The sequence below is a fragment of the Haliotis rubra genome, unplaced genomic scaffold, assembly GCF_003918875.1.
Source record: "Haliotis rubra isolate DU_JTF1 unplaced genomic scaffold, ASM391887v1 Scf549, whole genome shotgun sequence".
Classification (NCBI taxonomy): domain Eukaryota; kingdom Metazoa; phylum Mollusca; class Gastropoda; order Lepetellida; family Haliotidae; genus Haliotis; species Haliotis rubra.
The window spans coordinates 107,617-179,705 of NW_025767245.1; the positions used below are offsets into that span (position 1 = coordinate 107,617).

Genomic DNA, 72,089 nt, shown 5'->3' on the forward strand with positions numbered 1-72,089 from the left:
TCGATGAAACATCAGGAGATGCAGAAGAAAGTACACCATCAAAGCACAGACTATTTACAAAGTGAATGTTTTAAACTTAATTTTGCCCCTTCCCCTTTACAAAAGACTGACATGGCGCCGACTGGTCGAATTGAATAAAACAAACTGCCATGGATATTCCACGTTTACACATTTTGGAAAGTTCACAGGTTAGCGGGCATCATACCGGACATACTGTAAGATGGTGACATCAGGGAAAAGTCTTGGGATAAATATAGCATCAAGTATGCAACTGACGTACCACAGGGTATATATACCTAACGTGGCATTCATTAAATCATTCGTTTTGAAATCGACGTTAAGATAAGACCTTGGCAAAGACTGACATGATTTCGCCTGTTTCAATTCTAGGTATGTACACCTGTTTATCGTGTGTCATTTGATAACACGAAATGCTGTAGAGAAATTATGTCTTGGTATCGCGGTATCAGTATATGTTCACTTACTAATGTAAGTTTTGAACCAACAATTTTTTTAAATAATTTCTTTTATACAACCTTGATTTGAAACAGTAACTTAAATTTTAAATAAGAATTTCGTTTATCAAATTATTCATTGCAATATTGGATTGTTACATTGGTGAACATGGTTAATCGTACTTAATCTGAAAAAAAGTAATAAAAGTAAGTTTTCTGTTTCTTTCAGCGCTGACAATACTTTTGTGTTATGGTTACGCCAACCCAATTCCTGACAACAGTTACCTCCCTTGGTCCAGGCCGTGTCGCGCACTCCCGTCCCACAATGATGTCACAGGACAGGATTCCCATTCATCGTCTCTTTCCATGAACGAATTGACAACATCTATTTACATTTTGACCTCGGAGGCCTTAGACGTGGCGCAGACACTGAGAGATGAAATTGTAAGCTATTCTGTTTTTACAGTTATGACAGTGTGTTAGCTGTTATTTTTGTGATTATGTTTAGTTTGCAATGGACCTACTTAATGAGTTACTAATCATGATGAGTATCATTGTTGCATTTTTAAGACGCCAAGCTAAAGTACAATGTCGGAGTTCAGATGATGATGATGATGATGATGATGATGATGATGATAGTCGTCCTCATCATCAACACCATCATCCCATTACTATTATTACTATTATTGTTATCATTGTTATTTGTGTAATGAATGAGTGAGTTTAGTTTTACGCCGCACTCAGCAATATTCAGGCTATATGGCGGCAGTCTGTAAATATTCGAGTCTGGACCAGACAATCCAGTGATCAACAGCGTGAGCATTGATCTGCGCAACTGGGAAACGATGACATGTATCAACCAAGTAAGCGAGCCTGACCACCCGATCCCGTTAGTCGCCTCTTACGACAAGCATGGGTTACTGAAGGTGATTCTAACCCGGACCTTCACGGGTCTATTTGTGTAGTAGTAGTAGTAGTAGTAGTAGTAGTAGTAGTAGTAGTAGTAGTAGTAGTAGTAGTAGTAAGAAAACACTGCTTGACGTCAACGTCCTTGTACAGTTTCAGCACCGGCTCAACTCCAATTTACGGATGGCAAATTACTTTGAAACGTTGCACCACAACAACTTCCCCATTCGACAGGACGTTATCGAGTGGACACATACTGAACATGTAAGTCCGCTCTTTTATGGTGATGGTTTCTGATACAAGTTAAAATATCTTTTAAATTTGAAAGTGCTAAGATGATGAGTTATGTTGTTGTAAATTTTCTCCGTCTTTTGCAATAGATTCAAACATATTTTACCTCTTTCGTAGTGATATGCTTTTAAATATAAGTCATATGCACGTTCACAGCGGAAGGATACATATCGATTCTATAGACAAAAGCGTGTTTTTAATTACAACCTTAATTTTGTCAAATAATAATTTCCTCTGTAGCCAGTAGTGTATGGGTTGGTTTTCACCTGTACAATATAACCGTTATGTGTTTCAGACAGGAGACGTTTTGAGAGAACACTACCGCCATGTGTCCTTCCTTCTTGCCTTCCTTGAACTCACCAAGGAGAGCAGCACAAGTTCCTCCTACAGTAATGACGGCGTTCTTCAACATGTCAATAATCTGGAGGAGAAGTTATACGAGTTACTTTGTCACATGATGACAACCTTAAATAACCTAAATGTGAGGGTTGGCAGTCACGTGACTAGAAGCGAGATTCCCGAGCAGTTGCGCGAGATTACCAGTGTAGCCGTCATCAACAGTCGGGACTTCATCATCGCAAAGGATGCGGTTCACTTTTTATCAGGACTGAAAGAAAGTCATTCTTTGATGCGATCTGGTTACCAATAGTTCAGTTTTTTATCAATTATGTCACTCCTCCATGTCTTTGTCACGTGACAATTCAGAGTCTCGTTCACATTAATGCGACATGTACTAGAGACGAGATTCCTAATTCAACCATTCCGGATCCTTTAATCAGTTTAGGAGTTCCCGTCCGTCCGTCATAGGGTAACTGCTAAACATATTTCCAAGTCATATCATATTTTATTTATTATATTTATATACCATTTTTATAAATATTAAATATCAGCATCTAGTCACTCCCCATGTGCATAGACCCGTGAAGATCCGGGTTAGAATTGATCTTCAGTAGCCCATGTTGGTCGTAAGAGGGGACTAATGGCATCGGGTGGTCAGGCTCGCTGGCTTGGTTGACATATCTCATCGTATCCCAAAGGCGCATATCAATGCTCATGATGTTAATCACTGGATTGCCTGGTCCAGACTTGATTATTTACACACCGCCACCATAAAGTTGGAATATTACTGAGTGCGGCGTAAAACTACACTCACTCCCTCACTCAATCACGTGCACTGATAAAGTTTAATTATCAGTTTGTGGAACCATATATGTGTCTAGTCATATGAAGCGTTTGTCAACACGAACATTTGTGTATCATATAGGTATAAATTAATATATTATTATTTATTCGCGATTGTGATAACGTAATTTATTGTTGAGTATGTATATTGCTCACAAATGTATTTTGATATGCTGTTTGGCCATTTCGTGTACATCTATGTCATTAACTTATTTTTATGAATAATGATTTTTATCAAAATTATTTAACTCGGGTTTATTTATTGTTAGGTAGGTAACAACTGTGACCTAAGAAAATACGTAAAATGCGTTGTTTATAACTGTGACATGAAATGTAACTTTCCTACGTTGTATTTTGATAAGCCGTTGCTCTATATATATGAAAAATATTAACAAAACATACTAAGAAAACGTTCACACAATAGGATTATAAATAGTTTATTTATATTTTATAATAATGCCTGTTTTGTGAATTCCAATAGTTAATGCCATCTTGAATAAGTCAATATCCTACGGACTGTGTTTTCAAAAATTGTTTTCCACAAATAATTGCAAGCGTAAAAAGGTATACCTTCTTATTCTGGCCATAGGCTGTGTATCATTAAGACATTGATGTGGCTAGCGAGACGAGAATCTCGCTATAGACGAGAATCACGTGAGATGTTCACATTATACGGGTCCACCGTTACTGAAACACTCCACATTAGCCAGCGTTTGTTCACATAATACGGCAGGTCGATTTTTTTTGTTTTGGTTGTCATCTGTTGCTCAATAGGTAGTATTTATGTTACAATGACGGGCAATATGAACATGAAATTGGGAATTGACCAAAACGACGTAAACGTTTACGAAACGTTATCAGGCTGAAACAAGTCACCGAAAAACTGCAAAACACATTTAGATGGTGGAACACCCGCATCAGCTACATCCCCATACAACAACCATGCTCCATGTTTTTGCGAACAGTAAACACGTGTGTTTATATACATTATATGTGTTAATATGTCATACTTATATTTTTCGTGGTTTTACATGCAAATATAATGCCATATTGTATCCTTATGCCACTAACATTCTGTGACTAGCATTGTTAATGTATTCATGTCCACTTCAATGTATATTTGTAGATTATTATTTATTTATGAACGATTGATAATGGATATTTATCGTTGCAGTGTTTTGTTGTTTCACTGCTTCTTTATTTGAACAGATTTCAAAACCATTCCAACTGTCTGTATTCACTGTCTTTTACAAAGCCATTCATTTACATATATGTTTTGCAGTTATGAAAAATGTATTATTTACACACGTTACAATAAATATTTGTTACAGAAATGATATTTTACTGCATTCATTTTTATATATGTCTTTCTAACGTTGTTTCTAAGCGAGACACGCCCCTGTGACATACTATCCATCGCATAATATATTTGATATTGGTTTTATTGACAACTCAATAACTAACTTACTTCAGTGAGTGAGTGAGTGAGTTTAGTTTTACGCCGCTTTTAGCAATATTCCAGCAATATCACGGCGGGGTACACCATACATGGGCTTCACACATTGTGCCCACGAGGGGAATCGAACCCGGGTCTTCGGCGTGACGAGCGAATGCTTTAACCTTCAGGCTACCCCACCGCCCCAACTTACTTCAGCTTCAATGGTAACAATGTCTGAAGCCCATTTCTGGTGTCCCCCGCCGTGATGTTGCTGGAATATTGCTAAAAGCGGCGTAAAACCAAACTCAGTCAGTCAGTCAATGGTAACAAAATGTGGGTTTTGTGTGGCTGTATCACTTCAACGGGCCCTGTATGTCGTAAGAGGCGATTTTATGGAATGTAATTTTGGTGGTCCGGCTCCCTAATTGATGACGAATGTCATCGTTTCCAAGTTGCGTACATCGATGCTCATGATGTTGATCACTGGATTGTCTGGTCCAGACTCGATTATTTACAGACCGCATGCTTTGAACCTATTTTATTCATGAAAGAAAGAATCGAAACATTTTTTCCAACTAACAAAAATCCTTAATTACAGACAGAAGTGGTTGGGTAGCCTAGTGGTTAAAGCGTTCGCTCGTCACTCCGAAGACCCGGGTTCGATTGCCCTCATGTGTACAATGTGTGGAGTCCATTTCTGGTGTCCCCCGCCGTGATATTGCTGGAATATTGCTAAAGCGACATAGACCCATACTCACTCACTCACTAGTTACAGACATCCGTCATGTCATTGTTTGTTAAATGGATCATAATCATCAATGTTAAAAAAGCAAAACCTGTCGAAACGATACATTCACATTATACTTGTTAAACTGATTACCCTTAAAATCCAAGAAAATCAGATTTGCTTAAGTGAAATAAGAGACAACTGCACGTTCTCACGAGAATAATTTACAGCGGTTTTAAAAACAATTTTATATCAGAAACTCATTTTCATGGTTTTAAATTAATTCGGAAATTTGAGTGGTTTAGTTTAAACCGTAAAAATTATACTGACGTTAGCCATCACATGACAACTGTGAAGAATGTGGCTGAAAAATGTGTGTTATGTATAGAATATGGGGAAAACCCACTAGAGCAGGAAATGTCACGAGGGCGACTGATGTTCCACGTGGAATGACACGCTAATTGATGTAGTATGGGAATCTCTTGTGATGGTATATATATATATACAAGACGTATCATTACTCCACCAACAACTCATATCTAAAATGTATATTTACACTTGCAGAACATACGTTTACAGATGATTAACACTGAACGTTCTTAAAATGTTATCACATAAATTTGATACCGTTAAATAAGGGCATCATGTTTTGTATGTGTTTCACGTAGCAACCAAATTCTGAACATGGCTGGAATATTGTTATGTTTACAGTGAAAATGCAACAGAGAGGGTTCGGGTGATCCTGGCACAGTCAGGCTGGTAAGGTTCATCATCAGCTCAGGACCCTTGGACCCTCTACACGCAGTCCAGACAGCGAATGGGACATCTCGCAGGAAACGCTGCCTAGTCGAACACAACAAGAACTTTCCGGAGAATATGGTGACTCCCCACCAGTGCAGCCTTCTGCATTACCCAGAGCGTCAGAAGGGCTGTGCTCCCGGTGGAGAACCCGGGCACTCTCCTGATCTGCGCCAAGAGATCAAGAGATCGGTGCCAAACCAAGGGCACCGAGAACAATGGGGAGTCTGACGACAGTGTGCTTGGGATGCAAGCGAGACATTGCAAAGGCGAGGTCCGCATATTCAGCATGCTTTCCCAGAATCTTGCCAATCATGTTGCTGTCAAAAGGGACAGAAAATTCAATGAAATACACTCACGTGCAAAAGAAACATCCCCAAAATAAAAATCATTATTATTTTCGTCTAAGGAGCCATATACGTGAATTATCGTTGGGAATACATCCCCCAAACACACATAAACGTTTTACGTGAAGGAAAACCACGTGCCGCATGTCCTAAGCGGTAAAAATCACTTTGAGCGCCAAAACTTCCCACACGTGCAGAAAAGTACCCATATGCAATCTGTATTTAAAACACGAGCTGAACTGTTCTCTGTCATCACTTACACCCGTTTGGCCAACAAAACATGCCTCGATCAACATCAGAGCAAAGAGAACGAGCAGTTAGTATGCTGGAGGTGGGAGCCACGCACTCTCAAGTTGCAAGAATCATGGGCTGTGCAAAACGAACAATTGGAAGATTGGTCACACGTTTAAGACAAACTGGCAGGACAGCAGACAGGTCAAGGAGCGGCAGACCAAGCGTCACACACACACACACACACACACACACACACACACACACACACACACACACACACACACACACACACACACACACACACACACACACACACACACACACACACACACACACACACACACACGCAACACCACCATTTACGGGTGCTGCATCTAAGGAACGGATTCCTAACTGTGACGTCATTAGCGGCGCGAAGTCTTGGGCATCGAGTCAGCAGTTGGACATGGTCCATATAGTCTTTGTGCACATGGTATACGTGCCTACCGATCTTCAAGGCCACGGTGTTTACGCTTGAACATCAACGTAGTAGATTGGCATGGGCCAGGAATGTTCGTCAGTGGCAACGAAATTGGTGTCGAGTTCTTTTCACAGATGAAAGCAGGTTCCAAATGAACAGGCCTGATGGTCGGGTACGTGTCTACAGGCGACGTTGTGAACGGACTATGCGGTGTTGCGTACAGGAAATGGAGCCCTATGGAGGTGAGAGTGTGATGGTTTGGGGGTCATTTGCGGCAACCAGAAGGCAGAACTGGTTATCATTGAACGAAATTTAAATGCAGTTCTATATTGGCCTCGTTTTGCGGCCTGTGGTACTGCCTTTTCTTCAAAGAAATCCACGAACCTTGTTCCAACAGGACACTGCTCCTCCTCACACAGCTGTTGCCACAAGGAACTTCTTAACTGTCAACAATATTATCGTCTTGCCTTGGCTAGCAAAATCTCCAGACATGTCTCCTATAGAGCACCTGTTGGACCGTCTCGGACGTCGCATCCGAAAGCGTTTACCGTCTCCGTTGACCAGGAATGCGTTGTTTCAGGCCCTGCAGGAAGAATGGCGACAGGTACCAGATCAGTGATTAGATGTCTTGTCCATTCTGTGCGACGTCGTGTCGAGGCATGCATTAACACCGGAGGTGGTCACCCACGTTACTAGAGACTTTCCTGCCCTTTGGAGCATTTTATGCTGCGATGTTGTCTGTTGGCATGCGCTCAAAAACAAGACAATCAACCGTCGTTTGTAAACGTAGCCTACAAACATGTTCAATTAAGCCTGATCTCTGTGTTAACCTACCAAATAGTAAAAATATAATTTGTTTATTGATATGAAACCTTAATCATACTTATTGTGTTTGTCATTGTTGTTTGAGAGACGATAAAATGCATGAGGACGTTTCTTTCGCACATGAGTGTAAATTCACAGGTTTGTTGGCTGGAATTCTTCTGAGGCTGTATATGGGCCTATTCTAAAGAAATTTAAAAGCATCATTTTCCATGACGCCCTGGACATGTTCAGGGTCGTACCATGGATGGACCATGGAGTCAAAGCCACAGGCATGACAATGCGATAGTAGAAGCAGCGAGTTAAGGTGTTGGATAGTCTCTCTAACTTTATTACACAGTCGGCATTTCAATATCGCCATCATTATTATTGGGATTAAGGGCATAGTTACTTACCCAAAAAGTAATTATGAGCAAAATGATATCATATCACCGCCTTCTTTTAGTATTTACTCTCATACCTCCATAAAACATTCACTTTCCAAACAACATTCCACCTATATAGAATCCCTACATTCGGACACGTGGTGGGATTTCCTTAAGTCAGAATGCATTTAAACACGTACTTGTACACGAGCTTGCTCAAATCGGGAAACACAACAGTATCAGGCGGGAAGATGTATATAAATGGGAACCATGCAGATTAAGACTTTTAAGAAGTTTTGATCTGAAATAATTTAGTATTCTTAGATACATATATACAAGCAGGTACATCTAGGTATAACATGCATCATATAAAAACGAATCTAGGTATAACATGCTTCATATCCTGATATAGCATGCATCCTATTAAATAGAATCTATATATAACATGCATGTCAAAGAGAATCTAGATGTAATATGCATAATATTAAAGAACATCTAGATATCACATGCATCATATCAAAGGGAATCTGACCTTTGAAGATCCGGGTTAGATTTGATCTTCAGTAGCCCAAGCTGGTAAAAGGCGACAAACGGGATCGGGTGGTCAGGCTCGCTGACTTGGTTGACACATGTCATCGGTTCCCTATTGCGTAGAACGATGCTCGTACTGTTGATCACTGGGTTGTCTGGTCTAGACTCGATTATTTACAGACCACCGCCATATAGCTTGAATAATTGCTGAGCGCGGCTTAAACCTAAACTCACGCACGCACTCAATGAGAATCTAGATCTAGCATGCATCATATCATATGGAGCCTCACAACAGGCGACTGTATTTACCTCAGTACCCTTTGCCAGGTTTTGGTCAAATCCCATTTTCCAGTATATGCATGTACTGTCTTTAGGACTCAATGTGTAAGGCTAACAACTTCGTTATTAAACGATAAATATCACTGAAAATACATTGTTGATCGCGTTGTTTTTTAATAACACACGGGAATAGGAAATATGTACTAATCATTTTCCCTAATGTTAATTCTAAAGATACACGCGGAGTTACAGCAACATAAAACATATGTACCTACCTTCATACTTGCAGTAAATAAAAAACGTAGGAAATGTATCGAATCCATTACACAATCGAACTGGTTAATGACAAAAGGGCATCTCTTGTCGTCAGCGAATGACGTCAGATGCACGTTTTGGCTTTTGTTCTGTCAAGCGATTGCTTCATATAGTGGAAATTTAAAGGAACAGCAGACTGGAGTTAGGGATGGGGATGGGATTAGCTACAACGGTCGAATTATATCCGGAGTTTGCATATTACCACGTTAACAGTAACAAACAATACCGTTGATTTTATTCGGCTGTTTGCACGTGCACGTGTGATTGAAGTAAACCCGGAACTAATCGATGAAACATCCGGAGATGCAGAAGAAAGTACACCATCAAAGCACAGACTATTTGCAAAGTGAATGTTTTAAACTTAATTTTGCCCCTTCCCGCTTTTACAAAAGACTGACATGGCGCCGATTGGTCGAGTTAAATAAAACAAACTGCCATGGATATTCCACGTTTACACATTTTGGAAAGTTCACAGGTTAGCGGGCATCATACCGGACATGCTGTACGATGGTGACATCAGGGAAAAGTCTTGGGATAAATATAGCATCAAGTATGCAACTGACGTACCACAGGGTATATATACCTAACGTGGCATTCATTAAATCATTCGTTTTGAAATCGACGTTAAGATAAGACCTTTGCAAGACTGACATGATTTCGCCTGTTTCATTTCTAGGTATGTACACCTGTTTATTGTGTGTCATTTGATAACACGAAATGCTGTAGAGAAATTATGTCTTGGTATCGCGGTATCAGTATATGTTCACTTACAAATGTAAGTTTTGAAACAACTATTTTTTCAAATACTTTCTTTTATACAACCTTGATATGAAACAGTAACTTAAATTTTAAATAAGAATTTCGTTTACCAAATTATTCATTGCAATATTGGATTGTTACATTGATGAACATGGTTAATCGTACTTAATCTGAAAAAAAGAATAAAAGTAAGTTTTCTGTTTCTTTCAGTCCTGACAATACTTTTGTGTTATGGTTACGCCAACCCAATTCCTGACAACAGTTACCTCCCTTGGTCCAGGCCGTGTCGCGCACTCCCGTCCCACAATGATGTCACAGGACAGAATTCCCATTCATCGTCTCTTTCCATGAACGAGTTGACAACATCTATTTACATTTTGACCTCGGAGGCCTTAGACGTGGCGCAGACACTGAGAGATGAAATTGTAAGCTATTCTGTTTTTACAGTTATGACAGTGTGTTAGCTGTTATTTTTGTGATTATGTTTAGTTTGCAATGGACCTACTTATAGGTTACTAACCATGATGAGTATCATTTTTTTTATTGTTGCATTTTTAAGACGCCAAGCTAAAGTACAATGTCGGAGTTCAGATGATGGTGATGATGATGATGATGATGATGATGATGATGATGATCGTCGTCATCATCAACACGATCATCCCATTACTATTATTACTATTATTGTTATCATTGTTATTTGTGTAGTGAATGAGTGAGTTTAGTTTTACGCCGCACTCAGCAATATTCAGGTTATATGGCGGCGGTCTGTAAATATTCGAATCTGGACCAGACAATCCAGTGATCAACAGCGTGAGCACTGATCTGCGCAATTGGGAAACGATGACATGTGTCAACCAAGTAAGCGAGCCTGACCACCCGATCCCGTTAGTCGCCTCTTACGACAAGCATGGGTTACTGAAAGTTCATTCTAACCCGGAACTTCAAGGGTCTTTTTGTGTAGTAGTAGTAGTAGTAGTAGTAGTAGTAGTAGTAGTAGTAGTAGTAAGAAAACACTGCTTGACGTCAACGTCCTTGTACAGTTTCAGCACCGGCTCAACTCCAATTTACGAATGGCATATTACTTTGAAACGTTTCACCACAACAACTTCCCCATTCGACAGGACGTTATCGAGTGGACACACACTGAACATGTAAGTCCGCTCTTTTATGGTGATGGTTTCTGATACAAGTTAAAATATATTTTAAATTTGAAAGTGCTAAGATGATGAGTTATGTTGTTGTAAATTTTCTCCGTCTTTTGCAATAGATTCAAACATATTTTACCTCTTTCGTAGTGATATGCTTTTAAATATAAGTCATATGCACGTTCACAGCGGAAGGATACATATCGATTCTATAGACAAAAGAGTGTTTTTAATTACAACCTTAATTTTGTCAAATAATAATTTCCTCTGTAGCCAGTAGTGTATGGGTTGGTTTTCACCTGTACAATATAACCATTATGTGTTCCAGACAGGAGACGTTTTGAGAGAACACTACCGCCATGTGTCCTTCCTTCTTGCCTTCCTTGAACTCACCAAGGAGAGCAGCACAAGTTCCTCCTACAGTAGTGACGGAGTTCTTCAACATGTCAATAATCTGGAGGAGAAGTTATACGAGTTACTTTGTCACATGATGACAACCTTAAATAACCTCAATGTGAGGGTTGGCAGTCACGTGACTAGAAGCGAGATTCCCGAGCAGTTGCGCGAGATTACCAGTGTAGCCGTCATCAACAGTCGGGACTTCATCATCGCAAAGGATGCGGTTCACTTTTTATCAGGACTGAAAGAAAGTCATTCTTTGATGCGATCTGGTTACCAATAGTTCAGTTTTTTATCAATTATGTCACGTGACAATTCAGAGTCTCGAGCGCATTAATGCGACATGTACTAGAGACGAGATTCCTAATTCAACCATTCCTCCTCCGGATCCTTTAATCAGTTTAGGAGTTCCCGTCCGTCCGTCATAGGGGAACTGCTAAACATATTTCCAAGTCATATCATATTATATTTATTATATTTATATACCATTTTTTATAATACCATTTTTTTTAAATTTTTAATAATCAATATATTATTATTTATTCGCGATTGTGATAACGTAATTTATTGTTGAATATGTATGTTCGTCACAAATGTATTTTGATATGCTGTTTGGCCATTTCGTGTACATCTATGTCATTAACTTATTTTTATGAATAATGATTTTTATCAAAAATATTTAACTCGGGTTTATTTATCGTTAGGTAGGTCACAACTGTGACCTAAGAACATACGTAAAATGTGCAGTTTATTTACAAACAAAGCGTTGTTTATAACTGTGACGTGAAATGTAACTTTCCTACGTTGTATTTTGATAAGCCGTTCCTCTATATATATGAAAAAATATTAACAAAACATACTAAGAAAACGTTCACACAATAGGATTATAAATAGTTTATTTATATTTTATAATAATGCCTGTTTTGTGAATTCCAATAGTTAATGCCATCTGGAATAAGTCAATATCCTACGGGCTGTGTTTTCAAAAATTGTTTTCCACAAATAATTACAAGCGTAAAAAGGTATACCTTCTTATTCTGGCCATAGGCTGTGTATCATTAAGACATATTGATGTGGCTAGCGAGACGAGAATCACGTGACGTCCACCATTACTGAAACCAGGGAGACTATGAGTATTCCTGCTGAAAAACTCCACATTAGCCAGCGTTTGTTCACATAAGACGGCAGGTCGATTATTCTGTTTTTGTTGTCATCTGTTGCTCAATAGGTAGTATTTATGTTACAATGACGGGCAATATGAACTTGAAATTTGGAATTGACCTAAACGACGTAAACGGTTACGAAACGTTATCACCGAAAAACTGCAAAACACATTTAGATGGTGGAACACCCGCATCAAAACATCCCCATACAACAACCATGCTCCATTTTTTGGCGAACAGTAAACACGTGTGTTTATATACATTAAATGTGTTAATATGTCATACTTATATTTTTCGTGGTTTTACATGAAAATATAATGCCATATTGTAACCTTATGCCACTAACATTCTGTGACTAGCATTGTTAATGTATTAATGTCCACTTCAATGTATATTTGTAGATTATTATTTATTTATGAACGATTGATAATGGATATTTATCGCTGCAGTGTTTTGTTGTTTCACTGCTTCTTTATTTGAACAGATTTCAAAACATTCCAACTGTCTGTATACACTGTCTTTTACAAAGCCATGCATTTACATATATGTTTTTGCAGTTATGAAAAATGTATTATTTACACACGTTGCAATAAATATTTGTTTACAGAAATGATATTTTACTGCATTCATTTTTATATATGTCTTTCTAACGTTGTTTCTAAGCGAGACACGCCCCTGTGACATACTATCCATCGCATAATATAATTTTGATATTGGTTTTATTGACAACTCAATAACTGACTTACTTCAGTGAGTGAGTGAGTTTAGTTTTACGCCGCTTTTAGCATTATTCCAGCAATATCGCGGCGGGGTACACCATAAATGAGCTTCACACATTGTGCCCACGTGGGGAATCGAACCCGGGTCTTCGGTGTGACGAGCGAATGCTTTAACCATCAGGCTACCCCACCGCCCCAACTTACTTCAGCTTCAAAATGTGTGTGTTTTTGTGGCTGTATCACTTCAACGGGCCCTGTATGTCGTAAGAGGCGATTTTATGGAATGTAATTTTGGTGGTCCGGCTCCCTAATTGATGACGAATGTCATCGTTTCCAAGTTGCGTACACCAGGATGTTGATCACTGGATTGTCTGGTCCAGACTCGATTATTTACAGACCGCATGCCTTGAACCTATTTTATTACATTTTTTCCAACTAACAAAAATCCTTAATTACAGACAGAAGTGGTTGGGTAGCCTAGTGGTTAAAGCGTTTGCTTGTCACTCTGAAGACCCGGGTTCGATTGCCCTCATGTGTACAATGTGTGGAGTCCATTTCTGGTGTCCCCCGCCGTGATATTGCTGGAATATTGCTAAAGCGACATAGACCCATACTCACTCACTCACTAGTTACAGACATCCGTCATGTCATTGTTTGTTAAATGGAATCATAATCATCAATGTTAAAAAAGCAAAACCTGTCGAAACGATACATTCACATTATACTTGTTAAACTGATTACCCTTAAAAATCCAAGAAAATCAGATTTGCTTAAGTGAAATAAGAGACAACTGCACGTTCTCACGAGAATAATTTCTAGCGGTTTTAAAAACAATTTTATATCAGAAACTCATTTTCATGTTTTTAAATTAACTCGGAAATTTGAGTGGCTTAGTTTAAACCGTAAAAAATATACTGACGTTAGCCATCACATGACAACTGTTTAGAATGTGGCTGAAAAATGTGTGTTATGTATAGAATATGGGGAAAACCCACTAGAGCAGGAAATGTCACGAGGGCGACTGATGTTCCACGTGGAATGACACGCTAATTGATGTAGTGGGGCGGTGGGCTAGCCTAATGGTTAAAGCGTTGGCTCGTCACGCCGAAGACCCGGGTTCGAATGCCCACATGGGCACAATGTGTGAAGCCCATTTCTGGTGTCCCCCGCCACGATGTTGCTGGAATATTGCTAAAAGCGGCGTAAAACCAAACTCAGTCAGTAATTGATGTAGTATGGGAATCTCTTGTGATGGTATATATAAACAAGACGTATCATTACTCCACCCACAACTCATATCTAAAATGTATTTTTACACTTGCAGAACATACGTTTACAGATGATTAACACTGAACGTTCTGAATGTTATCACATAAATTTGATACCGTTAAATAAGAGCATCATTTTTTTGTATGAATTTCAAGTAGCCACCAAATTCTGAACGTGGGTCGGTCGGGCAAACAAAAAAGCTTAATAAAGACAAAATTATCTGAATGATATTCTTGATTTTCATTTATTGTAATTCTTATTACGATTTCTCGCGTTCTTTGGACTTGTTGTAGTGACTGATCATAAGATAAACATTTTATAAGACGAGGCGGTACGTTTTAGGTTCGAGTCGGTGGTGTTGGAATGGAAAAAAAGTTTTTTGGGGGAGGTCGGCAATAAAATTAGAAGGGTCGGTCGGGCGATGAGAAAAACAGAAAATAAAAATGCATGAATTAAATGAATGTCTTGACAGATCGTGGTATAATCTTTGATATTGTTGACTGAGGCGTAAAACAATATTTACCCATCCAAAGAATCCAGTTAGAACAACAAACGTGTTCCACCAATTATGTACCCCTGAAGATCTGGGTTAGAAATGGTCTTCGGTAACCCATGCTTGTCGTAAGAGGCGACTAACGGGATCGGGTGGTCAGACTCGCTGACGTGGTTGACACATGCCATCGTATCCTAGTTGTGAAGATCGATGCTCATGCTGTTAATCACTGGATTGTCTGGTCCAGACTCGATTATTTACAGACCGCCGCCATAAAGCTTGAATATTGCTGAGTGCGGCGTAAAACTAAACTCACTCATTCACTACACAAATAACAATGATAAAAATAATAGTAATGGGATGATGGTGTTGATGATGAGGACGACGATCATCTTTATCATCATCATCATCACCATCCTTTGAACTCCGACATTGTACTTTAGCTTGGCGTCTTAAAAATGCAACAATAAAAAAAATGATACTCATCATGGTTAATAACTTATAAGTAGGTCTATTGCAAACTAAACATAATCACAAAAATAACAGGCCGCAGCCATATAGCTGAAATATTGCTGAGTGCGGCGAAAAACTAAACTCACTCACTCCTTGAGGCGTAAAACAATCGCCCATCGCCCATCAAAAGAATCCAGTTAGAATTACAAATGTGTTCTACCAATTAAACGTGTTCCACCAATAATGTCATGTTGTGAGAATGAATAAATGCATACCAATGCCTTTGTCGAGTGCTTGTTTCCTTTTAAGGCATATAAATAAGAAAAATATTATATTTCATGTTTCATTTTTATTTATAGAAATACATACTCTCGACGCAATTCACAAAAACATCATTCATTACTAGTACACAGTAGGAAAAGGCCAGCTTTCCACATTTATACAAAAATACAAGTCGTGCTGCCATAAAAAACATTTGATGCTACGCTTCATGGAATACTGTTACCCTTTGGAATGATTGATTGGTTTGTGTTTTACGCCGCACTCAGCAATATTCCAGCTATATGGTGGTGGTCTGTAAATAATCGAGTCTGGACCAGACAACCCAGTGATCAAAAGCATGAGCATCGATGTACGCAATTTGGATACGATGACATGTGTCAACCAAGTCAGCGAGCCTGACTACCCGATCCCGTTAGTCGCCTCTTACGACAAGCATGGGTTACTGACCAATTCTAACCCGGATCTTCTCGGGTCCCCTTTGGAATGATACTAGATAGAAAACATATGTGGCATGGAGACATTGTTCCCGGAGAATGAACACATGTGGTCAGATCTACGTGGTAAATGACAAGTAAATGATGAATTTAATAAATATCAGTAAAAATAGCAACTGTACACGGGACCATTGCTCGAATATCATAGGATCTTTCAAAGACTCAGGCACAATCGGATGCTCACACATACATATATCTACATACATATATTTTAAATAACTAACTTCCTTCCTTTTTCTCCGTAATAAATTACTTTCTCACGTATAAATATATAAATAATATATGTTTGAAGTAAATTTACAACCACGATGTATAAATATTGCTACCTGATCATCGACTGCCAAGATGGTTTTTGTTTTAAATGACAAACATTGGCAATAGGAAACAACCTGGTTTAACCAGAAACAACATGATGACAGTCCCTTTACAAGGGTGATAACAAGGATGGAAACATCTATATGAAATCGTCTGATGAATGATTGATCAATGATCTGATTATTTTTAAAAATAAATAAATTCATCAATATATGTTTGTCCTGAAATGTGGTTGTTTTGATAGAGGGAATGAAAGAACATCTTTTCATATATACAATATTGGGATATTTATAACATCGAGTCATGGCGGTATATTCATGATATAAGTAAATAGAAAATGCTCACATGCGTTAAATATACAGGATGAGTTGGCAAAAATGCCAACATGATGATTCAGATTCGTGGACGGCAGTGGGAACTTTTGAAGATCACAACATCTTAAATATCTCGTCTTAACACAGACTTATAACACACAATATGCAAATTCATATACATACAAAATGGATTGGAATGATATCAAATAAATTAAGTTCATAAAATACATAAATAAATTAAAACGATAAATGCATAAAAATAACTTAGTAACGACAGGGAATAAATTAAGGGCTTGGGCAGAGTTACAGATTGTTTTCCTCCATATAAGCATCCACTCCTTCGGATACAGCGACAAAGATTCGTTGTGCGTCCCTGATGATGAGGTAATTCCTCATGTCGATGTGAGCGATTTCATGGAGATTTCTGTACTCGCTCAGCATGATGTCACGTGACACGACTGTCGTTACTTCCTGTTTCAATCCTTTCAAGATGATGTGCATCTTACACAACATTTCCACGTATTTGTTTTCGAGTTGTTCAATTTTGTCCGTATAGTCGTACGTATCCAAACCAGCTTGTTCCAGGAAAACTCCAATCTTGGACAGACGTTCTACTTCTTTCAAGAGCATCTCTTCAACCTGAAATCAATCAAATCAATATTTGTTTTTGTTATTTATTATGTATGCGGAGAAATAAGGGAATAAAGGTATACTTCTCATAGCGAAAACACGTTAGCTTAGATCTCGATAGCTCAAGACTCCGCGGGCAACCCGAACAATGGGCTTCAATCACAATGTACTCATGGGAATCGATCCTGGGCTTCAGGCGTGACGACGACCGATTTACCACTCGGTCCATCGCCCCTCCAGGAGACAGAACTAGGCCGTAAGATGATTGTTTCTATCATTGCTAAAGAGGATGTATCTTTACAGCTTACGAGTAAAAGGGTATACGTCTATAATACGTTTAAATACGTACCTTTATTCCTGCAGTAAAGGAAGCGCCTGTGTCGGGGAATCCTTCCAAGGGGGCATGTGAATCAAGTTCTGCGGCTACAGAAGAACCAATCCGGGGCTTCTACAAAAGACAAAAACAAAATACCCTTAGTATTACTCAAAACTATTGTATGAATGACTAATGATGAATAAATAAAACAGAAATGAAATATTAGATGTCGGCCAGAAGAATTGTATGTCCGAATTTGAAATTAAGCGACATAGTTTAAGTTTAAAATATTGTGAAATTATAATCAAAAGAATAAGGCATTTAACGTCGCTGCCAACATACTCCAGCTATAGAACGGAAGATCAGTTTGATCGAAAGGAACCCGATGCCATTCGGAGTTTAAACATTTAAACTTTAAATTCATTATGCTGACTTTTGAAATTTTGACTTAGCACGAAATGAGTTACCTAACATGGTGAATTTAAATGTACAATGTATGTAAATCGAACAGTTATCGGGTATAAAAGTAAGTTATTGAAGTCAAAATATTATATCTGTAATGCTTACTATTGTATAGGTCATTTCGTCGCTGAGGCTGCTTGCCGTTTGAGCCATCAGTTTGAGTGACGTCAGTTCCGTATTGATAGGTTTAGGCGGAGGGGTTGGAAGGTTCAATGATACTCCTGAGACGGGGGTACTACCGCCGCACGGATTAACCCAGCGGCCGTTCCCTTGAGGTAGTGGTGCAGCATAAGATGTCGATATAAGTTGTGAGGAAAACAGCACAGCTGAAAATCAAATGACACAGTCAGAAATATCATCTCGTAAAGTCCGGTATACTCCTCTCAAACAATTTGTCGTTAAAAGGGAGATAACTCCTTCGACCTTCTTGGCACAAAGTTGTCAAGTTGACCTAGCCGAGTGGCTGTTTACATTTGTGATTAATAAATATATTAAATTTAACAGCCCGTTTTTAATTTGCTTGACTTGTCTTTAAAAAGTTATCAGTATACTTTTTCTTAAATGCCAATAAAAGTAAGATTATTAGAAAACATTCATAAATCCTATGAAAAAAACCATGAATACCAAAAAGAAACCAGTACAGATTAAAAAGATAAATATAAAAATAAAGTAGATATACGTATACTATACATTGATAGAATATTAGAAATAACATTTGTTTAAATGTAACTATCAACCAACCTGTTGTCAGTGAAAGAGAAAATAACAACTGATCCATGTTGACAGATAAGATCGTTCGAAGTGAAATAGTTTCAGTTATAAAGTCTGCAAAGCAGAATGTTGGTACTATGTTCAGAAGAGAGCAGAAGTTATGAAATAAATCTCATCTAACGGAGTATTTATATGTTCAAAGCGGAACGAACGAAAGATATATTTGGAAATTGTGTAAACCTGAAACTTTCCAAATCTTATTTGGGTTTTTCTTGATATTATTAGGGATCACCTTTGACCCTCTCCAGCACCAATCGGTGAATATCAGCAAGCGAAGGCGTGGCCATTGTGTCGTTGTAAAACCAAGTTTATGAACAGGACATAGGCTAACGCGTGACTCCGTTCTCGGTTATCTCCCTTGGAAATAGAAATCCGTGCGCTGGAAGCGTGTGAGTGACATCAGTCAAGTCGCCTTGTTTCATTTCATGGGCCCGCAAATACGGACTTTCCATGACCTCAGACAGGTGTGCCGTGGGCGAGCGTATGTCCAATAGGATATGGAAATCGGATATTTTGAAACTTATATCAGAGCGCTTTCTCAATTATAGAATTATACGTCTTTGGGATTGTCGCTGATCTGTATAGGTAAATTCGTCAATTTCAGACCTACTTTCGTCATTGTATCTGAAATACTTCAAGGATGTACATGGCTCATATGACGTGTTTCGAAGAGTCACTTTGGGAATGAAAACGATGAAAATGCATTTTTGATAAATGAATGACTTGGTTGCCTGTGGAATTACCGTCCATGAGTGAGGGAGTACATGACTGTGCATCTTATTAATTGGGCAACGGGTCATAGTGATGGAAGGAAGGAAGAAACATTCAATACATTATAGACGTTAGCTAAATTGTTAAGCATGAATATTTTGCCTGTTTTTGACAAATGGCATAGCGTTCGTCACCAGTAAACATTACCTTACGTGTTTAAAGTTTCATCAACTTGTGTTTTAATGTATTTGTCTTTTTAATGATAACCCAACTACTATATATATATATATATATATATATATATACTTCGGCAGATCGTGTTCAAGCTGGTATAACAACTGCAGATTGTGACAAGATTTCACAAAAATACTCTGTAAAAGCAAAAGAAGATTAAAAAATCGATTTCAGAACACCTTTTGCGTTTTTTCATCTCTGATATCATTTTGTGCCTTTAATAAACCGGGCAAAAACATATTATACACATGATCGTAACGTCCGTAATGGTGACGTGACCATAGACACAGCTGAAAAAATGCCTTCGGTCTTAGTGGGTGAGTATGGTTTAGCAATATTCCAGCAATATCACAGCGGGGGACACCAGAAATGGGCTTCACACATTGTACCCATGTGGGAAATCGAATCTGGGTCTTCGGCGGAACGAGGGAACGCTTTAACCACTAGGCTACCCCACCGTCCCGTCTTCAGTCTTAACGTTAGTACTCTAAGTAACTTATAAACAAAGAATGTCAGCGGAAACAATACATCGTTCCACACTGACTGTACATTTGTTGAATATGAAACCTGTGATATACTCCGTGATGTGTATACTATTATGAGTTCATAATTTACTGTTAGCTATTCGATTGGGTAGCCGAGTGGGTAAAGCGTTTGTTCGGCACGTCTGGGTTCGAAACCTGACATATATTCATTGGGAGAAGCCCATGCCTGGTTTAAAACATCTGGAACATTGAGACAATCTACGTAGCACCTCACTCACTCAGTCATTCACTCACTCACTCACTTCGTAAGAGGCGTCTAACGGGATCGGGTGGTCAAGCCCGCTGATTTTGCTGATACATGTCATCGTATCACAATTGCGTAGATCGATGTTCATGCTGTTGATCACTGGACTGTTTGGTCCTGACTCGATTATTTACAGACCGCCGCCATACAGCTGGAATATTGCTGAGTGGGGCGTAAAACTCAACTCACTCACTCACTCACTTGATCATAACGAGAAGTAAAACACTACAGATTACGACTTCATACAAGAGCATTTAACGATACAGAAACCGTTCACACTCGCAGAGGTACACAGTTAAGAAGAGCACGCCCTTAACAACCTTTTCATATGTACATAATATGATATTGTGGAACCGTTTATCTGGACATATTCGTTTAACACCATTTATGAAAATCTTGGCAGCTGAATGCGAGGAGATGGAAGTTAAAGAGTTAACTTGTTTACAGAGGACAATGGTTTGGTTCTCACACGAGATATAATGTGAAGACATGTCGGAGTAACCCGCTATCTTATTGCTTGGATATTGCTGAAAAGAGGGCAAGGTTACTCATTAACTCTAAACTGGACTCGAGCCATTTCATAATACCCCGGCTCGATTATTTACAGACCGCCACCATATACATGTTCCTTGAATATTGCGTTAAACATCCAACCAACCAACTAATACAACCAGTCCCACTTGACACTGAGACAATGGCTCGACAACGTTGAATCGAAAGAGCGTTACTTTGCTTCATACAACAAGAGGAAATGATAGTACGATGACTCATATGTGAATGATAGCAAGGACAACTCTAATCCCTCATAAGTGATGCATCCACTTAATGAATCTGACTTCGTATGTCTGGATATATGATTGTAGAACTAGTGGGATGTGCGCCTGAACGTGTTATTGTTGTCTATCGGAAACGAGTGCGTGTGTGTGTGTGCCGCGCGCCAACTGCCTCACCTACTAAAACCTTCCCATTTTCGAATATTTTTCATATTATAACTTTCTCAAAACGCAAAATGAAATTGTTGCACATCACCAAAACGGGGTGCGCGAACACTATGGGCATTAGGATGGCCAATGACGCCTGTACGATGATGCTGCCTGGCACGTATGAAAATGCGACGTATCTGAACAACAGTGAGTGAGTGAGTAATACTATGGTTTTTAGCAATATTCCAGCAATATCACGTCGGGGGCCACAAGAAATGGGCTTCACACATTGTACCCATGTGGGGAATCGAACTCGGGGTTTCAGAGTGACGAAGACCATTAGGCTATCCCCACCTCCCCAATATGAAACAGAACACTGTCTATAAAAAGTAGTTTTGTTGTCATAATCATAAACATTTTGATTCCGTATACATTAAGAATGTAAATTTGATGCTCACAGAAGAAACAACATGTGAATCAGAACAATTTAATACAGTTATATCTTGGTGTGCTAAATGACTTTGGGGGGTAAGCCCGCGTTTGCCATTTATTTAAACACACGGGATCTGATTCGGTGCCCACAAATCAAGGAATTGTCTGATTTGGGGATTCAAACTCACGATCTACGGATCCTGGTACGACTTTACCTTATCTGTCGTCACAGACAGATTGCTAAAATACTGAAGTAGCACAACTTGATAATTTTATTTTCCCACCAAAAAAATGGTGTAATTAGAAACTGTTTCAAAATACACGTGATCTACATGTGCTTAAAAGCTGAATGATATACCCGCTCAATTTCAATAAAATTATTTATAAAATACCTAATATGTGAAATTTTGTTGCAATAATAAAGACGAATTTATAAAATTATGGTGTGGTATACGACAGGGCTATTATCCTGGTCCTGTGTTATTACATCTGAATATGCAACAATTCCTACTAAGATTGAATAACTTTCCACATGCCTATTTAGTGACTTGGAAACAAAGATGTAATCATTGCTCTCACAGGTAAACTCACATTGCTTACTCTCACAGGTAAACTCATTGAGCAATTTCTGAGAAGAAAGCGAAACCAACAACCTGGCCTTTTCTGACACGGAAGAGAGGAGGCGGTGTGGTGTGTTTGCACGAGATCAGCAGTGAGCCATTTGTAAACAGATATCTACCTTTTCCCCAGGAATCGGAACACAATATTCCAAGCTCACAGATCTGAAGGTGTTCCTACAAAAGAACGCGTGATACTTGGTGTAACTAAGAACACGAAAACGATTATGGCTAATTGAGTCATCTGTTGAACATAACAGACACATTTTGAACAACAAAAAACAAAAACACTTAAAAGCAATATAACCATGATTGAAATGAATAATTCCAAGAGGTTTAGCTATGTTAAAATTAACCTATTAATAATAAATCAAAATAAATTATAGATGATATTGGATAAAACTCCAATTTTTACTGTTTCTTAATAGAAAATATTCGTGTAAATGTCTTCGGTAAACTTGCAAGGGCAGGGGCATACAAACTGTTCTACGATCTGCATTATTCGTAAATTGTTGGGTACTCCTAATTTGGCAGGTTTGAAACGTGAGTGAGCGAGCATGGTTTTACGCCGCTTTTAGCAATATTCCAGCGATATCACGGCGGCGGACAACAGAAATCGGCTTTACATATTGTGTAGCCATGTAGGAAATCGAACCCGGGCCTTCGGAGTGACGAGCGAACGCTTTAATTGAAACATGCGAGATCATTTTGACGAGATGACACTTTTGTCCTTGTTTTACGCTGCTTTTAAGCAATATCCCACCAGGGTAAGAGGTGAACTGGGGTTTAACTCCACGTTTAAGATGTATGTGTATGTCTGTGCGTGCGCGTGCGCGTGCGCGTGCGAGTGCAAGTACATTTTGGACATGGCCATTTTGCAGTGTTAGATGCCATGCCACAGTTCATGCCACAAACTATCCCACTCATTCACCCCGTTCTGACCAATCCCAGTTCGATTCCAAATGTCGTACGGCAGAAACGGTAACACCAGTATCATCTTTTAAACGTCACGGGGCCGGGGATCGAACCATGTGCTCTCGGGGCAGTCACTCTATCCACTAGGTCACGGAGGCGGTCTGTAGGGAAAGAGATTGTCTAAATTGGGAACATCTCGCAGAAATTCTGTAATTCTGACTTAGGAACGCCTTAAACCGGGATTCCTCACATGGGTACAATGTGTGAAGCCCACTTCTGGCCAAATGCCAGGACTGCCTCTTTGCAAGAGCTTAGCTCCCCTTTAAGACACCTGAATCAGGCATGCGTAATGAATAATGGCTCAATAATATGGTACGCAGACTGCAAAGAAATCTCGAAGACATCTCAACATTCGTTACTCCAGTAGTTGGAGAGAAGAGGTGTGTTAGTAGACCATTGTGTCGATCAGGATATTACTGTGACGAGGTAACATCGACTTAAACGATATATGTAAGAAGACTCGGGGACGTGTAGCACATAGTCTCTTGAGACACATGCTGAATATATCATAGAAGAACAGGGATGTTCCACAATAGATTTTCCAACGAAATTATTTAATTTATTCATTCAAACAACAAAATATATGCAAACAAAGAATATAGTATTTTTAACGTTAGGGCCTACTGTGTGTTTTCGGTGTTGTGTAAATGTACATGAACGTGGGATGGTGGGCATTGGGTTTAAAACTGTTTCTAACGGTACTCCAGATATATCATTGCAGTTTAATGTGTTTATGTGGTGAGGACTTGGGGGGTAGGGGCTGATCCTACAGTGATTCGGGTCTCAGATGGTACCACTTCGGTGAAACCCACATGCGTGATTATGGAGCTAACAACCTAAGATATATTCGAACCCAGAATTATAGGTTTCTGGTGAGTCCAAGGAATACTCTCAACATCGACTCGTGGTACAGTCGGCAACTTGCCAAACCGTGCCCCGGGGTATTAAGAAATGGTTTGAGTCCAGTTTAGAGATAATGAGTAACCTTGCCCCCATTTGAGCAATATCCAAGCAGTAAGATAGCGGGCTACTCCAACATGTCTTCACATTATATCCCGTGTGAGAACCAAACCCTTGACCCCTGTTAACAAGTTAACACAGGTCCTCACATTCAGCTGCCAAGATTTTCATAAATGGTGTTAAACGAATATGTCCAGATAAACGGTTCAACAATATCATATTATGCACATATAAAAAAGTTGTTAAGGGCGTGCTCTTCTTAACTGTGTACCTCTGCGAGTGTGAACGTTTTCTGTATCGTTAAATGCTCTTGTATGAAGTCGTAATCTGTAGTTTTTAACTTATCTTTATGATCAAGTGAGTGAGTGAGTTGAGTTTTACGCCAACTCATCAATATTCCAGCTATATGGCGGCGGTCTGTAAATAATCGAGTCAGGGGCAGACAGTGATCAACAGCATGAACATCGATCTACGCAATTGGGATACGATGACATGTGTCAACCAAGTCTGCGAGTCTGACCACCCGATCCCGTTAGTCGCCTCTAACAACAAGCATGGGTTACTGAAGATCAATTATAGGACGGATCTTCACGGGGACTTTATTGTCAAGGTTACCAGTGGACACAATATCTGTGAGTGAATATGTTTCTATGTCAAGCAGTGTAGCAGCGGAATGGGTGTCATCAGAGATCTATTATATGGTCTCTGATGTCATACATACCCCCCGTGTATCAAAATCGAACCCAGTATTCAGTGCGTCGAGCGAACGCTGTACGACTACTCTATTCCAACAACCGGAAGAATTTCAGGAATTTTCAATCAATAGTTTACAACCCACTACATATAGAGGACACATAAAAACATTATCTGTTGACAAATTTGACGTAGGTGATATCGTGTCGGTATCAACTAACATCCTGTTTAATAACTTGCGTCAGAAATATTGGTTTCTCGCAGTAACTTCGTGATTTCCTGTGACACCTAGCCAAAGCCTTTGCGTCATGAAGTATCTTGTTATTATCGACTAACTATAGACGCTTCATATACAGAAGTCAAATACATAATATATCTCTTATTGAGTTCAGTTAAGTTTTACGCAGCAATCAGCACTATTCCAGCTATATGCCGGTATGTCTCTTATTACTTCAATCATTCATAAGCCTCTCGCCAAAAACAGAAAAGTGTAAATAGAGAATCTCACCCAGGTGTCTACCGATATCAATTATATCAACACGAGTTGAACAAATTAGAAGTATCCATGCCATCCAAGTACGAGTGTTTTTATCTAATTGATGTCAGAAGAAACGAGGGTGAGATTTTATTTATCATAAAAAAATCACTCTTCATTAGTTTTCAATGAAAAATGCACATCTCTGAAAACGGTACTCCCATTAGACTTTCAGGGCAACGATTTCATGACATTGTGACGTCATCAAGTTTATGACGTCATAGTATTTTAATAGTATGTCAGGGCATTGTACAAAATCTACAATCAAACCACACAAGCAATGTCTCCAGTTCTGGATGATAAAATACTATGACCGTATCCGTTGTTTTCACGTTAATGTAATAATTGTAATGGTAGATCAATTACAAAATACAAGGGGACAGTAAATGTAACAATTGTTGACTAAAGGATATAAACCGTAAAATGTTACTTTGGCAACCCGTACACAATGTTTGTGAACAACGGGGTAGGTCTATGGATATACAACTTCCTTATTATAATGTTGCGACGTTTCGGTGTAGCTGCTAACACTGTTATCAAGAAAGTGATGAATCATTGTATGTTCATCAAACTTTCCCATCACACCAACTTCTAAATGCCACTCAAAAAAGTCACAATGTTTGTGAATTAAAACTAAAAGAAATCACTCATAAAAAAATTATCAAAATGTTAACGTTGCTCTTTGGAAAATTATCTCAAAGCACCATGTGTGTACTTTCTTTTGAACGTCAGTTTATATTTAACCTTGACACAGTGTATGCATTAAATGTTGATAGGTTTTACCTGCCTTACTTGGTGTAAGGGAAATTCCCCGCCTTCAACCAATATGAATAAATGACCCCCTCTTGGTATTAAGGTGGGCCAGGATAAACACATGGTCAAGGAGTTTTGGAAACTGGGCTCCACATGCATCCCATCACCTATTACCCATTATGTCATAGGTTTTCACGCAAGTGTGTTTTCGGATGGGAGGGGCGTTAGTTCGGAACCTCCCGCTTCCGGGTGATAAATGTTGGGGAACATTTATTTGTATGCAAAGGTCTTTAGCCACTTTCGATTCGTAATCCGGGTTCTTCCTCGTCCGGACAGTTCCACAAAGAACAGGGTACCATTTAATGAGTGAGTGAGTGAAGTTGAGGACAAAACAACAGTCCTCTAACCCCAACCCCTGATAACATCTACAGTGAGTGAGTTTACTTTTACGCCGCTTTTAGCAATATTCCAGCAATATCACGACGGGGATCGCCAGAAATGGGCTTCACACAAGGACCACACTTACACAGGGACACAGGGACTACACTTAAACAGGGGCACAAGGAGCAAACTAGCACAGGGGCACAAGGAGCACACTAGCACATGGGCACAAGGGGCACAAGGAGCACACAAGCACAGGGGAGAAGCAAGGAGCACTCTAGCACGGAGCACAGTAGCACAGGGACACAAGGAGAAAACTAGCACAGGGGCACAAGGAGCACACTAGCACAGGGGCACAAGGAGCACACTTGCACAGGGAACAAGGAGCAAACTAGCACAGGGGCACAAGGAGCAAACTAGCACAGGGGCACAAGGAGCACACTAGCACAGGGGCACAAGGAGCACAGTTACACAGGGCACAAGGAGCACACTAGCACAGGTCACAAGCAGCACACTTACACAGAGGGCACAAGGAGCACACAAGCACAGGGCACAAGCAAGGAGTACTCTAGCACGGGGCAGAGTAGCACAGTAGCACGGGGACACAAGGAACACACTAGCACAGGGGCACAAGGAGCACACTAGAACAGGGGCACAAGGAGCACACTAGCACAGAGGCGCAAGGAGCACACTACCACAGGGGCACAAGGAGCACACTAGCACAGGGCACAAGCAAGGAGCACACTAGCACAGGGGCACAAGGAGCACACTTGCACACGACACAAGGAGCACACTAGCACAGGGGCACAAGGAGCACAGTTACACAGGGCACAAGGAGCACACTTACACAGAGGGCACAAGGAGCACACAAGCACAGGGCACAAGCAAGGAGTACTCTAGCACGGGGCAGAGTAGCACAGTAGCACAGGGACACAAGGAACACACTAGCACAGGGGCACAAGGAGCACACTAGAACAGGGGCACAAGGGAGCACACAAGCACAGAGGCGCAAGGAGCACACTACCACAGGGGCACAAGGAGCACACTAGCACAGGGCACAAGCAAGGAGCACACTAGCACAGGGCACAGTAGCACAAGGTACACACTAGCACAGGGGCACAAGAACACTAGCACAGGGGCACAAGGAGCACACTACCACAGTGGCACAATGAACACACTACCACAGGGGCACAAGGAACACACTTGCACAGGGGCACAAGGAGCACAGACGGCACAAGGGTCACACTAGCTCAGGGGCACAAGGAACACAGGGGCACAAGGAGCACACTGCGACAGTGGCACAAGAACACTACCACAGGGGCACAAGAACACTACCACAGGGGCACAAGGAGCACACTACCACAGTGGCACAATGAACACACTAACACAGGGGCACAAGGAACACACTTGCACAGGGGCACAAGGAGCACAGAGGGCACAAGGGTCACACTAGCTCAGGGGCACAAGGAACACAGGGGCACAAGGAGCACACTGCGACAGGGGCACAAGAATACTACCACAGGGGCACAAGAACACTACTACAGGGGCACAAGAACACTACCACAGGGGCACAAGGAACACACTTGCACAGGGGCACAGTAGCACAGGGGCACAAGGAGCACACTGCCACAGGAGCACAAGAACACTACCACAGGGGCACAAGGAGCACACTACCACAGTGGCACAATGAACACACTACCACAGGGGAACAAGGAAAACACTTGCACAGGGGCACAAGGAGCACAGAGGGCACAAGGGTCACACTAGCTCAGGGGCACAAGGAGCACAGGGGCACACAGGACACAGGAGTGCAGAGAGCACAAGAAGCACAGTAGCGCAGGGAGCACACTAACACAGGAGCACACTAGCACAGAGGGCACAAGGAGCACAATAGCACGGGGACTCAAGGAGCACACTAGCACAGAGGGCACAAGGAGCAAAGGGGCACAGATTAAGACACATGCACCTTATCAAACTGATTATAATCTGCCCTCCGAGTTTAGTAGCATGTTTCTGACCACTCAAACGTAAAGCATGTAAGAGAGGACATAAACCCTTCCTTCCACTGAAAAAATTTCAGGGTTTACTTTTGCGTGTCATATTTCAAATGCCGACTTTCTCTAAAAACCGAGCCAAAATAATGGGACTGGTTGCCATGGTGTTAATATTGGCATCTTATCATTGGATGGTATATAATCCGTGTTTTGTGTGGTCCGTTAGACTAGTAGATTAGTCAAAATCGTTCATGAAAATCAGGGGCAGGTAATTCGGGGTATGGAATAACAAGGGGAATGGATCTAGGGATTATTGTGAATATACTTCAGGTAGAGCCCCGGAGATATAGTGGGTGGCAGATAACAGACGGAACCAAGTTATGTTGTAGCTTTTGACATCCTTATTGCGAATGACGTCATACGTTCAGCGTCGCTACGTCAAAAGGTTCAAAATACATTTGATCAAAGACTACTCCTTTTTTATTCCAATCATTACTGACAATATAAATCACGTCATTTCAACTGTTAAAGCTTTTCGAACAAGCCTATGCAGGATACACATGTATGAAGTATCAGTTGACACACCACTTTTTAACATATCCTGATCGATATCCGTTTCATTTTTGCATCCTGATTATCACCGAGGCGACATCCTTGCTATTGATGTTTACGGCTTATGTAAATTCCTATCTATTCAAAGTGATTTTGGGGCGGTGGGGTAGCCTAGTGGTTAAAGCGTTGGCTCGTCACGCCGAAGACCCGGGTTCGAATCCCCACATGGGTACAATGTGTGAAGCCCATTTCTTGTGTCCCCTGCCGTGATGTTGCTGGAATATTGCTAAAAGCGGCGTAAAACCAAACTCACACTCAAAGGGATTTTAGTGTATTAGGGCCAACATGCAATGCTATTAATATTGCAACATGCTTGTATAGGCTTGCGCTTGTTCAGTTTACGTAAAACTTCGGTGTTAAATTTTAAGTTTTCCCAGTTCCACTTTCACTTCAATTCACCTATTTATATAGACAATAGTTTAATGGAATTATTGATACTAAAAGAACGTTGTTTTGTAATAGTAGAAGATTATTGGTTCTAATCGCAGAAGAAAGTAATAATTTAATAGTAGAATAAGTACTTGTTAATAGTAGAAGCGACTTTGTATATTAGTGAAAACATGTTTTGAATAGTTAAGAGTTATTTTTATTGTAGGAGAACGATAATTTTTATAATAGATTATAGCCATTTTTGTCATTCTGTCACGTGTTTTAATATGATTAATATAATTCATGAATATATACAATACCATGTCATTGAATGCCACCAGAAAATTATACGTACTTGCGAACAATATACACAGATCTACTTAAGAAATATTTCATTACTATGACGTAGACATTTCACAACACAGCTTTATCATTTCACAACACAGCTTTATCATTTCACAACACAGCTTTATCATTTCACAACACAGCTTTATCATTTCACAACACAGCTTTATCATTTCACAACACAGCTTTATCAACATAAAGTCTTCCACAAACATAAATGTTATAAATAATTCATTCCTATCTTTATATAATGTTGGGAAAATAAGAGATTCTGATGTTTTTCTGTAAAATGCATGGAACTTCTTATCATATCTATGAATGTATTTTGGGCCAGTGGCCTATTACTGAATAAAATGTCTGTCTGTCTGTGAAGAACTTTACCAGATTTTGGTTTCTTACAGAAATAGTCGTTGCCAAGTGGTCAAGGTGAAGAACTCCATGTCAGTTTGGGTTTTCGTGATCAGGTTCGAATCCAGTCAGCTTCAGATACCTATACGAAGAATTTTCATTACTTTTACAACAGGAATACATGGCATAACGTAACATTGCTTTGATCAACAAATTTATATAGTTACCAAAATATATACAGTGTGCCCTATACATTCCGACTCGTGAAGATCCGGGTTAGAATCGATCTTCAGTAACCCATGCTTGTCGTAAGAGGCGACTGACAGGATCGGGTGGTGAGATTCGCTGACTTGGTTGCCACATGTCATCGATTCCCAGTTGCTCATGCTGTTGATTACTGGATTGTCTGGTCCAGGCTCGATTATTTACAGACCGCCGCCATATAGCTGGAATATTGTTGGGTGCGGTGTAAAACTAAACTTACTCACTCACTAAACGTTCTATGGTTCAGTAGGTGTTGGAACTTACCTATCACTCTGCATTAAAATGTAGGATTTAGCTTAAAAAGAAATTTTAATAAATCGTAACTCAAATCTCAGCAAAATGACAGACAGCTAGGAACTACCATCTATACTGACCAGCAAAAGAAACGCAATTCAAGAAACAAAAAGAATTGTGTTAAAGCGTCAACTCATGCTGAAAAAGTACAAGTTTCATGAATTCCGAGTTGCGTTTTATTGCTGGTCAGTATATGTTCATCACCAATTATATTGCTAAACCTCGCCATAAACACTAAACTAGCTATATGACGTCGATCTGTAAATAATGGAGTCGGGACCAGACAATCCAGTGACTGACATCATCCTGCAGATCATATCTAACCCGGATATACACGGGGGTTCAGTGAATGCATGTAAATTGCTGTACTGAATGACTTTGAAGATGATAAAAGAAATTAGTCAAGCATGTCTTCACTCCCACGTTTACAAAGCGACTCTCCACTCAACGGTTTCTTTGTTAAGTTCCCTCTCTTGTGTGTGAATAACAAGTTCTTAATTGTAATACATTAAATGTAATTAAATGCCCTTATATATGTTTAATGAAACATATTCTTAGAAAGACGTGATCGTTGAGAGCTTTTTATTAAAACATACACGCAGGGTTTAGTTGTATTAAAATGTGTAGGATAGGATTAAAATTTCGACATTAAAAACGTGACAAACACGTGACTTGCTGCAAAACATAACGTATGTCAAGATTTCTACACTGGCCGGTTCGTATGACTACAAACCGACTAGGGTTCGTCTGTCAGGTGACTTGGAGCGGCTGTATTTATCAGTGTGCGCAACGTACCTACGTAACCTGACAGAAGGTATTTAGAGCACTATTGGCAATGGTCACTGCTAAATATAACCACTCGCATCACCCGAATGAAAAAACTTGACATTTCCTTGAGAGTGCACTTTTGTCTTTACTACAGTCCGTTTGAGTCAGAAACGGACCGATGACTAGTTCACACAGTTCACTATTTGTTACGAGGGAGGAGTGCAGAGAAAGGGACAGCCAGGTGTTAGAGAAGCACATGCACAAGTGCCCACCAAGTTATTGATTCATTAGCCTGTGCTGTGCCGTCTCCATCCTTTCTCGCACACCTGGCTGTCCCTTTCTCTGCACTCCTCCCTCGTAACAAATAGTGAACTGTGTCAAAAGTTTAATGATAGTTTCTTCAAGAACTTTTTTGGTGGAGTCCGGAAAATTTTCAAATATAGGAAAGCTGTTGGGTATTAGTAAATGATAAACATGTGTACTATTTATATTTATGTGGCAATTTTGTACAATGATAAAATTTGCAAGTCATCGGTCCGTTTCTGACTCAAACGGACTGTAGTAAGTTATTAATATTTCTCATCAAGCCATGGATTGCCACTGCTGAATAAAACCTCTCGTGGTCACTAGACTGGTCTTTAGTAAATGTACATTTCTTTAATATTTACTTTGTAATATTGTTTTTGTGTAACTGTGAGTAATATATGTTTTGTTTTTACTTTATAACTATTAGAACAAAAGCAGCTAACATGTTTAATTAATCACCGCGATAATGTGGATTCTTATTTCAAGTGATGTGGGGTGGTGGTGGTAGCCTGGTGGTAAAAGCTTCGCTCGTCACATTCCCCACATGGGTACAATGTGTGAAGCCCATTCTGGTGTCCCCGCCGTGATATTGCTGGAATATTGCTAAAAGCGGCGTAAAACTCTACTCACCCACTTATATTGCGATCACGGTTACGTAGCTTGAAGATTGCAAACAAATAACACCACGGTGAAGGTCCTAACCATTAAACGTTATTTCGGGAGCAAAGGCAAAGGCTGGGTATGTTGACACAGAAAACACTGTCGGTCACGTCGTTCTCGTATGCCAATAAAGGTGAAGGCCAAAACAACAGTCCTCTAACACAAACCCCTGTGAGTGAGTGAGCATGGTTTTACGCCGCTTTTAGCAATATTCCAGCAACATCACGGCGGGGGACACCATAAATTGGGCTTCACACATTGTACCCATGTGGGGAATGTGACGAGCGAACGCTTTAACCACCAGGCTACCACCATGTAGGGAATCGAACCCGGGCCTTCAGCGTGACAAGCGGACGCTGTAACCACTAGGCTGTTATATACCCCAACGCCCATTATATTTACAGCCATAGCTTAGTGAAATGCATAACGCTTGTTAACGTCAATACAGTAAACTTATAAAACATTCTCAGTTGTTCGAGATACCTATTAAAACCAAACTGCTATTACCTTTTAGGATATTAATAGTTTACAGCCTATTGAAAGCGGTCGGTGGCTGAGTATTCAAGCCAAATTTTTTGATTTATATTAACTATGAGCGACAGTCATGTTGTTAAGTATAATCTCTAATCTGCAGAATTACGTCCCTTAGTTCTGTCTGGATCCGCGTGACAAACAGATATAGCAGAGAGGGAAGTGGCAATCATTGCCAAAGTGCAGCCAAACGCTCCTTGTGACAAAGAGTTTAGATCTATATACACACTCTAATATAAAGTTAGAGAATATGATAGCACAGCCACTGTAATTGTAGTAAACAATCAATAAACAATTGTAGATATCGCACGATGTGCGTCCGGACGCCATTTAAATGTTTATCATAAGCTAATTGTTATTTTTCGAGTTTTGCTTTTCGATGATAAATACACGTTTTTTATGATGAACGTTACCACTGGAAACATACTCAAAACCCAGAAAGACTGTGGTCAAATAGTATTTCTTTTTTGAATTTATCATTTGAAAAGTGACTACGGAATTAACCCCGTCATTCAGATTTGTACACACGGCAAAACGGCTGGCAATAGTGAATGAGTGTGTTTAGTTTTACGCCGCTTTTAGCAAGACCCCAGATCTAACGTGGCGGGAGACACCAGTAGTGGGCTTCACACTTTGCACTTATGTCGGAAATCGAACCCGTGCCTTCGGCGTGACGAGCGAACACTTTAACAGCAAGACTACCCCACCGACCCCAGCTACTTATAATCCGGAAAGACGAGAGACGTTTGGAACCTATGAAATATGGTTATAAATTGTATCAGTAGTTGTCAATTTGATATGGGAAAAGCCAAGAACAGATCTTAGACGTCTTGAAACCATCGGAATGATGCAGATAAACCTAGAAAAATATAATCAGTTCGAGATAAATATGAATACGATCTTGCCTTTGAATATGTGTGGCGCGGTGGGCGAGCTGGCTAAGGCAACAGGCTAGTGATCCAGCGAGGTTGAGGTGTCGGGATCGAGGCCACCTGTGACCGGGTGTACAAAACCTTGGAGTCAACGTTGAGTGAAGACTCTTTCAGTGTTGTCTCAACCCCTAGTGTACAGTACACAACCCCGTGCACTGAAAAGAACTCTCGAATCCGTTGGTACATGACCAGATGGTGGCCACATGAATACGTGCAAACACTTAGTTGCGGGTACAGCAACGTGCAGTAAACTTGGAGAAAGTACTGTAACTATGTGTCCCAGTCCACCCAGCTGTGAATGGGTACCTCGTTATGATGAGAAAGCCACAATAACTCGGTGCGCCTAGTGGCTGCAAGAGTTGTATACTCCCCAAAGAGTTGAGATTGATAATACGATGTGCCGTTGAGATTGACACCCAATGATTGAGGGGAAAAATACCAGCGCCTTGAGCATGCACTAGTTGCCTGGATATGTGCGCTATATAAATATCATATAATAAAATATAATAATATTTACAAAATAAAGTTTACGGTTCAAAACTAGATTTGACCAAAGTAGTGTCTTCAAAATGTTACAAGGGGCAATAATCGGTCGCCGAAACAGAGCAAGCTTAAGGTCCAAAACACAACCACGAACACTATCAAATACATGACTAGTAAATAATTATATCTAACATATATCATTTTCTGATATCTTATAACACGTGTGCACGTTGTATTGCTCCACATTGGCCAGTGTCATAAATTATAAGTAATACCGACAACGTAACGAAGATTACATAACATACTGTTACCATACATCTGTTCACCCAGCAGAAATGGGTACCCGGTGGGATGTGACTATTAACCTTCTAGAGCCTCGCAGGCAGCTGGGCTTATCCGGGTTCATGATAATCAGATTGTAGCGCTTTGAGAGTGCCCCTCTGTGGTGCGGAATTCAGCGCCTTGCAAATGCCCTTATTATTATCTTATATACATAGGTTTTTGCTCATGTGACTTTTAACTGAGGTTGTAATAATTTCATAGAAGGACTTGTTTATTTTCAGGACAGCCGATTCGTTTCTCTCAGTTTCAGATCTACGACAACTGCCTGCAAGGATTCTGGGAGCCACAGTGTGGGATTGTGTTCGTTTCGAGATGACATGATGGCGGCTTTGCAGTCATAATCACTGGACCATGACATTGTTTGGATAGCTGTAGGCTTTTTGTCTGTTTCACGATCCTTGTGCAACAATACCTCCCCTTTCTGCACTGTCACAGCCCTAAATACACCCCGTCTAGATTTGTCCTCGAGTCATGAATCTCGGAGCTCCGGGAGCCTCATTTCAATTAAATGGAGTTATTATCAATTACATAAATCTCAGAATTAGATATTTTCAGAGACTTAGCGTCAATGTTATCACATCCCACTTTAGCTTCTTACAATCATATGTAGTTTTCTGTTTGTCAAAATGATATATACTCATGCCAATAATGGTTGTCACCCCTTCAAGTTTATTAACTGGAGGGGTGTGGGGTGGGTGGGGTGGGGTGGGGTGATAACAACGTTATTCTGAGACTGAATGATAACCTAGTGGTTAGGGCGTTTGCTCTTCAAGATTTGGGTTCGATTGTCCACATGGGTACAATGAGTGAGTGTAGGTTTACGCCGCACTCAGCAATATTCCAGCTATATGGCGGCGGTCTGTAAATGATCGAGTCTGGACCAGACAATCCAGTCATCAACAGCATGAGCATCCATCTGCGCAATTGGGCACTTGGGTACAACGTGGGAACGCATTTCTGGTGTGCCCCACCGTGATATTGCTGGAATATTGGTAAAAACAGCGAAAGACACGCTCAAGTTGGTGTACTAGGCTGGTATTGATGTTTCAAACATCAGCAGCATCAGCAATAATATTGGGTGTGGTGTGGCTCCTTGGCCCAGACAACACAGAGGTGTTCAAGGCAGCTGTTCGAGATAACTTGTTGTTACTATCTTGGTAAGATTGAGAACGACGTACATGTTTCATATAACTACATTCTATATCATCTTTGTCTCTTAAAAGGTGTTTGATTAGAGTTACAATATTTACTACTTTGGTAAAGAATGAACAAATATTCAAACCTTTTAATGGTAGATTAGTGTGGAGTTTTTCCAAATTTAACAAACCAGTTACCAGAAAGATGACGGTTCTCGTGTTTGAATTATACCATATTTCCGTATTGTTCTCGTTTTCAGGCGAATTGTTGACTAGCCTTTGCATGCGTGGGTGAAAGGTGCAGGATACGGTTACTTTTTCGTGAATATAAGCGACAAATCCCTTTCCACATCCATAAGAAATCTCTGCTAAAAACAGTCGATTGTACAATTGAACTATATCATGAGCACATATTTGTTTCAGCAGTACTGCAGCTGCAGTTTGTAAACAAATCGAGTCTGGATTAGACAATCCAGTGATTGTCACCATGCGATACGATGACAGAGCATGTGTTTATGAATCACTCTGAAATAGTAATGACACCAGGTGTTTGCCCCACTGATATCAGCCCTGATATCAGCACGATATAGTTGGAACTGTAGAGTAATTTTAGTCTTAGTCTTTGTTATAAGAATGGATATTATTTCTTAGCTTTATTCATGAAATATGGAGTAGGTCTGTACGACAGATTAGAAGTTCGTGACATCCATCCCTCATGACGCGCAATAGGGGTTTCCCGGGCAACGAACACATCCTCTTTGTCAGCAACTAACACACACAGATCGACGTTCCTGGCGCCGCCCAGACTGAACACAGCCATTCTTTAGGGAAGTACAATTTCATGCATTCCGCATTCCATGAACACTGAATCCAGGACAGTCCTTTAAGACTGTAAACCTACATACATATATTTAACATACTGGGAAGTTTATCAACTGACTCCACAATCTAATTGTGACAACTATGTCATCCGGCGAACCGTTATCGATGATTATTAATCAAATCTCGGAATCGATCGATGTGGTCGATAATGTCGATCTTCCGGTTTGATATTTATGCCATCAATTGTCTTATAAACTATCTTACGCTTTCAACAGCTAAGAATAAACAACAATCAACTTGTATTAGTTGTATATTTGGGAAATGTTTCACCCTTAGCTTCAAAATGAATATTTCCCTACATACGTCCCGTTTGGGTCATATATTTCCACGATGATGTAGTGTCTTCATACTCAACAAGCTGTTAGAACTATGCTTCTGTTACCCAGTTGTGAATGGGTACCTGATAGGATGAGATAGTATATGCAAACACTCTAGCGCTTCTCAACCGTGAATGCGTACCCGATAGGATGGGGTGGTAAGACTACTGCTTACATCCAGATACTCAGATACGTCAAAAACCAGTTGTATATGTGAATCTTCATCATGAACGGAACAAATGTTGCCGGTGTGATTGTTGCCATTAAAACTGTGCACAGATGCACTTGTAAACCTTTTTTTCAGTGACCAGAAGGTGTGAAATGCGTGTATTGTTCAGATGATTACTCTAATATGAAAACAACTGAAATTACATACAAATTTTAAAAGAATATGTAGGTAAATAACTATGATATAATGACAAGACATTCTTTTTCACGTTAACTGTCAATTACACCACACTGTATATAATACAAAAACTAATATGCACTAGGCGGTCCGTGAACGTAACGCCGAACGGTATCTATGTCACAGGGGCGTGTCACGCTTAGAAACAGCGTTAGAAAGACACATAGGTATATAGACCCTACCCTAGTACTATATAAAATGATTTTAGTACTAGGGTAGGGTCTATATACCTATATGTCTTTCTAACGCTGTTTCTAAGCGTGACATGTCCCCACAGTGTTTATGTCTGAAACGACTTTTTCAAATATGTGTGAAAAATACACATATGGCAAATATGTTTGATAATACATTTTCAAATCAAAACCATCATTAATTGGCGTCCATTGACTTCGGATAATTTGCAAAACTTTAAGCTATGTGACATGTTTACTTCGTGTAAATCAATGGCATGAACAACTCGGTTCACGCTATATGCTGCTCTGGCGCAACAGTGGTGCCAGCAAGGCTGCAGCGCAAGCGCACCATACGTAGGGTGAACCAGTCTGTGAGCATTTCAATCAGTGAGCATTTCTAGCTACATGCATCAGAATGGCGAGAGTCGATCACAACTGGGTCATACTGGAAAAATATCATCATGTGATGTAGCCAAAGGAAAGTTACTTTGAGAAGATGTTATATTAGCATATTACAAAATGAGATCTGGGGCAACATTTTGTTATTGAATGCAACTATGATGAAGGCGGAACACTTATTTTCTCCAAACTAAAACCACTACTGGTCTCACAATGACCTCGATCGGCCCTTTAGTACAATGTCATTTGGGTGCATTGCTATGGATACGGACAGATGGGTGGATGGATGGATGGATGGGCGTGTGGATGGATGGGGGGACGGGTGTGGATGGATGGGGTGTGGATGGGTGGATTGATAGGGTGTGGATGGATTGGGAATGGCTGGGTGGACGGATGGTTGGGTGGATGGATGGATGGGGTGTGGGTGGATGGATGGATGGGGTGTGGGTGGATGGATGATGGGTGTGTGGGTGGATGTATTTTTCAGGAGGACGGACTGCTGGATAACAGAGCATGCTTCATGACAAAGGACTTTAGAAACATTTTTGTATTATTAACAGAAATGACTGACGAGAAGGATTCTCGAGTATTACTGTCATGCCTCAGGTATGTGTATTTTCCATTGTCTCACTAAGTAACACCTATTGTCTTGTATTTTCGGTATGCTCTGTCTTTCTTCTCAATAGTTCCCCTCCGACAACCCTTCCCCATTCCGTGCATCAAAGCATTCCCAGGGAATGGGGTTAAACTGAGTTCGCCTCTATTTTTAGAACCTGAGCAGTTGATCTGGGGGTAACTGCTGCGCATAACAACCCCAGGTGGGTTGAACAACGAGCCTACATAAACGGTACATTTTGAAGAAGTGTCAAACTATGTATCAAAAACATCATGTTTAACATGACCACGATGATATCAAAGACTACAGCCTTTAACAAACAGTGCCAGCAACAATGTCATCGACCATGTTCTCAACCTGGACCATAGCGACGACCATGAAATTTCTACAATTGTTTCAATAAATGAATTAGTTATAAATGAATAAATGTGTTATATCAAAATCTTCGACAAAATGCATTTACCTTGCTAATTTGAACTTGCAAGATGCACATGACATTTCTCGAGTAGGTCCGACAACATTAGGCTACGGCAGTGTTCAAGCATTTCCTGACAACAACGGTATCTCGTTTCTTCAACACACCGAGCTTTTATCATAACAAATGTCTTATCATCCTCAACGGTCTCCGGGCATTACATAAGGACAATACGTTCTGACTTCTATCGGTGACCTACATTCACTAAGAACGACCTTGACCTTCCAGTCACCTCAACCAGGAAGTGCGACTAAGTCGGAGCAGACGACTCGTGAATTATTAAAAATCGTAATGATTTCATAACATTTACGTTGTCGCTGTCTACAGATATGCAATAACTGGAATTCTTACATCTTCCTAAGCCGGATTCAAGCCGAATCTTCACGATGCACAGGTCCCTAATGGCCGCGTTTGGAAGGAATTTACCTATCTATAAATAGGAATCGTTGGGCAATAATTTGGAAGAACAATATTTTCAGATTGTCGCTATTCCAGTCCACAAGTGTAACATGAGACTAGAAAAATCGTATTTCGTTATTACACGATCAGTTTATTCAATGATTTTATGCAAATTTTGTATGAGGCATTGCTACGGGTATAATAGATTTTCGCGAACACTCGTGTTCAACACTGATTTTCAGTGAAATAAATATAAAATAGCATACATGCTGTTTTCTTTCGCTCTTTATGCACTGCGTAATCTCTTTAGTAGACAATAGAGATGTATATTAACATAAAATCCGGTCCTCGAAAGAAATCTTCAATTATATTTGGTAAATCATTATCATTTTAGTGGGTAGTTAAGGGTGATTTAGCTTTATAGCTATGTGGCGTTTATAGCTTGAGTCAGTGAGGCTTGCTATACAGATCAGTCGTATCAGCTGGGTAGTGGTTGCTTAGCAACGGGATCTCGATGGTCGATAATGTGAGCATGTAACTGCGATGAGTGAGTGAGTGAGTGAGTGAGTGAGTGAGTTTAGTCTTGCGCTGATTTTAGCAATATTCCAGCAGTATCACGGCGGGGAACACCAGAAATGGGCTTCACACATTGTACCCATGTGGGGAATCGAACCCGGGTCCTCAGCGTGACAAGCGAACGCCTTAACCACCAGGCTACCACAATGCCCAACTGCGATGAGACTACGATGCGATTCTGTTATCAAAGACCGGCGAATACTGTCTGTTGATACTTGCCAATATGTTTGTTGTTTACCGTAAAGAATCAGTAGTCCAGCTACCTGACGACGGTCTGCATCTTTTCGAATGAGGACCAGATACATTAATTATTGATGTCATGAGCATCGATCCTCGTAACAGAGATACGAATAAGTCATGAACCATGTCATCGAGCCTGACAACCCCAGTCAGCCTCCCCGTGATACAAAAATTTGTTACTTAACTGGGAAGGGGCGGCGAGGTAGCCTAGTGGTTAAAGCGTTCGCTCGTTACGCTGAAAACCGGGTTCGATTCCCCACATGGGTACAATGTATGAAGCCCATTTCTGGTGTCCGTGATATTGCTGGAATATTGCTAAAAGCGAGGTCAAACTAAATTCACTCACTCACTTAACTGAGACCTGTTAAAATCCATAATCCCCTCAGAGGACCCAGCCAGATATAAAATAACATAAAAATACATGAAATCAAAATTTAAATATGATGTTTGTGATAAGAACCTCATCACTAAATATGCATGATCATTGACTCCATTACATGAGCTATAGGTTGATTTATTCTTTTTTAACGTTCTGGGGTTTGTGCTTTCATTGTCAACTAGCCGCGAATAGTGAATGAGTGAGTTTAGTTTTAAGCCGCTTTTAGCAATATTCCAGCAATATTACCGCGGGGGACACCAGAAATAGGTTTCACACATTGTACCGGGTCGATTCCGGGTCTTCGGCGTGATGAGTGAACGCTTTAACCACTAGGCTACACCTCCGCCCCTCTCGCCGCGAATAGCCAGACTGACGGTGCGGCGTAAAGCAATAGTCATTCACCGACTCCCGTTGTCAAGATTGTTGTAATAGTTACACCAACGATATAATAATAATAATACACAAGATTTGTATAGCGCCTTATTTGCTTTTTTATAAAAAACACTCTAAGGCGCTTAACATATAAAATACTGTATGGTGATATACAGGTGGTATACAAGTGATGCTAAAAGATGAAACATCTAACACATGGTAAAAACACATACAAGGAGTAACATTCTACACAGTGATAAAACCAGTGATACATTATATGGAATAAGCAGCTTTAAAAAGATGAGTTTTAAGAGCTTTCTTAAAAAATGTCCAGTGAGGATGAATTTCTTAGGCTAATTGGTAAACTGTTCCAAAGATTAGCTGAAATGCTGTCAAAACATCTGTGGCCATACGTTACTGTACGTGTCTTTGGTTGACAGAGACGGGATTCAGATTCTGATCTGAGTGACCTGGTTGGATGATATGGCACAACAAGTTCCTGAAGATAGTATGGGGCCAAACCGTGGATACATTTATAAGCATACATCAAGATCTTATACTGGCATCTCTGTCTGACTGGAAGCCAGTGTAGCTTCTCTCTCACAAGCGTAATCTCCTCACGTCGGCTAGTCTTGGTAATGAGTCTAGCCGCACAGTTCTGCACCTTCTGTAGACGACTGGTGAGGGTTTCAGGTAATCCACAGAGAAGACCATTTCCATAATCCAGTCTAGATGTCACTAAAGCATGTACTAGAGTCTTACAACAGTCTTCTGTGTATCTATTATTATATACGATATTGATTTTACTGCACCTCTGTACGCATGCGTCTTTCCACTTTCAGACGATGTATGTTTCAGTGCTGTTTGCTACGCGGTTGAATGTTTGGTAGTTTTAGAGTAGAATCAATATGTTGCTTGAACCACCGAAATTTGGTACAGATGGTTGTGCATGTCAGACAATGAACGGATAGATAATGCAAGAAACATTTACCTGGCAATACGTGATGGTTGAAGTGCATCTGGATTAATGCAACAGCATTTACGATTAACACGGAAGACCAAACAATCGGCTGCATCGTTTGTTTCCAAGCTTTATGGCGGCGACGGGCTACAGATATCAGTTATTTGTATAAATATTTCATAATTTGGCAACAAAAATAGCTTGTCTACATGCAAATAAATGGGTGAGTGAGTATGGATTTACCACGCTTTCAGCAATATTAAAGCAATATTACGGCGGGGGACACGAGAAATGGGCTTCACACATTGTACCCATGTATGGAATCGAACCCGGGTCTTCGGCGTGATGAGCAGACGCTTTAACCACTAGGCTACCTTACCACCCCCCTGCAAAAGAATGAATGAGTTGAGTTTTACGCCGCTTTTAAATGTATACTGGACAAAATACGTTAGGGATATTGGTATTTTTATGATTGATATTTTATCAGTGTGTCAATGAATAAATAGATCATTACTCATAATTTCAAAAGTTACATATATCCCTAATTATTTTTGTCCAGTATATTTCTATTTACTCCGGCGTTCATCTTCGAAACAAATATATTTTCAGAATTCGCTGCTAGTATCATAATGAGTATTCTCACTCAGTTTCATCTGTCATGTTGTACAATTGGGATCCAACAGAAATCCTGATTCCCAGAACGTATTAATTGGACATCATGCTTGTTTTGATGTCGTACAAGGTTCAAATTTTAGACTCGGACATTTGTTGTCAATATCGTAATAATTAGTATTATGTTTCAAAGAATATTGTTTATTCAATAATAAGAGCACATTTTCGTATGCCGTTGGCAAAAAGTCTCATGGTTGCAACGGGTTCAGTGTTACAGTGGTCTTAATTACTCAGTGGTCTAAGTAGCACAGTGGTCTCATGGTTTTAGTGGTTTTAGTGACGCCTTGGTGAAAGAATCGGAATGCCTAATAAAATAAGGAATGGGTAAATCCAGATGTAGGAAAATTGTCTTACACTAATGCATTTCCTTCTTGAACAATACCACGAATCATAAGTACTTTCAGTTGGAAATTGAGCTGCACTGGGAATAAACTAAGTGGTTTACTTTCTCCTGCCCGTCATTGACATTCAGTTAACAATGATAAAATATAAGAGTTCTGTTTATTGCAAATGTACCGTCGGTGGGATGTTGGCACAAGATAAAATGAGCCTTCCATTCCGGAGATTTTAAAGAATGACGCAGATGTCTTTTAATACCATCATAGCATATGGATCAATATAACATGGACCTTTGAAATTGTAATTGACATGAAATTGACATGTCCTTCTATGGCTGTATATTGACGGGAAACATATGTCATGTATAGATATATGCAACATTTCCGTTTCCTTAACGAAATGTAGTTTCTACTAGCAATATCAACCCGTGAAGATCCGGGTTAGAATTGGTCTTCAGTAACCCATGCTTGTCGTAAGAGGCGACTAACGGGATCGGGTAGTCAGTCTCATTGACTTGGTTGACACATGTCATCGTATCGCAATTGCGTAGATCGATGCTCTTGTTGCTGATCACTGGATAGTCTGGGCCAGATTCGATTATTTACCGACCGCCGCCATATAGCTCGAATATTGCTAAGTGCGGCGTAAAACAACAAACAAACCAACTTTTGAGTTCATTCAAACCGTAGCTTACTGTACCTTATTTATTTCTTCGGTGTTGTATATATTATTTTATATTATAAGTTTATGGTATGCTAAAATTATACAAACAAGGAGTAAAGTAATGTGACCAGTTAAGATGCACATTAACGTTAACTCCTGTATTCGACATAATGCAGACAGATTATTCAAATCCAATTTGCTACTGTTATTATACAATTCTGAAATTAGAAGTATCGGTAAGTCGCTAAGAAGTAGAATTAAGAGGGCACATTAGAGTGCAACAGAAAGTATTTCTATTTTCTGTCAACCTGCATATTTTAACTCACTCACTCACCCACTCACCGAAAACCCACCCAGTCACATTCTTACACCTTGGATTCACGAAATGAGGATAATCAGTCTATAGTCTGTTTGGGTCAAAATGATATCGATGAATCACAATCTAACTCCAAGTCGGTTCATGATCAAACATTCATTTCAACGCAGAATATAATGGAAACATCAGACCAACTCTGGCAAAAAGTTTCACTCACTCACTTGCTCGCTCACTCGCTCGCTCTCCTATTTGATACACGTTTAATGCAATCAGTGCCTCTAAGCCTGCGTTTGATGTCATATTTAATCAATGTTCATCTGTATTACGTGATTGGTGTTCTGAGCATATGTAGCGTATGTAGGCCATACGGAAACGATTACACATGATCAATGCAAGGCATGGGTCCTAACCCCCCTTCTGGACGGGCAGGGGCACTGGGGTAGCCTAGTGGTTAAAGCGTCACGCCGAAGACACGGGTTCGATTCTCAACATGGGTATAATATGTGAAGCCCATTTCTGGTGTCCCCCGTCGTGATATTGCTTGAATATTGCTAAAAGCGGCGTAAAACCAAACTCACTCACTCTGGACGGGCTTTTCCCCATATGAACAGTTGTCCAGAACATTATGCAAATGAATACAAAACCATTTCCATCCCAGTGCGGGGAGTGGAATAAATGAGGTATTTACATGACGTCATCGCGTCTCCATCATTGTCCCCGGATCCGCTGACTCAGCACACTCAGAGACAAGACGCAGTTCCATTACAGCAGTCAACAATGGCATTCAGTGTATCAACTACGGAAAGACGCTCAAATACTACCATCTCTGCCGTAATACTACACCCACCCAGAACGGATTCCACGTTGTTCCGATCACGATCAACCCGTGCAACGAACCGCGTGTCACACCCCGCAACGCGCTCATGCTATCAGTGGACCGTATCAGTATACAGTTATATACATGGTGGCATTGTGCTATAGGTAAAGTAAATTAAAATTATTTATATGAATATGTATTTAATAAAAAATGAAAACCGGGTATCTTTCTGGTCACAAGTGGCAAGGTTTGTACATATTTATCATCATCACCACCATCAACATCATCACCATCATCATCGCCATCGCCAACATTATCACCGTAGTTGTCGTCATCTTCATTATAAATTATCATCGACGTCGTCGTTGTCCTTGCCAACATCATCGCCATTGTCGTAGTCATTGTCGTCGTCATCATCATCATCATCATTTCCCTGTAATGGCAATAAATGTGCCTTTTTTGTAGCGTCTGCGCAGTGGACTTGAGGACACTTATGTTCATGTATTCGAGACTGATCAGACGCTCCAGTACGTCTCACTTGCACTAATTGTTAGGGTCTGAGTCAAGCTGGTGTCGAATGATGAAAATCTCTGCGTCAGAGCTGCCCACCCCGAGGTTCATTTCGTGATAAAGGCCCGAGAGTGGGAGTTTGGAAGACGTCAGAGATCACGGTGATCACGTCCCATTATAACATATACCTAATTTGAGATATCAGATCACAATGACCCCGCACTTGCGGAAACGTGCCGCAGCACCAGAGATGTCATCTCCCTCATAAGATGTCATTCTCTCGTCACTATGGCTAATTTCCTTTCAGCTTGAAATATATCTGTTAAATAAGGAAGAAGGTCGAAGGGGTTCTAACAAGCTGAGAACATATAGACTTCTTAAACATGAGTTTTACACTGACTGAACCTTTTATTATTTTTAATATGCCCAGATGTTACCGTTCAGCTATGGCCAAGTTTGGATGCAGTGTAGCCCCAATAAGAATTGACACTGGGCGGTATGAAAATCTACATGTTAGAGATAGGAAATGTTTTAATTGTACAGATTGTGTCGAAGACGAGTTTCATGTACTGTTTCACTGTGATGTATATAATGATATTAGAGAAAAACATTTTTCATATTGTTAATCCATGATGCGGATTTTCATGTTTTAACAAATGCTGGAACACTTTTGTTGTGTCAAAGTACTGATGTTTTTTACTGCTCTTAATATTACAGAGAAGGAAACGTCTTATACATTCATACATCATTACCAGTTTTATGCATTTACTAACTCTTTATATATCATAGGTTTTAAGATTTTGAAACGACTATTGTCCCTCATTCCTCATATTGAGTGGTTCTGTACTTTTCTTTACGTTCCGTATATGTGTACATGTTAAATATCATGTTGCACAGAAGTGAGACGTAAATAAACAATTGTCTGTGAAATATATCCGCTTTTGTGTAGTGTCAGTTTGACTTCTTTTTAGACCGATGAATTGCTCACTAACACAAAATCTAATAACTGCAACAAAACCACATTTTGGACAGTCACATGAAATCGACAGACCAACTCTCATGATTTGTCTCATAATTTTGGACACCCGAATAAAAACGTTGTTTAACAAATGATCATTATTTTGTTGTCACTTTTCGCTATTTCTTACGAGGGAGGACCACGCGCTGGTAGAACAGCCAGGCGTGCGAGTTGTTCGTGTGAAATTGAAATTTCACTGCACACGCTTGTTGATTGCCTGGCTGTTCTACCAGCAAGTGGCCTCCCTCGTAAGAAATAGCGAAATTGACAACAATGTTTTGGGTTACCAAATTGTTTAATTTGGCTTTGCTAATTTGGTTGAAGAGGTTATTTTTGGAAACATGGTGACATAAACTTGTTTAACGTCACAATATATTCATGAATGTCTTCCTGTTCTAAGAATATAAATGTGTACAACTTAAAACGTGTAATGTCAATCAACGACAGATGCAGATCCGGGTTAGAACTGGTCTCCAGCAACCAATGCGACTGACGGGATCACCGGACTAGGTGACGTAAGGCGTTTTTGACGTCACAATGCATCCACGAATGACTAAGGGTATGAATATATAAAAGTTCCAACGTGTAAAGTACTTTAAAGTTATAGTGAAATCGACCAATGTCGATCCGGGTTAGAATTAGTGGTCAATAACATTCCCTTGTCGTAGGAGGTAGTGGCGGTGTGGTAGCCTAGTGGTTAAAGCGTTCGCTCGTCACGCCGAAGACCCGGCTTCGATTCCCCACATTGGTATAATATGTGAAGTCTATTTCTGGTGTCACCAGCAAAGATATTGCTATAATATTTCTAAAAGCGGCGAAAAATAAACTCACGCATTCACTCGTAAGAGGCAACTAACGGTAACGTGGGTCATATTGCCGAATGCGGCGTTAAACAGCCAACAAATGGTTTTTAAAATGAAACGTACAACTTTATAGATGACAAGTTCTTATGTAATGCATAGAGCGACGTTTCGATGAAGATCCTTACATTGTTATCAAGCTAAAAACAATCAACTTATTTAGTATGTTAAGTCTTTTTGTATGACACCTATTGCAAGTTTGTCGCACACGACAATCTATCACTTGAATCTATTGGGGGTGAAGCCCATTTCTAGTGTCCCTCTGTCGTGATATTGCTGGAATATTGCTAAAAGCGGCGTAAAACCAAACTCACTCACTCACTATCTGGGGTGAGTGAGTACACTAAGTTTGATTCCGCATTGAACAAAATGTCAGTTATATCTCGGAACTTTATCTGGTTCTGAGAGGAAAGTTGAACCCCCTTGAAATGGGCCAACTAAAGTACTGTCGGAAATGCTAGAAAAATGCTTTTTAGCCTTAAAATCTTTATAAAGGTGATAAATGTACTATGTTGTCAATATCTCAACTCGCCTATTGTCTACCTAATTTTTATTTCAATCGATTTAATATTCCCATGCATTTAAAGGGCAGTTTACAGGAGAGAATTTGGTACCAAAACAGCAACTTAAGATTTTTTCAGAGTTCAACAACAGAAATCTGAAATAGTCTTTACATTTATGCAAATAATACAGGAAGTGTAAAATTATGAATTAACGTTTTTCCCAAACAAATAAATGTTGAATGTTTGTGTTACTTTACTTAAATTATTGAATAATTGATGAATAAGTTTCCCGTCATGCATGCACATCTTTATCACAGCATCCACTATGGCCAGTCGATTGTTGCAAAGGTTTATAGTTTTTTTCTGCTTAAAAAAGACAGAGGTAAACCTTTCATTAGTTTAGAAAGGGTTTATTACAGAACTTGTAGAGCTGTTGGCATGTCTCACCAACACGTTTACAATATTGTAAACAAATCAGACAAGACAGGGACCGTTTCAAATGCAAAGGCGGGACGAAAAACCATCCTTGACAACTTTGACAAGAGAGTGCTTAGACGGGCGGTCTACAAAATTTATGAGAAGAAAAATATATATATTCTAAAGAAGCTACACCAGTGACTTCGTTAAAACTTTAGCCAATGTTCACAACTAGATTAAACTGACCGAATTACATCCATATTTTTTCAATGAAATATACTGTTGACATGCAAAACATTTATTAAAACGTTGCACATTTCTACAATCAATCGATAAGATAACACAAGTGATGGGATTCTTTCCAATGTACAGTAATTCGTATGTTCATTTCATCAAAAACACACATACACAAATGATCCCTTACATAACCGATACGTATACTATACGTACGCATATTCAACATTTTGCAGAAAACATCTATTGAGATGACCCCTCGCCCGAGCGTGTGCTCAGGTGTCAATTTCACCTGTCGATACCGTGCATGCTGATGACGTAACACAGGCAATTAATGTTTGTATCAAATAACGTCCCACTACCCCTTATTTTTATAAGTTTTTGGTATTTTCATCAGTAAAAACACATTTTAGAGCATGTCTCAAAATTTATTCCCTCGGTCTACTTTAGGTAGATGTTTCTTGAAGTGATATTTGTTATTTAAGTAACTGTAATACCTCTGAATTTTACATATGAGTCAAAAAGCATTTTTCTAGCATTTCCGACAGTACTTTAGTTGATTTGGCCACATTAGAACATTCTAATGTCTCCTCATGGTCTGAGCGTAGTGTTGGGGCGGTGGGGTAGCATGGTGGTTAAAACGTTCGAACGACACGCCGAAAACCCGGTTCAGATTCCCCACATGGGTACAACGTGTGAAGCCCATTTCTGGCGTCCCCCGCCGTGATATTGCTGGAATATTGCTAAAATCGGCGTAAAACCATACTCACCCACTCTCCCGGAACATATCACGCGGTCCGATCTTTGAAAACGAAATGAGAGCACTATATCACGAACCTTTTATGAAACCGTTTTTGAAATTTTGCACTTACTCTTTTGACACAGCAGGTAGAAAATTTTGAAAAAATAAAACGTTATGAAACATTCACCTTAAACACTAATTCTTTAATAGAAAAGTGATGAACAAAAAATATTTTCACTTCTAACACCTGCAATATCCAATTCTCATTTCCTGTGCGTTATTTGGTATAGTAGGTACAATTAACGCATGCGTCATTATACAAGGCAGCTAATGTCACATGAAGGCATTCCCCAGGAAAAAAAGCTACACATCTTCGGAAAGCACAGGTGACGAATAGCTGTCTGTTTCGATTTCGCAGAAAGTGTGAATACTTGAAAATAGATAGTTGGCGATACGGAACACAAAGAGGTATTGTTGACAATAACTTTGGCCAACTGAGAGAGTCTCGGCGTGGGCAGCTAATATCAGTTGAAGACATTCCTCAGGTAACATGCTGTGTAAGCACATGTGACTCATGGCTATCTGTTTCCATTTCGTAGAAAATGTGAATACTTGAAATAGATAGTAGGCGATATGGAGCACAAAGAGGTGTTGACCAACTGACACAGTCTCGATGTGGGAGTAGTGTTTATACATCTTTATGTGTCACGCTGACACAGGCATCAATAGTCGGGGGCAAGAACGCTGTCATGCGTGACACAACACTGTGACTAACAGGTTTTATAACTACTGACACAGATAGCGAGTTTGGTTTAAACATGATATTTCCGTATTACAAGTGTGGGGAAAGATGAATAATTCACGTATCGGAAGTGTACCACTTTGGACCCAGAGAGATGCTTAAAAATGGGTGTTTGTTGACAGACATATATAGATATGGATATCCGCGCATATGTTTAAATATATGTGTGTTATTGTATACATTGTACATGTAATTAATCTTATATTTCATCAAATGTGGGACACGCACACACACGCACTCACCTGCACACGCACGCACGCACAAACACCCGCACCCGCAAACACCCCCCCGCACGCACAAACACCCGCACACTCACACGCACGCACGCACGCACGCACAAACAAACACAGATACGCTAAAGTACGGATATTACGAACCCATATGGGACCACAAATTCTAATTCGGTATAAACGTAAATTCTTTGAGGGCAGGCATAGGAAAACCAAGGACAAGGAACCACACAGGAAAACATGGAGACAACCACACACAGGACAAGGAATGGACAAGGAAAACGGAAAGACAAGGAACACAAGGAGACACAAGAAGGACACACAGGAATGGAAAAGGACACAACCACAGAAAGAAGGAAGGAGGACACAGGAATCAAGGAAGGACAACACACACAGGAAGGAAGGAAAACAGGACGACACAAGGAAAAGGAAGGAGGAAGGAAGGAGAAACAGGAATGAGGAAAAGAATGAAGGAATGGAGGAAGGAATGGAGGAGGAAGAAGGAAGGAAGGAAGAAGGAGGAAGGAATGGAAGGAAAAAGGAAGAAGGAAGAAGGAAAGGAAAACCAAGGAGAGGAAGGAAGGAACACAGAAGGAGGAAGGAAAATGGAAGGAAAGAAAGGAAAAATGGAGGAGGAAGGATGGAAAAGGAGAAGAAGAAGGAATGGAGGAAAGGAGAAAGGAAGGAAAAGGAAAATGAAGGAGGAGGAAGGAAGGAAGGAAAGATGAAGAAGAAGGAAAGGAGGAAAGGTGGAAATGAGGAAAGGAAGGTGGAAAGGAAGGAAGGAATGGAGGAAGAATGGAGAAGGAAGGAATGGAAGGAATGGAATGGAGGAAGGAAGGAATGATGGAGGAAAGGATGGAAGGAAGGAAGGAAGGAAGGATGGAAGGAAAAGGGAGGAAGGATGGAAGAAGGATGGAGGAAGGAGAAGAAATGGATGGAATGGAGGAAGGAAGGAGGATGGAGGAATGGAGGAAGGGAAGGAGGAAGGAAATGGAGGAAGGAAGGAGGAAGGAAGGAGGATGGAGGAAGGATGGAAGGAATGGAAAAAGGAAGAGGAAGGAAGGAAATGGATGGAGAAAGGAAGGTGGAAGGAAAAAGGAAGGAGGATGGAGGAAGGAAGGAAAGGAGGAAGGAAAGGAAAGGGATGGAGAAGGAATGGAAAGGAAAAGGATGGAGGACCAAGGAAGGAAACGGAGGAAGGAAGGAATGGAGGAGGAAGGAAGGAGGAAGGAAAAAGATGGAAGGGAAGAAAAGGAATGGATGGAGAGGGATGAAAACCCACAAGGAACGGACAAGGAGAAGGAAAACCCAGACACAGGAAGGAAGGAGACACAAGGAAAAAGGACAAGGAAAACCAGGACAAGGAAAACGGAGGAGAAAATGGAAATGGAGGAATGGAAAGAAGGAGGAATGGAGGAAGGAAGGAACAGGAAAGGATGGAGAAGGAAGGAAGACACAAGGAAGGAGAAGGAAAGGATGGAGGAAGGAAAAAAGGAAGGAGGAAGGAAATGGAGAAGAAGGAAAAAAGGAAAACGAGGCAGGAAGGAATGAGAGAAGGAGGAGGAACAGGAAAGGATGGAAGAAGGAAAAACGAAGGAGGAAAATGGAGAAGGACAAGGACACAAGGAAAGAAGGACAAGGAAGGAGGAAGGAAGGACACAGGAAGGAGACAAGGAAAAGAAGGACAGGAATGGAGGAAGACAGAGGAAAAGAACCAAGGAGGAGGAGGAAGGAAAACACAAGGAAAACGAAGGAAGAACAGGATGGAGAGACAAGGAAAACCCAGAAGGAAGGAGGAATGAGATGGAAAAGGAAGGTGTAGTGAAACAAAGCGGAAAGATATGCCAACATTCACCACGTCAACTGTAAACCATGAAACATGCCATACTGACGCATGTCAACAGTAACTACATTAGAAATGTGAATCCAACCATATATAGTCATCTCAACATTAAACAAGTCAAATGTGAAACACATGATATACACACACTCTAACATCCGTCTCTACGCCGTAACATCAGGGACGTGAATCAATTGTATATATACATCTCAATATTAGTCATTTCAACGCCGTGACATGCACTGTTGCCGTTGTGGTGCAGTATGCATGCCCATGACGTCGACGCGCGTGGTCAAGTGTTTGAAATAATGGTTACGATTAACGCAGTGCAATTCATATCGCAAAACACAAGCGCTCAGAGGTTTAAAAAACATTTTTACCAACAGGACTGAGTGTCTGTCATTCAGTTTAAGAAAAAAACTTTACTTATTTTTATGTTAACTATTATACATCTCAAAATACATGTGACTAAAAATATATAGAAGAACGTGAAATAAATTATACAATAAATACAAATTTAACGAGTGAGTATGGTTTTGCGCCGCTTGTAGCAGTAATCTGACGACAAGGCGTGGGAGAACACTAGAAATGGATTTCACACATTGTACCCACGTCGGGAGTTGACAAAAAAAAGTAAAAATTGAGTCGGACTATGATAGCTATTACACATTACACTAGCAAATCACAAAAATATATAAACTCATTATCTATATTTATATCTATTTTTTCAAGCATATATCGTCACTCCCCTCAACCATGAATATAGTAACTTTAAAACTTTAATATAGAATCATAAGTTTTAAACGTACTCTTAAATTTGCTAATTTGAGAATTGTTTACTTATCTCGTATCATAATCATTATAATGAGTTGCTATTTATATTGTTATTTACCTCATCATAATACAAAATATATAATTTATACATGAAGAACCGTTGAACCTTGAGAAACCTTTTGTTCATAAAGCAGTTTTGACCAGCACGAATACCTTGTCTTTATTGGTATTAATTATATATACATTTAGAAAAATATTCTGAATGTAATTATTTTCGAGACAGAATACCCAGTTGCATCCTCAGGCCCTCGTGTCTTTGTGAGGATTAAAGATTAAAAACAATATTGTTTTTGAGATAACCCCAACTCGAAATGCTTCTCAGTACAATACATCATGTCATAATGTACTGTACTGAGAATCATTTCGAGTCGGGGGTCATCTCAAAAACAATATTTTTTATCTTTAATCCTCGTAAAGACACGAGGGCCTGTGGTGGCATCACGCTAACATGGCAACGCATCCTAACAATCCCGAACTATCTGTAGATATGTAAAACATTCACTAGTTAGATCAGCTCAACCTACAAAATGCAAAACGATCTTTTAGCAACCTAACCCGAAAGCATGAGAAACATTGTTCATATAGGTCACGGGTCACGGTTATTTTGGTTATCGCTACCGAAACACGTACTGCCCGTGTGTATAAATAGTAAGTCAGCAAATACAAGCGTCTTCAACCCACTAACCGAAATCGATAACAGCCAGCGGGAATTACTTCCGTGTTAAGATGAGGCGAAAGTACTGTCACAGCCTTTGTTACGAGGCAATGTTAAACGTCTGTGCAAAGGGATCGTCAGTCTTCTCTATCCATTGATACAAATATCATGTAATGAAAAGGGCAATCCAGTGGGTTCCGAAATGGAAAGTTGTAACCACAGTGTCTTGTTTTCAGAAGGTGAATAGGACCTCCAACTGTTAAGAGCGATCTGGGCATTACCGACTGGTTGGATAATGACATGGTTGCGTGCTTTCTTGGGCATGAGAAGTTAGTGCGGGTTGATTATGAACTGGTTTAAGGACATGTGGCTGCAATGCGGTTTGAGGTCTACCGCCTCTCTGGGGAGTATATCAGATAATAAAGTCATATCAATGACTGCAATTGTCAGAGTTCCAGAAAAAGTCATATTTTCTTTTATTACTGTGACGACCCGGGTTAGAATTGATCTTCAGTAACCCATGCTTGTCGTAAGAGGCGACTAACGGGATCGGGTGGTTAGGCTCGCTGACTTTGTTTGCACATGTCATCGTATCCCAATTGTGTAGATCGATGCTCATGCTGATCATGATTATTCACTCACTCACTCACTCACTCATATATTTCCCTTGATACGTCAAACTACAATATATATTGCAGATTCTAATTCATTTATGATCATGACGTCTCCAAGACACGTTTTTAGTAATGGTTAATTTTAACAATGACACCGATTTCGACAAAACAAACAGGACGTGGTAATTCTGTCATTAAAACCCCACCTTATAACACTTGTCGACGACGATGCAATCTAATCTCGAGGAACACACGTGTAAGTATTAAACCTACCGATAGATTCTCTAGGAGTGAGGAGCGAAATGTACAGAATGTAATCTTTGCAAGGGCCGTCAAATAATTTCCGGAACATCTTCAGTTCTTGTTCGTAACAGATCGTTGTAGTACCTGCACCGCATATGAAAATACTAGTCCTTGAGTGAGTGAGTTTTTCAACTATATGTATATCACGATGTGGGGGTGTCAGATTGACGAGTCGCAATCACAGATGTTTTAATTACTTTGATTGAATCGAAAAACGTATGTCGTTCATCGTTCTTAAATTTATCAACGTGGCTGTGACATGAAATTGGATTGTTTTATTCCACGATTTGATAAATTGTCTTTACTTCAGCGAGGATCTCTGTTATCAAATCGAAGAACATTGTCAATGAACGTGTGAGGACGACTTTCATCAATGCTATAGTCATTGACGACAGATATAATTGTTCCTTAACTTAAGCGTTGTATAATTATTATTTTTCAATATACAAATATGTTGTCCTGTAGGTTTGATGGGTTTGTATAGTTAAACATGTTTGATTACCGTGACCCCCACCCCCACCCCTTAACTGTGGACACTGCAAAATCTGACCGCTTTGTCTCGGACCCGATTGCATGGATTTGAAAGTACCCTGCCAAGGGCCATGATTCGTTAAGTAATTCGTTAATCCCGAGTGATTACACAGGGAACGGTACCGGTTTAAGGAGTTTCACTATGAACGACTTCCTGTCTTGTAAAGAAAAATAGCGTATGGTACTAACATATTATACCTATTGTATGCATCGGAATGCCAACCCAAACACAACGAGCAATATCATCATCATGTTTCCATTTCTATACCAGGAAATAGGTGCGACAAGCATTTTTATGCATAAAATCGTTCCCTTTTCACATTTCAAAGCAAAATATGCATCTAATTTTGTTAACAAAGCGTCGTGCTCGTGTTGAAATATAGAAAACGAAATCGATAATCCAATTGCAAGTGTTCTAACTGCTCACACGGCAGTGTGTACTTGTCTTCTAACTGCTTCCTTGTATCAAACGATATGACTCACAATGACCAGCGAAGATCCGGGTTAGAATTGGTCTTCAGCAACCCATGTTTGTTTTTAAAGGCGAGATCAGCTATCGTGTCGATTTGTATATATCCTAGATTCCTATAGCAATGTTCATGAGACCAATCACACGTTTGTCTGGTTCCGACGCTGCAGCGCGCGCACACACAGACACGCACACATTTACTGTAACTGCTACAATCTCCCTGAAGAGTAAGGAACGTAACATGTTGGAAAAAAAGGCATTCTGTTATTATTTATCTATGTGATATTTATGACTGAACACATGTACTATTTTTGGACATATTGTGCGCGTATACACACACACGCGCACACACTCTGAGCACCATGCTCTATATTTTGTGATGCACGGACAGTCAGTGAGTGAGTTCAGCAATATCACGGCGGCGGACACGAGAAAGGGTGAAAACTGGCCATGTAAATGCATCATACGGATCTCACATGGATTAATATTTTCAAAAGAGAGAATTGTAAGGCCGCTATGGATACATGTTTTCATTTATATTTTTGTAGAGCTATACGTTTTTCCTGTGCGAAATTTAGATGTCACACGTTGAAAGTCGTTACTTTCAAAGTATGGTGGCCGATTCGTGACCCAAGTACACTATAATCTCCTTTCGTGGTTACATTTGCTACACAATGCTACTATTTGTTGGGGAAACATAACCTTCCGCTTTCCGTTGAGCGAGATGAACTGTCGCAGTAATTGCCACCATGCCTATATAACTTCCAAGCCAAGGTCAAGGTCACACGTACTTGACACGATGTAAACATTACCGATTAAAACTTTCTCATTTCGGCGTTTATTCGTTTTGCCTTACGGTTATATTTGTGTGACATTAATAATTGATATATCTTGCACTCGCTGATACATTTCGAATAATATATCATACACCGTGCAACATATATGAGCAACTTGACAGGTGCTAACGACAGTAAGTAAACTAAGCGTAAGAGCCAATGGCTGTCACATTCCTTAAGTCAGCTGAACTGAACTGCCCTGCCCAGTCAACAAAAGTTCCACAAAATAAACTACAAGCAATACAGATTTTAATCGTCGTGATCTAACGATAACAAATAAGGGCATACGTGTAATTTAGCAGACAATTAACAAAGCATATATTTTAAAAACACTATATTTCTTGAAAAAAAAACATATTTAAAAGAATGACGTTCATGTCACGCGTGAATGGTATATGTGTTTCACTCATCAGGGGTAGCCGGTGACGTGTTTTTGTCATTCCTAATTTTACATTCCATGGGCCAATGAGGATGTTATACGAGCTTAACTGTGTCGTGCCTGGCACAATTATTCCCAAAGCATCACGCAATATGCGTACTCACAGCTTCAGACTACCTGGTGAGTTTTGATTGGCTGGTGCCAAGACGGAAGACAAAAGTTAGGGGAAGGTTAGACTAACAACTAGTCTCTGAAATGAACATATTGTACTGAAAAAAGTTCAGACTAGGGGAAGGTCTGCAACGCTGTTTTGTATTCTGTTTAATTTTCCAATCCTGGCATGTTTGAGTGAGTGAATGAGTTTAGTTTTACACCGCACTCAGCAATATTCCAGCTATATGGCGGCGGTCTGTAAATAATCGAGTCTGGACCAGACAATCCAGTGATCAACAACATGAGCATCGATCTACGCAATTGGAAATCGATGACATATGTCAACCAAGTCAGCGAGCCTGACCACCCGATCCCGTTAGTCGCCTCTTACGACAAGCATGGGTTACTGAAGGCCAATTCTAACCCGGACCTTCACGGGTACCTGGCATGTTTGTGTTTAATGGGTAAGTGAGTGAGTGAGTGGGTTGGGTTTTACGCCGCTTTTACCAACATTACAGCAGTATCACGGAAACAGTACCAGAAATGATCTTCACACATTTTACCCATGGAGGGACTCGATCCCGCGCCTTGAGGTACCCCACCGTTGTTGTGCCCACGGTATAATTAACAAAAAATATTTTTGCGTTTATCACTTAACTAAAATCAATAAACATATCGGTTTTAATTACTAGCTTATATATCATAAGGCCTAAGACTGAAGAGAGTTACCAATAGAATCGTGTTGACCACACCCTTCATAGATCACGACTAATCTAGCAAATACATACACGCACGTAATTTTGAACCGTGTGCAATCCATTGATTTGTTACACCCTTCCTGTAATGTGACACTTGGTTTCAATTTATCAAAAGTCCACATTAATACCGAGTACTAAATGTCCCAGGTGGCAGTTCCATATGACCAATGTATATAATTGTCTTGATCTCGTTATACCATAATGATATGATATACAAGAAAAACGTGACATGATTAGATTGTTTAAAATGAACCCCAAATGAATGAATGAACTAATGAATGAATGAATGAACATGCAAATACACGAAATGTTTATGGTCTGAATTTAATACAAACGTGATTAACATTTTCATATCCGCTTTTGCCAATATCACTGCGAGGGACACCAGAAATGGGCTTCACACTTTGTACCCATGTGGGGAATCGAACCTGGGTCTTCGGAGTGAAGGAGCGCTTTATCAACAAGACTATCACGTTGCCCGATTGCCCAGGAGGCAATTTTAGAAATACATTGTAGATAATATTCGTTTAAAAGCCACAGAGGTTGTTTCCCTTACGTCTCCGATCCTGTCTTCCTTTTGGGTACAGATGACAATCCAGTGTTTAAAAATGTGAACATATCATTCTTACATCTCAGAAAGAAATAACAGAAATATCACGGTGGTTATCCGCCACTGAAGAAATAAACATTGTTTGGCATGATCGATTGAAATGAGAATTTTTCAGATTTATTATTGCTCTACTTGCGCTCGCGACCCGTGAAGATCCGGGTTAGGATTGTTCTTCAGTAACCCATGCTTGTCGTTAGAGGCGACTAACGGGATCGGGTGGTCACGTTCGCTGACTTGGTTGACACATGTCATCGTATCCCAATTGATCAATGCTCATGCTGTTCATCACCGGATTGTCTGGTCAAGACTCGATTATTTACAGACCGCCGCCATATAGCTGGAATACTGCTGAGTGTGGTGTAAAACTCACTCACTTGTGCTCACCCCTTCAATCAAGAAACATATACATGTACAATGGTGTTCTTTGTAAATTTTCGTTTATCATTGAACTAAAATCAATAAACAAATTGGTTTTAATTACTTGTCATGTGGCTGAAGACTAATTAATGGTGTTACTAATATAACCATGTGGACCACACCCTTCATAAATCACGACTATACAAGAACTGACCTACAGGCACGTAAACAATACACACATATATTTTAAACTGTGAGTAATCCTTTGATTTGTTACTCCCTTCCTGTATCATGACACTTGATTGTAATTTATCAAAACGTCCACACATGCCGACTCCTAAATGCCCCCGCGGCAGTTATATATGACATTTTGTGCGCGTATACACACACACGCACACACACTCTAAGCACCATCCTCTATATTTTGTCAGTGAGTGAGTTTAGCAAAATCACGGCGGAGGACACGAGAAAGGGTGAAAACTGGCCATGTAAATGCATCATACGGATCTCACATGGATTAATATTTTCAAAAGAGAGAATTGTAAGGCCGCTATGGATACATGTTTTCATTTATATTTTTGTAGAGCTATACGTTTTCCTGTGCGAAATTTAGCTGTCACACAATGACCCGCGAAGATCCGGGTTAGAATTGGTCTTCAGCAACCCATGTTTGTTTTTAAAGGCGAGATCAGCTATCGTGACGATGTGTATATATCCTATTCCTATAGTAATGCTCATGAGACCAATCACACGTTTGTCTGGTTCCGACGCTGCAGCACCACACACACACACACACACACACACAATGTTTATTGTCTGGGAAATGTTTAGTAGTTATTCGCATGAAAATTTCCCACACGGTGCTTAAGAGGACGTGAAGTATATGTGATAGCCAAGTAACCTACGGTATGTGCAGGTCTTTTTAAAACAAACGTGATTAACAGTTTTATATCCAAATACAATACGGAGATAACGAAGCTAAATCTCTCAGATGATTTGGGTAACTATCATTTTTAAACGAAAATATCTTAGCGTTATTAAATCCGAAAAATGAACGTACCAATGCTTAGGCAGTTCTAAAAAAATATGTCTCCATGGTTTAATTTTTGCAACATAATGTTTTAACATAAAACCTTTCAATCATATTAGAAAAGACTCGCATAATGTACATCTGCTGATGGGTATCGCACACATATACTCTCCCAAAAAAGAAACGCATATAGGAATTTCAACTGTATTTTTATGTCGATTTTGAAACATCTTGTAGGCTTTATGAGTCGATGAAGTATAGCGAAATTACAAACTGGGAATGCGCATGCAGACTTATCCGTCTTTGGCACCAACTCAAGGAAAGTCAGTTTGAGTGTCACATGGAGACGTGCGGTGGCGCTGAAGTCAATACCTCGTGTAGCCACCGTGGGCATCCAGAACTGCATGGCATCGCCTCGGCATCAAACGAATAAGTCTCAGAATCTCGTATTGCCCAATCGCAGCCCACTCTGCCTGTAGTGCCTGTGCGAGTTGCTGAAGTGTCTGTGGCTGAGGGTTACGGCGTCGCACCCGTCTGTCCAGGGCATCCCACACATGTTCGATCGGGTTTAAGTCCGGTGATCTTGAGGGCCAGGGGAGCACATTGATGTTGTGGTTTCTGGAGGAAGTCTCTAGTGTGACGTGCTGTGTGGGGCCTGGCATTGTCCTGTTGAAACAACTCCCTCTGGCGATCAATGATTGGAAGGAGGTGTGGGCATAGGATTTCGTCACAGTACCGTTGAGCTGTTAGGTTGCCCTCGATCATCACCAAATCACTTCTCCTACGGCAGGTGATCGCTATCCACATCATAACACTGTCCCGGCCGAATCTGTCCACCTGGGGAACGAAAGCGTCGGCGAAACGTTCACGTCGACGTCTGTACACCCGCATTCTTCCATCGCGTCGTTCCAATAGAAATCGTGATTCATCACTGAACCAGATTCTACGCCGATTCGGTAGGTTCCAGGCCTGAACGTTGGTGCACCATTGAACTCGATGTCGACGATGTTGTTGTCGAAGCACAGGGCCAAAATAAGGTCTTCTGGCACGTAAACCAGCCTCTCTCAACCTGTTCCTGACGGTCTGTGCAGAAAGCCTCCTCAATCCGGGTATTTGTCGAGCGGTACTGGACGCCGTAGCTGTTCGATGACGCAGGCGATATACCCGGATGTAGTGATCCTGCGCCGCAGTGGTCGCTCGAGGTCGCCCACTACGAGGGGCATCTGCTACCGCATTCTGCCGGCGATATCTCTCCCAGAGCCGTGAAATGGTGCTTTGGTGAACATTCATGCGTCGGGCAACTGCACGTTGAGACTGGCCAGCTTCAAGCAAACCAATCACTTAGACGTGGCATTTTGCGTTCGTCAACAATATTCCAAATACAGTGAATAATCGACAGACAGCGATCAACCTTTTATACCCATCATTGAGACTATCTGATTCCCAACTTTCACGTGCAATGCATGTGAATTGTGTATTCTGTGACACTACACGCCGAAATTGAAAATCATGCTGTTAAATACTCATAAACAGAGTAAAACCTTTTGTAAAATGAATGACGTTTTAATTCATTGCTACATGAAAATGCTATTAATGAAGCAATTTATTTCGTCTCAAAACTTACCATTTACTAGTACTTTTCACAAACATGACAGAGTGATGGTTGAAAAGGCGAAGTCAAACTGAATCAAGAAAACACCATTTATTCGGCATATCTCCTCCTCTTCCTCCCCCCCCCCCCCTCTATTTGTGTAAAAGCTCTATATCTTAAGTGCATGAATTATACAAACGATTTATCTCCAATGATACTGGTATGGTAATGTATCTGTCAATCAAACATTAAATGGACGAATGCGTGACGAGTGCGAAGAATGTCGCGAGACCCCATTATTCCGGACGTGTTCCTTCCGAACACTATTTTGGACAGATCGCAACGTAGTTTATTTGCAAAATTCCGTTGTGGTACATTACCTTTACAGGTCGAACTAGGCAGATTTAAACGACCTAAGACCCGTTTGGAAGAATGCATTTGCAGTAAATGTAACAGTAATGAAGTCGAGGATGAAATTCACTTCTTGGCATGTTGTAGTTTTTATTCGGATATCAGATATGACTTATGGAACGCTGTCACGGCAGTATACCCTTCCTTTACCCGGTTCACCCCTGCTGACCAGGTCACTCTCATTGTGCAAGATAGCCAGTTTATTAAACAAGTAGCCGCTTTACTCCTACGCATGTTTAGGCGTCGTCAACCTGCAAGTTAACCTACCTCTTCACTATTTACCTTCACCTTGTTGTTCTAACGTCGGGGACCAACTTAGCAATCCTAGCAACATTGCACTATTTTAATACTACACTGTTCCACCCACTATAGCTGTTAGTAATTTATTATCAAATTTTAACTTCTGTTTTTAAATGAAATATAGTGTCTCATAGGGTATTGGCCGGATGTTGTACTCTGTTTTATGCCAATATTTTATGATGCTTTTTATGATGTACATCATGTGACACTTTAATAAACAATATTCTTATTCTTCTTTCCTAATGATATAGTCGTTATCAAGAAATACCCGGATGAAAGAGGTTGTAGTTACTTGGGACAACTTCAGTCACTTCCGTTGCATTTGGCAGCAGAGTAATAATATTATCATTTGTTGATTGTTTAACAGCAATATTAATAGCAATATTAACAGCAATATTCAAGCTATTATTTAATCTTCAAATGTTCCAGCTATGTTCCTCGTATGAGAACACGTTCCTGTATTCAAATCAGCGTTATCATGTTGTGTTGTATCGTCTTTCCACGGCGGCAGTTGTCGTTGTATGTTTGTTAAAGCAATATGAAAAGTCTACCGGATTTACAGTTAATTAAACAGAAAGTACATGTAATTCATATTTCTTTATTTTTGTCAGATTACATCAATAACGGGTGGAGAGAGTGCGAACGCGCTGCTTCATGGTGACAGTCAAACGGCGACCTTTTGGCTTGAATAAGCTACTGCGCCCGTTTACTGTGGACTGACGTTGTTTCTCAAACTCAGTACGTAAGGGAGGTAATCACATAGTAGCCAAGATTTAAAACCGGGAATGAATTGAAACAAGTTTTGTTTATACTATTGTAAACATTTCTGTTTTGTTGTATTTTTTGCCAGTTTGATAAAGACGCGATAATTGGTTGTATCCGTATTGACATCTATGATAGAATGTTTCTTACACAGAATGTGTTTTATGTGTTCCAATCGTATGTTCATGGACCGTAAAGCCTAAAGCTGCTTAAACAGTCTTAAACAATCAGCTGCAACATCAATGGGAAATTCCATCCTCATCTTTGTGGAAACGTTTGGGTTTTTTCCAAACGGTCTCACTGCTGACCTTTCACTGATGTCGCGACTCGTTTAACAAAAAAAGTAGTTTATTTAACAACAAACACGGAGCTTTCACATGAGTGAACAGGTGCTTGACGCTCTGATCACTGCAAGGAATCGACAAGAAAAGTTTCCGTCATGCCAGAAATGTTTCCGTTTAAATTAGGCTACACTAGATTACAGATCTCTGGTTGATGTATTTTATTCATTTATTTCTGTTTCAATAATTCCATTATGTGAACATAAGAAGTGGAGTGATTTTGGTGACACAAACTGTGAACTTTTCTCAGGATTATGAACACTATTCATATAGCATTTCATACGAAGGTTTATAGTTGTTGTTTAGCGTCGCTCTCAGTAATATTAAGCAGAGTAAATATTTAGAGTTACTTTTTCATCAGTTTCCCCTTTAACAGAAATATTACTGACATATGAATATATGGTATAAGTCTTCTGCATTTTCATATATACATTTCTATAAATGAAAAAAATCTGTCATTCACGTTTATTTAGCGGGTTGGTTGGTCCGGACCAGACAATCCAGTGATCAACAACATGAGCACAATCTACGTAATTGGGATACGATGACATGTGTCAACTATACTCGGTAACTCGGTGTTAGTGTGCGCGCGCGCGTGTGTGCGTGCGTATGTGTGTGTGACCAATTCTAACCCGGTTTCTAAACAGTGTTTTGGCAAGCTATGTCAGTTTTTTAAGACCCGTGAAGATCCGGGTTAGAATTGATCTCCAGTAACCCATGCCTGCTTGTCGTAAGAGGCGACTAACGGGATCGGGTGGTCAGACTCGCTGACTTGGTTGACACATATGTCATCGTATCCCTATTGCGCAGATCAGTGCTCATGTTGTTGATCACTGGACTGTCTGGTCTAGACTCGATTATTTACAGACCGCCGCCATATAGCTGGAATATTGCTGAGTGCGGCGTAAAACTAAACTCACTCACTCACTTGACCATAAGAGAAGTAAAACTACAGATTACGACCTCTTACAAGAGCATTTAACAAAACAGAAAACGTTCACACTCGCAGAGGTTCACAGTTAGGCCCTACCTTTTTATATGTACATAATATGATATTGTGGAATGTTGCTGAGTGTAGCGTAAAACTAAACTCACTCACTCATGAAGTACGACTGTACGAGCACTCCGATTCTAAAATTCTATTCAACAGAACTGCACATAGCGAGCGCATTATCAATGGGACCGTTGACAATTCATCCTTAAATAGAATTAAAAACAACGTTTTTGGCAACGTGATAATGGAGTTGACGGAATGTACACGCGATGGTGTCCACTGTTCACATTATACGTCATGGTAAACAGGAAGACAGCCTTCAGCTTGTTTTCCTGCTCGGTACACGTGCACTGGTTCGCGAGAAATTACTTTTTTCACTGATGCCGGCAGTCATAATCATTCGGGACATGTAAATTTACTCAAACAATAGGCTCTTTGAACGAGTACTGTCGGATAGGTGATAAGCACGAATATTTTTCACTGAGCACTGTCAATTTCCAATCAATTGAATGTTATTTTTCTTCTATCTATATATAATTATCGAATTCAATAATTTGTCCATGTAGGAGGCGTAGGTTCCATTCCCTACAAAGCTACAATGTAAAACTAATTTCTGGTGTTTCTCTGTGATAGTGCTGAATATTCAATTTGCCATAAGTGACGTCAAGTCAAACTCACTCATCAAGTTCTACGTCCACAACAAATCTAATGAATATACGTTTTTAAGTGTAACAGGCAGATGCAGCTTTTTGAGAAAGGGGTGGGAATGGTGGGGGATGGGGAAAAGAGGTGCACACTAATGAGAAGGGTGGGGTGGGGGGTGCACACTTCCTTTCACCCCCCTCTGGATCCGCCTGTGTGTAATGGTATATATCTTTATTTAACTTAATATATGTTGCGTATGTTATATTTGGGATTACACTTTCTTAGTAAAGTACAGATTCTAGTACTTTTTGGGTTGAGTCCCATCCGGGATTCGAACCCACCCCCTCAGAGTCAGGCACCCCATCGCCAACACACAAAGTCAGACGCCTAGACCGCTCAGCCACCGCGGCTTCCAATATCTGTCATAATATTATTCAACTTAATATTTAACTTATTGTTAAGAAAACAATTCTACGTGACCTTGAATAAAACCAGCACGATAAACGTCATTTATTGTAAAAATGACCTTTTTTAGAACTTCAAAACTAATTCGTTCACAGGTAAACATTTAGACTAACATCTAGACTATAAAATAATTTATTTGTTTTACAGAAAAAAACAGTCCCTAAATTCTTTTCATAATAAATAGGATCCCAGAGCCTTTCTTCATTTTCAACATGAAACTGTGGTACACCTTCCATATGTTATAAATTTGGGTATATTTAGTATATTTGCTTCAGGGTTTGTATCGCAGGCTAGGAAACATTATATCGAATATTTTGTTGGTTGTATGACTTGGCAAGCCACTCTCGAAACAAACAGCTCGGGCTTCGCATTGCGCCTCTGACGGCTGTGGCTATTTTTAGTATGTGAAACAAACGGGTTTTCCCCTCTGTAGGTATTTCATTGAGCAAATGCTTTACGCTGCCTTGTGTAAATCAACCGCAAGTTCCGCGAATGGGGTTGAAGGATGGAAGGAGCGGGAGTGAATGAGTGAATGAGTCAGCGAACGGATCTTGTTCATCGTACTGTCAAAATAATTATGAACTTTAAAGTGGAGTCTCACGTCCTGACGGAACACAGCCACGAATGACAAGACCACGTGCGCTGTCTAAACACGTGTCACACGCACTTAAGGAAATACGTCACTTTTTAAGCTACATGACGACGGTCTGTACTCTCTCTCTCTCTCTCTCTCTCTCTCTCTCTCTCTCTCTCTCTCTCTCTCTCTCTCTCTCTCTCTCTCTCTCTCTCTCTCTCTCTCTCTCTCTCTCTCTCTCTCTCTCTCTCTCTCTCTCTCTCTCTCTCTCTCTCTCTCTCTCTCTCTCTCTCTCTCTCTCTCTCTCTCTCAAAATCCACTGTAAAAGCGCACTATCTAAAGTCAAGGTCGATTAACCATTGTACGTCTCAATGGGGCATTCCGGGACGTGCCGAATTGCAACACACGGAAATAGGCGAGTAACAACGAAAACAGCTGCGTCGCGGGATTGAGGCAAGTGACGTGTATGAGACGTACAACCATCAACAAGTGTGTTTGTTGTGGTTAATAAATGAATGAATGAATCTACCCTTCACGACCTGTGCAACTCGCTCAAGTAAATCGATAGGATTCTGTTATCAAATGCGAACAAAACTCGCTTAGATATCCGCACGGGACAATAGAGGAATGCCTGGCAGCCATCTCGAGCTTATATCAGATGGGAAACGTTGAACGGGTGTGTGAAAAGACCGGTCATTTGTTTTTTATGCTCCAAGATACTGAAAAAATAATTACCTACCCATTTCCTTGTACATCCCCACCCCATCCCTTTAACATGGGCATTATATTTTAGGTACATTCCCTTAACCTATTTCCCCCAAACAATCCTCTCTTGTCAAATATAATGACCGGTCCCTAAGGTTGAAGGTTGATCGTCGAAGTTACTTCGAGATCAATTGTTTGCATCAATATTTTATTCTTTCAAGCCGAGAGACTCAAGATGAGAAATTTTTGAGCATATGTGACATTAAGACATGATTATCTGCCTTAAATGACCAAAAAGCCAACTAATTTATGTTTCAATTATTTGTGTTACTTTGAAAATATGTAACAGTGTGTTGAATCAAGATATCTTTAAACTGCGTCTACGTCAATATTGCAGTCTGGAAAAGCCGATGTCAATACCTTTAAGCCCGTGATAATAATAAATAATGATAATAATAATTCATTTATATAGCGCCTAGTATCCATCTGACTAGTTGCTCACTGGACGCTTTTTCAGAATCTGATTATTATTACCCCGGATAACCCAAGCTGCCTGTTAGGCGCTAGAAGGTTATAGTCACTTAATGTTATCCAACCAGATACACATTTTCTGCTGGGTGAACAGAGGCAATTTTGAACAAACTCACTTGCCTAAGGTGAGACCACATGTATCACATGTGCTTCGTTGTGGAGCTGGACTAACGTCCTTAGTAGAAGCTCTCATGCAGACCAGGAGTCAAGCTGCCAAACACGGTCACCCATTCGTGATCTGGGCCCCGTTTCACAAAGCTGTCGCGTAACGCTACGACTGTCGTAAGTCTATGTTACAGCATAGGAGGTACGACAGTCGTAGCGCTACGATAACCTTGTGAAACGGGGCCCTGGGCCTAGATTTTCGAAGCTCTCTTAGCGCTAAGATAGTCGTAAGTGCCATACGTTAACATTAACTTACGACTATCTTAGCGCTAAGAGAGCTTCGAAAATCGAGGCCCTGAACTCCACGCACAAGACCAAACACCTTGATGTAATATATTGAAATTAAACCCGTGATATAATGTATTGAAATATATTTATTCATATCATCTATTCTAGTATATGTTAGTTATGGCTATGTTTAAAGAGGAAATGATTTTACAAGTATAGGAACACCCGTTTGCCTCACGGCACAAGCAATTCTGTGCGGGGCGATGAAGCAGCCAAAGGGAGCTAACTCTTGATATCTTGACTAGGTGGTCCACCGTGGCTCAGCTCGGCTGGGCGCTTTGTGGGCACACAGTTGTGTCTCTCACAGCTCGTTGTTTGTTATTTTAAAAAAATAACCCAACTTCTTGAATAGTCATTTAGCCTTTGTTATGCTACTTCATTAGAATCTTTATTAATGATGTCAGTGTTGATTAACACTGATATACGTGAAAAGGTTTTCTATAGAATTACATATTTTCGAATATATTTTTTTAGCATTATGTATCTCTTCAACCTGGATGTGTAAATCACATGAAGAAAGTGCAAACTTCCACATCATGTTTTCTGTGTTTTCAGTGTTTTGTTACATGTGACGTATTGTTTAGACATATTGCAACACTCGGTGACAGTTTTCTACAGCCTGTTTTTCTTGGTGACGTTCGAATCTGGAGTAAGTACTTGAAGCCTCGGGTCAAACATTTTTGTGCCCCTTGAAAAGTCTTGCACCAAACCTTTGCCTACTACTTGTGCAATGTAGGGTTTCTGAAGCCAGTGTCCTCACCCATCCTTGTCCATTAGACACCGGAAACGTGCGTCTCCGGGTGAAAATCACCGCGAACCCATCCTGTTGTGGTGCAATACCGTATCACTAACTAGTGTTGGGAATTGGTTAAAATCTCATAATTGATGATTGGTTCATTACCACCGATCAATCATCGAAAATAATTGGTTAGCGTCATTTATGAAATTTGTTAAAGCACAAAAAAATAAGGAAAAAAAAGTAGTTATTTTGGGGGTTTTTCGCAAAAGTTCACATCTTTAAAGGATGACTAGTATGCTAGGAACATAAATTCCTTGGTGTCTTTAAGATAAATTCAATCATGACTTGGAACGAGCTTATAGTGCTTATGAAATGTAACAGACAAAACCAACCTTGTGAAAAATATTGTTGATAAAAACAAGTGTTCCATAATTGTTTGTGTTCGATTATGAGAAAACATGATCGATTGCTTGGTCGTTTAGTCACTGCGACCAATCTTCGATTATTTCAATTAATCGGACCACCACTATCACTTACTATGGATAAATGCCGAGGATGTAGAAATGAGACACCCAATGAGAGTGAGAGATCGATATGGCTTCCATATCTTCACTATCACCAATCAGTGCTATCATCTCCCTTTGTCCATTACCTATCACCGTAACCGTGAAGATCCGGGTTAGAATCGGTCTTCAGTAACCCATGCTTGTCGTAAGAGGCGACTAACGGGATCGGGTAGTCAGGCTCGTTGAGTTGGTCGACACTTGTCATCGTATCCCAATTGTGTAGCTCGATGCTCATGCTGTTGATCACTGGATTGTCTGGCCCAGACTCGATTATTTACAGACCGCCGCCATATAGCTGGAATATTGCTGAGTGCGGCGTTAAACAACAACCAAACAAACAAACTTATCAATTCTTGATCACTTGACATGGTTATTTGCGCCTGGATTAATCCCTGACTAAGTTGTTTATTGTCATGACCAATCAGCGCTGTCCATGAACGTTCACATTTTATGTATATCACTAGTACTTCTGAATGCCCTTGAAAGACTTTAGTAAGTGAGTGAGTGAGTTTTAGTTTCACGCCGCGTTTAACAATATTCCAGAAATATCACAGCAAGGGACACCACAAATGGGCTTCACACATTGTACCCATGTGGGGAATTGAACCTGGGCCTTTGGCGTGAGCGCTTTAACCACTAAATTTAGGATAACCCACCGCCCTGAAAGACCTTTAACCGACCATGTTAACTAAAGCATACGTCAAGTTGCTAGTCGAGTCATCACTAAACTAAGATGTGTTTTGATGTTTTCAAACTTATTTTTTTTATTGTGAAATTTTTAGTCATGAAGTTATAAGGCTGTATATTTATGAAAATAACGCTGAATACATTATTTTTACGACAGCGTAATTGCTTAACAGTTTAATGTTTGTTTAATATTGATAATATATCTCCTAAGCCCTGTCTGGATGTTTATAATATTTACGAGTTCAAAAGAACACAATGGTAGGTCCCTCAGTTTGTCACTCGAGGCGGTGGGGTAGCCTAGTGGTTAAAGTTTTCGATCGTCACAACGAAGACCCGGGTTTGATTGCCCACATAGGTACAACAATGTGTGAAGCCCATTTCTGGTGTCCCCCGCCTTGTTTTTGCTCGAATATTATTCAAACTCTCTCAATTCCAGCCAAGTTAACTCTGCGAATCGAGCGTGTTATTTCTGCATTTGTGGCTGCAACTCACAAATGGTGTAACATTGGCTTCAAAATTCTTTGGCCATGAGCATTGCTGGTAGAACAGCCCTGTAATCAACAAAATCAAATTTCACACGTGCAACTCGCACACGTCCCGCCTCGTCAAAAATAGCGAAAAGTGACAACAAAATAATTATCGTTTGTTAAACAATATTTTTATTCGGGTGTCCAAAATTATTAGACACATCATCAGAGTTGGTCTGTCGATATCATGTGACTGTGCAAAATTTGATTTTATTGTAATAATTACACTTTGTGTTAGTGAGCATTTCATCGGTCTCAAATGAAGTTAAACAGACTGAAACTTGAATTTACCCAACCCGGTGGTAAACAGGAAATACATCAAATGTGGTTTGGGTAAACGGCGAATGTTGTGATTTTACGACTCTTCCAGTAATATCTCCGCCGAAAGAAACATTCGTTTGAGAGCTAACACCTGAATAAAAAATCCCGACCAATGCCTGAGACTGCTCGTGATCGACAGTCCCGTGATTGATATCATTTCCTGTTGGGCTAAATTATTACAACCTAGTCATAAGTTATCTCATATCATCTACAACCTTATGTACAATTTGACACATAATAACAACAATTCTAATTTCGTTTTATTAAATAAAGTTAAAGCTATTTTAGATGAGACCGGAATGTCTTATGTATGGGTTTCTCAATATGTCAATAACGTTACTTTGTTTGGGAATAAAATATAGAGGACCCTTTTGGATCAGTTTGTACAATCTTGGAATTCTTGTATTACTCAGTCATCAAAAGGATTTTATTGTTCAATGTATAAAAATGCACTTATTCCTGAACCATATCTTAAATTACCATTTCAAAATAGAATTTGGCTAACAAAACTAAGGACAACAAATCATAGGTTACCAATAGAAACAAGGCGCTGGCTAAATATTTTGAAAGAAAACCGACTTTGTAATCTTTGTAATCAAGCTGTATGTGACGAATTCCATTTTTTTACTCATATGTCCATCGCTTGTTGGACAACGAAAAACCTTTTTACCAAAATATTTCTGTGTGAATCCCTCAATCTGTAAATTTATTTTTCTCATGAAATGTGACTATCAACCACTAATCCTCAAATTATCCAAATATATAAAACACTGTTTGTGCCTCTTCAAATGATATCATGTGAATATTTTATTTATATGTATATACCTGTATGTTCTTTATATCACTTTTTGTGATTTTTGAGAATAAAATTCTGTTCTGTTCTGGGTGAAACTGAAACTCGGATTCCAAAATATTTTCCTTAAAAGAACGTTTTTCATGTACATTCCATTTCACATTAAAGTCATTACAGTGACGAGAGTGAGTGAGTGAGTATGGTTTGACGCCGCTTTTGGCAATATTCCACCTATATCGCGGCGGGGAACACCAGAAATGGGCTTCACACATTGTACCCATGTGGGAATCGCACCCGGGCCTACGGCGTGACGAGCGAACGATTTTACCACTAGGCTACCCCACCGCCCCTACCGTGACAAGAAATAGTGAGTGAGTGAGAGTTAAGTTTTACACCGCACTCAGCAATATTCCAGTTATATGGCGGCTGTCTGTAAATAATCGAGTCTTGACCAGACAATCCAGTGATCAACA

General features: G+C 40.1%; 2 protein-coding genes across 4 annotated transcripts; one reads left to right on the forward strand and one right to left on the reverse strand.

The window, feature by feature from the left end:
* The first annotated feature begins 10,127 nt into the window (after positions 1 to 10,127).
* LOC124253656 lies at positions 10,128 to 11,894 on the forward strand. The gene is made up of 3 exons (XM_046687469.1): positions 10,128 to 10,334; positions 10,950 to 11,060; positions 11,383 to 11,894. The coding sequence occupies exons 1-3, from the start codon at positions 10,257 to 10,259 to the stop codon at positions 11,734 to 11,736; spliced, it is 543 nt and encodes a 180-aa protein (XP_046543425.1). The 5' UTR covers positions 10,128 to 10,256; the 3' UTR covers positions 11,737 to 11,894.
* Positions 11,895 to 16,834: 4,940 nt separating this feature from the next.
* LOC124253665 lies at positions 16,835 to 39,982 on the reverse strand. Of its 3 annotated transcripts, none has more exons than XM_046687478.1 (5): positions 39,778 to 39,982; positions 22,963 to 23,017; positions 18,469 to 18,689; positions 17,935 to 18,033; positions 16,835 to 17,594 (listed from the first exon to the last, which is right to left on the reverse strand). In XM_046687478.1, the coding sequence occupies exons 1-5, from the start codon at positions 39,805 to 39,807 to the stop codon at positions 17,259 to 17,261; spliced, it is 741 nt and encodes a 246-aa protein (XP_046543434.1). In that variant the 5' UTR covers positions 39,808 to 39,982; the 3' UTR covers positions 16,835 to 17,258. The 3 variants fall into 3 exon arrangements, with proteins under 3 accessions (XP_046543434.1, XP_046543433.1, XP_046543435.1); XM_046687477.1 differs by having other exon boundaries at positions 22,882 to 23,017; XM_046687479.1 differs by lacking the exons at positions 22,963 to 23,017; positions 39,778 to 39,982 and adding an exon at positions 19,105 to 20,122.
* Positions 39,983 to 72,089: the final 32,107 nt, after the last annotated feature.

Excerpts from the sequence above, each read along its gene's own strand:
- LOC124253656 (XM_046687469.1), top strand. The coding sequence starts at position 10,257 with ATGAACGAGTTGACAACATCTATTTACATTTTGACCTCGGAGGCCTTA. Across the intron at positions 10,335-10,949 it reads AGACACTGAGAGATGAAATT|TTTCAGCACCGGCTCAACTC; the intron begins GTAAGCTATTCT and ends GTCCTTGTACAG. Across the intron at positions 11,061-11,382 it reads AGTGGACACACACTGAACAT|ACAGGAGACGTTTTGAGAGA; the intron begins GTAAGTCCGCTC and ends TATGTGTTCCAG.
- LOC124253665 (XM_046687477.1), bottom strand. The coding sequence starts at position 39,807 with ATGTGCATCTTGCAAGTTCAAATTAGCAAG. Across the intron at positions 23,018-39,777 it reads TGCAAGTTCAAATTAGCAAG|GAACACCTTCAGATCTGTGA; the intron begins GTAAATGCATTT and ends GTTCTTTTGTAG. Across the intron at positions 18,034-18,468 it reads ACGAAATGACCTATACAATA|AAGCCCCGGATTGGTTCTTC; the intron begins GTAAGCATTACA and ends TGTCTTTTGTAG.